Source organism: Bos grunniens, chromosome 6 (assembly GCF_055505025.1).
Source record: "Bos grunniens cultivar Pamir isolate PY7600 chromosome 6, Bosgru_T2T1.0, whole genome shotgun sequence".
NCBI lineage: Eukaryota > Metazoa > Chordata > Mammalia > Artiodactyla > Bovidae > Bos > Bos grunniens.
In genome coordinates, this window is record NC_141170.1 from 28,769,808 (window position 1) to 28,841,896 (window position 72,089).

A 72,089-nucleotide genomic window follows, 5' to 3' on the forward strand; every position below is an offset into this window, starting at 1 on the left:
TTTTCTATCTCCTGCCTCAAGACCATCTTCCCTTCCCTTAGAAAGAATGACTTTGGTTTTGATTAGAGAAAAACACACCCTCATCTCAAAGCCAGAGGCTCTCTGTCATACTGATTAACTGTGGTGAACGGCCTTGGAAGCCCACTGCATGGACCAAGCTGACCTCTTAAGGCTCAGCAGGACCTGACCTCTGCAGGGATGTGCGCTTGAATTCCTAGACCTGAAATGTGCTTTCTCTTACTCTCTCACCACCTGTCCTTTCATCTAGCTAAGTTCTACTCATATTTCTAATGTCAGCTGAAATATTACCTCCCCAGAGGGATCTTCCCTGACAGCTAAGCAACTCATGTTCCCTTTTGTTGTCATGTAGCACCCACTGCTTCTCCTGTTTGTCACAGCTCGTATAAACACACACACATGATACTCACACAAGACATGCATATATATTTAAATGTGTTTAAAATGGTTTCTCTTCCTAGATGAAAAGTTCCATGAGCTGTGAGATAGTATTGTCTATCACTATTCTAACTCCCTGTTAAAAGGAAAAGTGAAGTGTTTTTTGCTCCGTCATGTCAAATTCTTTGAGACCCCCCTGGACTATAGCCCACCAGGCTCCTCTGTCCATGGGATTCTCCAGGCAGGCATACTAGAGTGGGTTGCCTTTCTCTTCTCCAGCTCCCTGGTAGGGACTCAATATAAAGCACTGCATTAGTGAAGATGATGAATGTTGAAAACGATAATGATGAGGCTTTGACATATTCAAGTGCCATTTCTTTGTGCAGTAGGAGCATGCCTCTATACGAACGTGTGGTTGTAATGATTTGTCAGCCTGTCTGCATCTCCCACCAGACAGTTATCTCTTCAAGGACAATTCTCCATAACTTATAGGTCTTTGAATACCCAGCATCTTCACAATGGCTAGTACAGCATGTGGTGTAAGTCATATGTATTTATGGAACTGAAACTTGAGATCCCATTTGGGTTAGCACAGAGAGAATGGATAGAAGAGTGGTTTAGCATACGGATGGGCAACATACTGGATTTGTACAATCTGACCCCCAGGTTTCAATATGTGCAGTGTAAAGAAACTAAGGGAGTAATGGCAGTTAACTCATTCTTTCTCTGCATCTAAATAGAATAATTCAATATGTGCACACAAAAATAAAAGACATATGCACAATGAAGAGGTATTAGCATAGTGTAAAAACTGTGTCATGTCCCAGAAGGTGGCCCTCCTGGATTTCAGTAGGAGATCCTAGAGAAATGAATGAGTTGCTGAGCTATTTTAAATTATTGGTGAAAAACTGATGACTGTGAGTGCTTTATTTATTAAATGTTTATTTATGTGTATTATTTGTTAACTATTATTTAATAAATGTGTTTATTTTGTACACAAAACATTTAAGGCATTAAATCTATAATGATGAGAACATAATAAAAAGAAACCTAATAATGCATAGACTGTGAACTAAATGCTTCATACATGGGTGCTCCCTAAACTCCATGTGCAGGTTGGGGTAGATGAGCTGATGTCTTCTATAATAATCATAGGATGTTTAGTATGCTATTTATGTATCAAGTCTTATTTTCTGTGTCAATACCATTATGTGAAACATAATATAATCTCTTCATTAGAGAAAGAAAAATCAAGCAAAGTGTTAAGATGTTGTGGTTAATAGCACAGTTTCAAATCGCCCCTCTGTCACCTATTTAGTTATTAGATTCTGAGGCAAATTTCCTAATTTCTTTGAACTTCGATTTTCTTCTCTGTAGCACTGCTGCTGCTGCTGCTAAGTCGCTTCAGTCGTGTCCGACTCTGTGCGACCACATAGATGGCAGCCCACCAGGCTGCCCCATTCCTGGGATTCTCCAGGCAAGAACACTGGAGTGGGTCGCCATTTCCTTCGCCAATGCATGAAAGTGAAAAATGAAAGTGAAGTCGCTCAGTTGTGTCCGACTCTTAGAGACCCCATGGACTGCAACCTACCAGGCTCCTCCATCCATGGGATTTTCCAGGCAGGAGTACTGGAGTGGGTTGCCTTTGCCTTCTCCCTGTAGCACTGGGGATGCTAATTATAATAATAATAAATACTAACATTGGCCTATGGATTATTGTGTGACATGGATTATTTTCAGCACTTTGAATTTATTAGCTCTTAATTTTCACATCAACTCCATGAGATAAGCAATATTATTATGCCATTTTAGAAATGAAGAAACAAGGCACGGAGAGTTTATGCAATCTGACCAAAGTTACACAGCTAGTAAGTGATGGACTAAGTTACCCCATTATTCTGTCTTTAGAGGATGTGCTCTTAACCACATCATAGCTATCTTGTAAGAATTATTTAATTCTTTACAATTATTTAATTATAATGCATGCAAAACAATTATTTTATCTGGCATATTAATATTGTTATTAATATTATAATATTAATAGTTGTTAATAAAGTTTTGCTATTACTATAGTACATTAAAAACAGCACAAATCATAAACTAGTGAATTTTGTTGTTCATATTGTTAAATACCAAAGTTTTTAAAAAAGATGTCTTTTCCCCCTAACAATTCTGTTAAAAGTAATAATATAAGACAACAAAGCAATAATAAGTTTGATTTTATGTTAATATTTCTGTAAGAATAGTATATTTTAAGGGATTAGAGTGAAAGAAATTCTGTTGATTATAAAATAATAATTATAGTCTGGTAAAGTTTAAATCCTCTCTTGTCCTTATTTGCAAGGCTGATTCTAATACAGAAAATGTAACCATGTAGATATTAAGTAAACAAAAATGTACAAACATGTTGGGATAAAACATTCAATACCAAGGAGAATCTGCTGTTATTATTGAAAATATTGTATCACTGAAGATATATATGATATCATATGTCATCACATATTGTTTGCTCTACTGGTATTAAATGTGTCTACTTTAAAGTAAATAACCACTGCTCACAAAACTCACATTCTACAATTTTATTATTGTTAGGATTTGAAGGCTAAAGTAAACACTGGAAAAATCTTTCAGCTAATGTTTTGAAACAAGACATCCTAGGACTAACACAATGAAAAATCTATTAAATATCTAAATGTATTAATAAACATTTATTCAGCAAGTGCTCCATGCTGGGCTCTGTGTGGTTTCTAATATCACTGACTGTTACGGAATCATCATGGTCATGTCCAGTCTATCAGTACAGTGGAGCACAATAAGTTAAGACAAATGGTTTTGGAAAGAAACTTTTAAAGAAAGAAATGCAAAACACATTACCACATTTAGCCAAGAGTTAGGAAGTAAAACATATATTGTATTTTGAAACAAGCCTTGGTTACTTTCCTTTTTATTAATTTTTAAAATGTTTATACTATTTTAAAAGGTTACTTTCCATTTAGAGTTATTACAAAATATTGGTTATATTCCTCCTGTTATACAATACATCCTTGAGACTGTCTTACACCCTAGCCATGCTTAATTTTATCTTCTCCCTGTCATCTATTAACCAGCCATCTCAGAGCAAATTGTAACTTTTTGAGACAGAATGGAAAACATATCCAAAGTTTAATACAGTATGACTAGGTATCCTGGATAAATAAGAACTCTAGAAAGCCAAGATTTCAACTTCCGTTCTTCTTGGGAGATAAAAAGGTTTGACAGAAAGTGAAAAAGATTAAGCAGCTAACCCACCATCTTCCAATATTTTCTGGACTATTTTCTTGATTTGGGGGCCTTCCGGATTCAGGCAGATTTTCTTCCCATTCTTCAACTCGGCTCTGCAAGAGAGAGTAGAGTTATCTGTGAGCATCCTGGCCATCATCAGAAGGGATCCAGCAGTGGTGGTAGGGAGGAGGATGGAGGGCTTCCTTAGGGAGGCAATACTAGAGAAGCAGAGACTTACATTACTTCGACTTTGTTGCAGTGGGGTCCTGCCCTGTTGACCTCCAAACTTTGGATGTTACTGGAATGAATGCCAGAGATGGTCTTCACACACAAGCAGCGAAGTTCAATATGTAGAAATCTCTCTTTACTGCTAACTAGGGCAGAAGATACGATTTTTTTTTTTTTAGAAGATATGATTCTATTAGTGGTCATAATTATCTCCTAGATCTTATATATTGATGAGTACCTCCTTCGAAAGGCCATTGTGAATATGATCGACCTGTCAACCTTTACTAAAGCACCGAGCAGAATTCTTGGCACAGGTCAAGTGCCCACAGAGTGCAGCATCTCCATTTGTAATTATTCATATAGTGCCCTTCTCTAGTCCCAGGGGCACTAAGGCAGTCCCTCCCCCAGACACAGCTGCAGCAGAAGCAGCCTCAGGTTAGGAGAAGCAGAGAGTCTACTATTCACCTCTCCCTAAAGTTTCTCTTACGTTTTCCATTGGTGGAGGGAACCAGCATCACCAGGAGCAGTGACATCAGCAGCAACACCTGTAGGACAGGAAGCGGGCTGGGCACGGTATATGAGGAGGTGGCGTCAGGTCTGAGGCTCATGGTGGAAAAGACTTGTGTTAGAGTTGTTCCCAGGAGGGTGAACTTCTGCTCAGGAGTCTACAGCTAAGTGGTTTTCACAGTTGCCTGATGTCTTTTATACACCCTGCCTCAAGGCCAGTAAGGAGAAAAAGGATAGGGATAGGGGAAGTGAGGGTGTGTGGTAACACAAGTGTAAGAGTGGTCAAGTTGTGCCCAACACAGATAAATGCCAGGCAAGTCAAATTCCTGCTAAATTTCATTTGCTGCATCCCTGCACATGCTCACCCCCCTTTCTCAATATCCACCTCCCTTACACATATTTAGGCAAGAACTAGACTGAAATATTACATATATTTTCTCTGAATAATTATGTAATATGCCCTGCCTTTCCTATAATGCAATTTAGAGGCCTTGTAGACATTTTAGGTGTATCTGAAAGGATAAAAATGTGGCCCTTGGAAAAGAGAATTATCTTCCCTTTCCAGTTGCCAAGGAAAGCAGAGGTTACTATCTTGGTTGTTGATAAGTGCTGGGATTCATTAGGAGTATGTGGATAAAACAGGAGCCAATTATTATCAAAACAACTTTATGTATTAGTTTATGGATCCTTTCTGTCTTCCAAATGTATTATCTTTTATAATTTCATCCAGAAACTAGAAGCAAACTCATCCTCCCTTGTATTATAAAATAAACTTCTTACTTTTTTCTATCATCTGAGTCCACTTAATCTAACAGAGAAATGTATGATACAATTCACTGTAAAAGATTTATAAACTGTAGATAAAATATACAAGTTCCTCTTCATCATTGCTCCACATTCTGGGTCTCCAGTGGTAACCATTGGTAAAAATTTGGCATTAGTTTTCTATTCTATCTACATTTATATATATACACATATACATAGATCCACATATATAATACATAAAGATATACATATAGAGAGATAGACATAGATCATTTTTTATACAGTTGGAGTTATACAGCTTTTGTTCTATAAAATTATGTCTTCATCATCCTTTCATGTTACCTCAATGTCATTTTTATCCATTCTTTTCAATGTCTGCATAATGTTCTATAGATAAGCAATTGTCATCCACCCTCTGTCCTACTGGCAACCTTGTAGGTGTTTCTGGTTTTGCACTTATGGATTGCAGTAAGATCTTTATTAAAGTCTCAGACTCTAATTAAGGATCTTGATCTCAAACCCCACGTGATATGGACAAAGCCTGGCAGATGTACAGGAGGGGGCCCACACATCATATACTGGCTGGTGTACGCTGTCATCTGGATCTCTGACTCATCTATAAGATTGCTTCCTCAACAGGACTATACACTTGGTTTTGGGTTTGTTTGTTGTTTTTTTTTTTAAGGTTTTAAAAAATGACATTTCTTAAAATTTCAGTTCAGTTCAGTTGCTCAGTTGTGCCTGACTCTTTTCGACCCCATAGATTGTAGCACGCAAGGCCTCCCTGTCCATCACCAACTCCCAGAGCTTACTCAAACTCATGTCCATTCGGTTGGTGATGCTATCCAACCATCTCATCCTCTGTCGTCCCCTTCTCCTCCCAGCATCAGGGTCTTTTCCACTGAGTCAGTTCTTTGCATCAGGTGGCCAAAGTATTGGACCTTCAGCTTCAGCATCAGTCCTTCCAGTGAATATTCAGGACTGATTTCCTTTAGGATAGACTGATTGGCTCTCCTTGCTGTCCAAGGGACTCTCAAGAGTCTTCTCCAACACCACAGTTCAAAAGCATCAATTTTTGGCTCTGAACTTTCTTTATGGTCCAACTCTCACATCCACACATGAATACTGGAAAAACCATAGGTTTGACTAGATGGACCTTTGTTGGCAAAGTAATGTCTCTGCTTTTTAATATGCTGTTTAGGTTGGTCATAACTTTTCTTCCAAGGAGCAAGCGTCTTTTAATTTCATGGCTGCAGGCCATGCCACTGTCTGCAGTGATTTTGGAGCCCCCCAAAATAAAGTCAGCCACTGTTTCCATTCTTTCCCCATCTATTTGCCATGAAGTGATGGGACCAGATGCCATGATTTTCATTTTTTGAATGTTGAGTTTTAAGCCAGCTTTTTTACTCTCCTCTTTCACTTTCATCAAGAGGCTCTTTAGTTCTTCTCTTGCTGCCATAAGGGTGGTGTCATCTGCATATTTGAGGTTATTGATATTTCTCCCGCCAGTCTTTACTCCAGCTTGGGCTTCATCCAGTCCAGCATTTCTCATGATGTACTCTGCATATAAGTTAAATAAGCAGGGTGACATACAGCCTTGATGTACTCCTTTCCTGTTTTGGAACCAGTCTGTTGTTTCATGTCCAGTTCTAACTGTTGCTTCTTGACCTGCATATAGATTTCTCAGGAGGCAGGTCAGGTGGTCTGGTATTCCCATCTCTAAGAATTTTCTACAGTTTGTTATGATCCACACAATCAAAGTCTTTGGAGTAGTCAATGAAGCAGAGGTAAATGTTTTTCTGGAACTCTCTTGCTGTTTCAATGATCCAACAGATGCTGGCAATTTGATCTCTGGTTCCTTTGCCTTTTCTAAATCCAGCTTGAACATCTGGAAGTTCACAGTTCATGTACTGTTGAAGCCTGGCTTGAAGAACTTTGAGTATTACTTTGCTAGTGTGTGAGATGAGTGCAATTGTGTGGTAGTTTGAGCATTCTCTGGCATTGCCTTTCTTTGGGATTGGGAAGAAAATTGACTTTCTAGTTCTGTGGCCACTGCTGAGTTTTCTAAATTTGCTGGCATATTGAGTGCAGCACTTTCACAGCATCATTTTTTAGGATTTGAAATAACTCAACTGTAATTCCATCACCCACAACTGGCTTTGTTCATAGTGATCTTTCCTAAGGCCCACTTGGCTTTGCATTCCAGGATGTCTGGCTCTAGATGAGTGATCACATCATTGTGGTTATCTGGGTCATGAAGGTCTTTTTTGTATAGTTCTTCTGTGTATTATTGCCACCTCTTCTTAATATCTTCTGCTTCTGTTAGGGCCATACATTTCTTAAACGTTAACATGTACATAATAGGCAACTGAAAAACACAAGAAATAGAAAACAGTCATCCGTAATCACAAGCAGCTTACCGCTTGGTACTAAGCATCCATTTTTATGTAAATAAGATCATGCAGTTATGTATCATGCTTTCTCACACATCATGAATACTTACCATTTCACTATCCCACAGCTATATGAGTATTTTGATAACCAAGAATATACTATACCAACTCAGTGCGGGAAAAAAATGCAATCCTGCTTTAGCAATAAATATTTCATAAGAGACAAAAATAGCAACAGCTCTCTGCTGCTGCTGCTGCTGCTAAGTCGCTTCAGTCGTGTTCGACTCTGTGCGACCCCATAGACGGCAGCCCACCAGGCTCCTCCCGTTCCTGGGATTCTCCAGGCAAGAACACTGGAGTGCGTTGCCATTTCCTTCTCCAATGCATGGAAGTGAAAAGTGAAAGTGAAGTCTCTCAGTCGTGTCCGACTCTTAGCGACCCCATGGACTAGATAAAGATATTGGTAGAGTTATGATTAAAATACTACATTCCCTTAGTGCTCAATTAAAAATGGGACACAGAGCAACAGAGTACACGAAGTATAATGCTTCTAAGAGGATTCATTATCCACGCTAAACTATTAAAGTATTAGCGAGGAAGTATGTTTCCATTGAATTTCTTAACAAAATGTTCCTGTGATACAGCCTAGAGATGTACACGCATCAGCGGTTATCATCTAAATACAAGTATGACACATCCATATACATCCCTCCTTTTATACTTCCTTCTGCTCATCTGCTGCCAACCTAATGAACAAGTCCCTACGTACATTTCTTAGAGATGGTTTAACAATTCCATATCTAAGATGATTTATTTTTATCAATTATAGCAAATATATTTGGACTTCCCTGGTGGCCCAGAGGTTAAGATTCTGCTCTCCAAATGTAGGGGCCAAGAGTTCAATCCATGGTCAAGGAAGATCCTGCATGCCTCATGACATGCCAAATATATATATATATATATACATGGGCTTTCCAGGTGGCTGAGACGGTAAAGCATCTACCTACAGTGCGGGAGACCCAGGTTCGATCCCTGGGTCAGGAAGATCCTCTGGAGAAGGAAATGGCAACCCACTCCAGTACTCTTGCCTGGAAAATCCCATGGACGGAGGAGCATGGTAGGCTGCAGTTCGTGGGGTCGCAAAGAGTCGGACACTACTGAGCGACTTCACTTTCACTTTTCACTTTTCCAGGTGGTACTAGTGGTAAAGAATCTGCCTGCCAATGCAGGAGACACAGACAGGGGTTCAATCCCTGGGTTGGGAAGATCCCCTGGAGAAGGACATGGCAACTCACTCCAGTATTCTTGCCTGGAGATTCACCATGGGCAGAGGAGCCTGGCGGGCTAGAGTCCATGGGGTCCAACAGAGTCCAACGTGACTAAAGCAACTTAGCATGTGTGTGTATATATATATATTTGAAGTGAAAGTTGCTCAGTCATATCCAACTCTTTGTGATCCCATGAACTATACAGTCCATGAAATTCTTCAGGCCAAAATACTGGCGTGGGAAGCCATTCCCTCCTTCAGGGGATCTTCCCAACCCAGGGATCGAACCCAGGTCTCCTGCATTGCAGGCGATTCTTTATCAGCTGAGCTATATATATGTATATATAATATACATTATATATATATAATTATACATTATATGCATCATATAAATAATATATATAAATATATATATATATATATATACACATATATATTTTGTTTAGTCGCTGAGTTGTGTCTGACTGTGACCCCATGGATTGCAGCCCGCCAGGCTCCTCTGTCCATGGTAATTCTCCAGGTAAGAAACAAAGATATTTACAAATTGATTAATTCATTAGCTCTACTTTTTATCATACACTGTCACCTCAGGATATCTAAAAATCTTAGATGTTGCAAAATAATGAACCTTGTCCACAATAAACATAGGTAGGTACTTTACAAAAATGAACATATAAATCTATGGTTACAACCTAAAACTGTCTTCGAGATATGGAAACGTTAGCCAGGAACCCTTCCCTTCACCTTTCCTCTTACCTGTCCTCCAGCATTCTGGGGGACAGCACTATATCTAGCTCCAAGAGGTGATTAACAGAGACACCCCCAGAAAACTTGGGCTTCTCTGGTAACTCAGCTAGTTAAGAATTTGACTGCAATAAAGGAGACCCTGCTTCAATTCCTGGGTTGGGAAGATCCCCTGGAAAAGGGAATGGCTACCCACTTCAGTATTCTGACCTGGAGAATTCCATGGACTGTGTAGTCCATAGGGTTACAGACAGTCGGACATGACTGAATGACTTTCACTTTCACTCCCAGAAAATACAGCCCTTCCTAAAAATTAAGGAAAGGGTATCAGTTAAGGGGTTATTTTACTACCTCTGCTTTTAATATACTTTGGGCATTCAGTCATTTCAGTCGCTCAGTTGTGTCCGACTCTTTGTGACCCCATGAATTGCAGCACACCACCAACTCCTGGCATTCACTCAGACTCACGTCCATCGAGTCAGTGACGCCATCCAGCCATCTCATCCTCTGTCATCCCCTTCTCCTCCTGCCCCCACTCCCACCCAGCATCAGAGTCTTTTCCAATGAGTCAACTCTTTGCATGAGGTGGCCAAAGTACTGGAATTTCAGCCTTAGCATCATTCCTTCCAAAGAAATCCCAGGGCTGATCTCCTTCAGAATGAACTGGTTGGATCTCCTTGCAGTCCAAGGGACTCTCAAGAGTCTTCTCCAACACCACAGTTCAAAAGCATCAATTCTTTGGCGCTCAGCCTTCTTCACAGTCCAACTCTCACATCCATACATGACCACTGGAAAAACCATAGCCTTGACTAGCCAGACTTTTGTTGGCAAAGTTGTCTCTGCTTTTGAATATGCTATCTAGATTGGTCATAACTTTTCTTCCAAGGAGTAAGCATCTTTTAATTTCATGGCTGCAATCACCATCTGCAGTGATTTTGGAGCCCAAAAAAATAAAGTCTGACACTGTTTCCACTGTTTCCCCATCGATTTCCCATGAAGTGATGGGACCAGATGCTATGATCTTCGTTTTCTGAATGTTGAGCTTTAAGCCCACTTTTTCACTCTCCACTTTCACTTTCATCAAGAGGCTTTTGAGTTCCTCTTCACTTTCTGCCATAAGGGCATTAGGGCTTACTTATTTTTTAATTCACAGCAGTATTAACTAAAACGCACAAGTAGAATAATGATTACATAATCTGAATGTGTGTGATTCCTGAGCACTGACTGACCCTTCTCTGTCCATGTGGAATGCAGAGGCATGTGGAAGGTTTCTTTGAATGCCTCATGTATCCTGTAGTGTGTAGGATAACGCACTGTACCGTAGGTCATAGCTAAATAGTGTTCGTGAATAAATCAGCTATTCTCATTAAAGGAAAGTTTCTCTTTCCTTTCTGATCATTCACAGTTCTCAAACTAGACTTCACATGAACCCCAAGTGCAAGTGGTATAAAAAAGTGATTTGGGAGGCTGGGAAGAAAGGATGGACCCCCCAGACACAGGTCATCTTCCTCTTACAGCTTTGTAGAAATCTTACATAATATTTAAGCCTCCTATTTTCCTTTCTGCTTATTTATTTATACCTTCAAAATTCTAGAAGGAAGTCTTAAAATGTTAAGTGTATCAAATTACCTTTTATCATAAAAATGACTATGTAAATAATTTTTCCAACTTTAAAAAAAATTTTAAGCCACTTTTTCCTGTTTATCAGTTCCTGACTATGTCTGTTTAAGTTCTTAGCTCCTGCTTTACTATGTATTCCTTATTTTTCTCCACCCTAATAGTTTTCTTCTTATAACTTGCAGTCTAGCAGTAGAACATATTAAATTAACATGACTTCCCCCCTTTTAGTCTAAAATTCATAGTCTAGCAGGTAAACTAGAGGAAAATTCATAATCTAGCAGGTAAACTCAAGGAAAATCTTAAACTGAAAATTAGTATTCTTGTAAGAAGGACCATGTGAAGTGAATTACAGAGAGAATTTCAACAGGAAACAGGACAAGGGGAATAAATTTCCTTCTAGTTCTTCCTGAGTGATGACTGTATAACCTTTCCCCATTATTGTGATTAAAATGTTGCAATATTCACAAATACTGTGAATTAAAAATAAGACACAAAGCAACGGAGTACACAGAGTATAATGCTTCTAAGAGGATTCATTATCCGATCTAAACTGTTAAAGCAGTAGCAAGAAAGTATGTTTTCAGTGAATTACTTAACAATATATTTCTATAGTACAGTCAAGAGACGTGAACGCATCAATGTGCCTGCATTGACTCACAAATCAGATCTATCTGTATTCAAATGTAAGTTCAAAACCATTTCCAGAGTAAGACATAAAAAGTTTTGGCATTATTCATAATCTCTTTCTTTTTCTGTCCTTCTCATCTCTTCCCTCCACTACACATGCTGTTTACTCTTCTTTTTAGTTTTAGTGCTTCCCTGGTGGCTCAGAGGGTAAAGAGTCTGCCTGCAGTTACAGGATACCTGGATTTGATCCCTGGGTTGGGAAGATCCCCTAGAGAAGGAAATGGCAACCCACTCCAGTATTCTTGCCTGGAGAATCCCATGGACAGAGAAGCCTGCTGGGCTATGGTCCATGGGGTGGCAAAGAGTCAGACACACCTGAGCGACTTCATTTTCTTTTTTTCTTTTCCTCCTCTTACGAACACTAACCACATTTCCTTTCTGGTTCGCTTCGATTAGTCACAAGTTCCTAATCCTTTGGGGGAAACTATATGGAATGTCTTCTGAGCTAACAATGCTACTTGAGTTATTTGATACCAGGAAAGAGGTAGCGTGTAGCAGAGGATCATCAACTCATTGTCTTAATCAACAAGTGTATTTTGTCACAAAAGACACATTGTCAGCAAGGTTTGTGAGGCAGGATGAACGTATTTCTTGAGTCACTAAAATTTCACAAGCCTATTAGTCAGCATTTGAGGTAAAATGCTTTTTGCTAGTTTTCATTTATTCAATAAATATTAAGTATCTGCTATGTGCCAGGCAAAAAAATGAGACCTCAAATATTTGTGCAAAGCAATGGGATGTAAATACTAATTTCCTCCTACTACGATGCACTACTACTGCTACTATTGCTAACTGTCCTTACTGTCGTGTGCATAACTTTTTTGATTTCTGTGAAGAGAAACCTAATACTGACACTAATAAGTGGACTGTACAGAAATGGGTAAAAAAAAATTTTAAATCAGTTATTTAAGCAAAAGAAATTAGCTTATACAAAGTTACAATTTAAAAGAATGCTAGAAAATTAGTGTCAGAGCTTCTTCTGTTTAAAAATAATTTGACAGCTTTTTATGAAACATACTTTGTCACCCTGTTTTTTTTGTGTGTGTGTGTGGTAACTTACTTTATCTCTTTTTCCTTTAAGTCATTGTATTATAAATAGCAGTGTCATTCAGGAAATTAGCAAGCTTTCTAAGACTAAAAGCAGAACTTATCTGTTAGCTATTTTAAAAGAAAATGTCTAAAGATACTGGAGGGACATCAGCCTTTAAAATTAAGACATATGTTATTTCTGCTTTATGCAGACTGTTTTAAACTGACATCTCCCAAGTATGAAGGGAATAAGCTATCACCTGCAAATTAGTAATAAAACAATTGATACAGAAGATCTTAGAAATGATAAAATGGAGAGTCAGTTTGTTAAAGCACTTTAATCAATAAGTTGAAATACTACCCAACAAAATATTTCCTATAAGTGCTGAAATCTAATATGTTTTCTGTATAACTTTAAGTGGACAAAAGTGATCCAGACCTCAAATGTTCTTGTTTTAGTCAACTAAGTTGTGTCTGACTCTTTTGCAACCGCATGGACTATAGCTCAACAGGCTCCTCTGTCCTTGGGATTTTCTAGGCAAGAATACTAAAGTGGGTTGCCATTTCCTTCTCCAGGGGATCTTCCTAGCCCAGGAATCAAGCCCACATCTTCTGCACTGGCAGGACTTTTTTTTTTTTTTTTTTTTACCACTGAACCACCAGGGAAGACTTGACTTCAAATACTCTGGCACTAATTTAATTGTGCCACGACCCAGGGGTGGTGAGACATGGGGTAGGAGTGGAGGGAGAGGGGAAAGAAGAAGTTGGAGGCGGAATATCTTCCGGGTGCTATTACACAAGAACATTGCAAAGTTCTGCAGGCATGTGGATTTTTAATGATGTTGATTGTGGCCATTTGTTGAACATTAGATGCATGATGATCATTTTTCAATCCTCTTTTGCTATATAACAGGCCATTCCAAAACTTAGTGGCTTACAACAAGTCTGTCATTTCTGATAATTCTGCGTGCTAATGAGAGGTCGAAGAGCTGACTCATTGGAAAGGAGCCTGCTGCTGGGAAAAACTGTGGAAGAAAGAGGGAAAGACCAAAGAAGAAGGGGGTGGCAGAGGATAAAATGGTTAGACAGCATCACTAACCCAATGGCTTTCCAGGCGGTGCAGTTGGTAAAGATTCTGCCTGCTCAGTGCAGGAGACAGAGATGCGGGTTCAATCCCTTGGTTGGGAATATCCCCTGGAGGATGAGATGGCAACTCAATCCAGTATTTTTACCTGAAAAATCCAATGGACAGAGGAGTCTGGCAAGCTACAGTCCATAGGATTGCAGAGCCTGACAGGATGGAGCATGCGTGTACCCTGCACCAAGTCAATGGACATGAACTTGAGCAAACTCCAGGAGATTAGTGGAGGACAGCAAAACCTGGAAGGCTTCAGTCCCTGGGATCCAGAGTCTGACATGACTTAGTGACTGAACAGCAACAACGAGAAGTACTTCTGCTTTCATCTTGCCTGAGTACACTTGAGTGGGGGTGGTCAGAGGGCAACTGGAAGGGCTGAAAAGTCCAAAATGGCCTCATTCACCCGGAAGGTGGTTCGTCCTGGCGACTGACTGAGATTTCTGCTTCAGCACCTGGGTCCTCGTGTTCCTCCTCCTATAAGTAGTATCATGATATTTCTCAGGAATAAATGAAGGAAGAAGGAAGGAAGGGAGTGGGAGAGAGAAATGAGGGAAGAGAAGAGTAGGAAAGGGAGAGGAAGGAGAAACAAAGAAATGAAAGACAAGAATGCGACTTCCTTGGTGGTGCAGTGGTTAGGAATCCACCTTCCAACGCAGGGAACTCGAGTTCAATTCCTGATGGGGGAACTAAGATCCCACATGCCAAGGGATAACTAAGCCCACTTGCTGGAATTGCTGAGTCCGTGTGCTTCAACAAGAGAAGCCAGTGCACCTCAGTGAACACCCAGCACAGCCAAAACACAAAGAAAAAGAACAAGAGCCTTCCACTCTCCTCCCCTTCCCATTCCCTCTCCTTTCTTCTCCTCCTCCTCCTTCTCCTTCCTCATGAAGAACGGCCAGCATGCCTTTTCAGGATCCTCTGAATGGCGCACCATGGCTTTTTTCCGTATCTGTGGTGGCCCCAGATAGCACGAAACAAACATCATCTCTGGGTTCAGCTCACCGCTTGAGGATATTGTCTTGCCCAAAGCTATGCCCACTCAACACAGGTAGCCCACATCAAATGGCTGGCCAATGGGGGTATTCAGGGGTCTGTCTGCCTGCCACAATTCAGAATAACTCTACAAGGCCATCCCAGCTCCAGAGCTTCTCATAAGCTCCCCCTGAATCTCCTGTTACAGCGGCAGTTCTCCATCTACCCACTGCTGCTTCCTTACTTGCTAAGAGATGTTACTTTTTAGAGCAGTCCTAAATACATTTCCCGCAGGTAGATCTCCTCTCAGAGTTTGATTCTAGGCAATGCCACTTAAGATGCTATTTTTCTCTTTAAAAATAATCTAGTTTCTTTTCATGCAACTTTCAAGAGAAGCTTTGTCAGAGAAAACTGAGTATCTTTGCTGCCAAAGGACCTTAACTAAGGTTGAGAGCTTCTCATCTTTGTTATCCTGGCATCATAAGATCCCGTACAAGGTCTGGTATGAAACAAGATTATCAATAAATGTCAATACTGATGATTCATTGTTTTATCAATGATAAACATGGGTAAACATTCAATATGGATGAATGTTTATAGAAGGGAAATACATCATACATTTTTTTGATGTTGTCACATCATCGACAGAAAATATGTAGCATTGTTTTCAGAGGATTTCTGAGAAAGACTGGTGGAAAAAAATAAGATTTCTTAAAGCACTAAAAATTAATCATTCACACACATGTAGAAAGGATAGTAATAAATATGAAAAAAAATTTAAAAATTTAGCTTTCAGTTTTCTCATTTAAAGAGGAATTTGAGTTAGGAGACTCGAGAAAGGAACTACATTTATCAAAAAACGACTTTGTTCCTGGTTAGTCCTTATTGCCTGAGAGATAGATATTATTGTACTGATTTTACAGATGAGAAGACTGAGGGATGTAGAGGTTAAATAAATTGCCAAAGTCACATAGCTAAAAATACAAACTAGACTTGAGATACAATTGTTTTGACTTTGCTCTTTATCACAAACTACAAAGGAATATCGCTGGTCTCTCTTACTGGGAATGAATCAAATCAACTATTTTTCTCTTTGTCAAATCTGAGAAGTGGGTCAGAAATAATCATCATACATTTATGTGGTAGTGGAAACACATCCATTAAGAAAATGGATTTTTCAGAGGGTGGGGGATGTTCTTCCAATTTCTCAATATTTAAGAAATTGGAATCTATAGGCTTTGTAGATGTGAAGTTTTGAAATTAACTCTGTTTCTCTGTGTCATTATTTCACTCTACATATTTGAAGTATGAGCAATCCTTTTCAGGAATATATTATTAATTTTTCTGACTAAAAGCCACCAAGGACCATCAGTCAAAATCAGAATCACATGCATGCTCCTTGTCTTCCGTGACTTAGTCAGTGAGGCAAGCTGAAATCCCCAGATGCTTCTGCTGCCTGGTAAATTTCTCAGTGTGTAACATCCAGGAAAGAGTTAGAAGTTATGAACAACATGAGAATTAACCACAACAACTCTTTTCCTTATGCAAGAATTAAAACTATGATAGATAAACTAAACCACTAGTCATATTTTATCATAGATCTTGTCATATCTTCAGGAATTGAAAGATTATGTGAATGTGACACACCCAGAGGCAAACAAGAAAATCTGGTAGAATGAACAGCATTGATTGTACACTGAAAATTGTCTGGATTGGGGGAGTAACATACAGTACATTTTATCTGAGCATTTGTTCAATTCCCAGTGATTTCATATATGACAGTGAATTTCAGAGGGATAACAGAGTGAACATAGTACGTAGAGACTTGGAGGAAATATAAGGTATATCCTTAGAAGACAAATATTAGATTAATTTCCCCTGAATCTGTTCCAGTATTCTTGCCTGGAGAATCCAATGGACAGAGGAACCTGGAGGGCTCCAGTCCACGGGCTCGCAAAGAGTCGGACGTGACTAAGCATCTGAGCATGTGCACGTGTTATTTTTGATCTTGCTAGTGTCTTTGATTGTCTTTGTCTTTGATTTTGCTGGTGGCAGGATCAAAAGTAGCATCAGGGTTGATGAATAGTAGCTGTCACTGAGGTTCTTGTGTAGATTATACTTTGGTAATATACTGTGATCAATTTTATTTGTAGAACGGCCAGTTATGGCAAGCCCATAACAAATACAACTTCAAGAATATTGCAGTGAGGTTAGTCTATGATCTACAAGCAAACTAAACTTTTAAATCTTGCTTCCGAGGAAAAAAGATCTTGAATTATGATAAAGAAGTACTTAGTAATGTTTATTTCTTCACATAGCTTGTGTTTTATCCATTCAAAAGGCATTTAATACACTTTCATTGGCCATTATCAAGCACCTAATGAGTATTTTGGAGCTGATATAATAGATGAGGGATTGTTTAAAAGACTGAAATTTATAATTCAAACTTTTATAGTGACTTGGTTTGAGTTTTTAGTGTTTCCTTAGTATAAAGATATAAATCATGGGTTTAAAGGAAAATTGCTATTTGAGAGAGCAATAAAATACTACAGAAGTTTAATTTTTTTTTTAATTTGAGGTATTTTGTGCTTTTTAATATTGCTGAAAAAATTTGTCAACAAATTCGTCTCTTTGAATCTACTCTAGGTGCTATCATATCTTTGTATCTCTGCTTGCCTTACACACACTCTATTATATAGATATATTAATATGTAATCATAGAACATCTGTTAATCTAGTTGATATTTTATATATATGGAGAGAGATGAAAAGATATAGAATTACTTAGGTGAAATATGGGTATGTTAATAATACATTAGTATACACTATTAAACATACATACATGTTAATATAAGCATCAGTTCAGTTCAGTTCAGTTGCTCAGTTGTGTCTGACTCTTTGCGACCCCATGAATCCCAGCATGCCAGGCCTCCCTGTCCATCACCAACTCCCGGAGTTTACACAGACTCATGTCCATCGAGTCGGTAATGCCATCCAGCCATCTCATCCTCTGTCGTCCCCTTCACCTCCTGTCCCCAATCCCTCCCAGCATCAGAGTCTTTTCCAATTAGTCAACTCTTCACATGAAGTGGCCAAAGTATTGGTGTTTCAGCTTCAGCATCAGTCCTTTCAATGAACATCCAGGACTGATCTCCTTTAGAATGGACTGGTTGGATCTCCTTGCAGTCCAAGGGACTCTCAAGAGTCTTCTCCAACACCACAGTTCAAAAGCAGCAATTCTTCAGCATTCAGCTTTCTTCACAGTCCAACTCTCATATCCATACATGACCACTGGAAAAACCATAGCCTTGACTAGATGGACCTTAGTTGGCAAAATAATGTTTCTGCTTTTGAATATGCTATTTAGGTTGGTCATAACTTTCCTTCCAAGGAGTAAGCGTCTTTTAATTTCATGGCTGCAATCACCATCTGCAGTGATTTTGGACCCCCCCCAAAATAAAGTCTGATACTGTTTCCACTGTTTCCCCATCCATTTCCCATGAAGTGATGGGACCAGAAGCCATGATTTTAGTTTTCTGAATGTGGAGTTTAAGCCAACTTTTTCACTCTCCTCTTTCACTTTCATCAAGAGGCTTTTTAGTTCCTCTTCACTTTCTGCCATAAGGGTGGCGTCATCTGCATATCTGAGGTTATTGATATTTCTTCTGGAAATCTTGATTCCATCTTGTACTTCTTCCAGCCCCAGGTTTCTCATGATGTACTCTGCATATAAGTTAAATAAGCAGGGTGACAATATACAGCCTTGACATACTCCTTTTCCTATTTGGAACCAGTCTGTTGTTCCAAGTCCAGTTCTAACTGTTGCTTCCTGACTTGCATATAAGTTTCTCAAGAGGCAGGTCAGGTGGTCTGGTATTCCCATCTCTTTCAGAATTTTCCACAGTTTATTGTGATCCACACAGTCAAAGCCTTTGGCATATATAACATATTAATATAAGCATATATAACATATTAATCCAATTAGAGTTTGTGTGTATGTACACTAATTGGATTAGTTGCTCTCTTTTTGTTTTCTTGCTTTTCCTCAGAATGAGCTATTTATGTTAAATTGCTCTTTCCATACCAGCGAGACAGTGGGATTTGCTTAGGTCACTAACCTGTTTAAGCCCAATGTGTTACTGTGTGTTAGTCACTGTCTTAAGAACAGAAGCGAATATGATAAATGTAGTCCTCCCCTTACGAAGTTTACAGTGAAGTTGGAATGCTGCTGCTGCTGCATCGCTTCAGTCGTGTCCGACTCTGTGCGACCCCATAGACGGCAGCCCATTAGACTCCTCTGTCCCTGGGATTCTCCAGGCAAGAACACTGGAGTGGGTTGCCATTTCCTTCTCCAATGCATGAAAGTGAAAAGTGAAAGGGAAGTCGCCCAGTCGTGCTTGACTCTTAGCGACCCCATGGACTGCAGCCTACCAGGCTCCTCCGTCCATGGGACTTTCCAGGCAAGCGTACCGGAGTGGGGTGCCATGTGTATAGTCTCCGTAGGCTGTACAGTCATGTTGGTGACAAAATGTTATGAAGGAAAAGAACAGTCATATGACAGGATATAAAAGGGGCTTTAATCTAAGTGGGAGAGAAGGGTCAGAGAGGCCTTAAGTGACAGGTAAACTGCCTTTGGAAAAAGGACGGGAGTTAGTCAGGTGAAAGTGAGTGTTCTGTGTTATAGGTTGAAAGGACTATGCTTACCAAAGCTCTCGTTGGATTATTTGTAGACAAGAAAGGGAAAAGGGTAAAGGAATTACAGTTTATTTAGCACTTACAATGAGCCAGGTGATTGATTTTAGGATACTATCTACAACCTGAGTTTCAAGATAACTTATTTAATTAAGTCAATCTGTATCAGGTATTGAAGATACAGAGATGAATGAAATGTGGGAGATGCTCTGGGAGAACTCTAGTAGAGTAGGGTAAAAGTCCTTTTAAGCAACTAAAAGCAATGTAATATTGGCTATTCCCGTGAATTCAGATACTTAGAAGACACTATGGGAACATCAAAATGGAAACCATAAATTCTGCTGGTAGTGCCAAGGAAAACTTGAAGGAAAAAATGAAGGAAGTATTGTTTGAATAGAGCTTTGAAGGGTGAATAAGCTTCCTTCTATAGAGAGAAAAATATGAAGGCCTTTCCAGGGACAGGTCCTACCAAAGGCATAGACCTGGAAGGAACATGCCCAGTAGGGAAACTAAATTCTTGACTGCAATTATGCTACGGAAAAATGACTTTGAGGTAGTAATCAGGAGTCATAAGACAGAACCTGATTTGTCATGCTTTGCAACTTGTATTTCATGTTTAGGAAACAGGGAGTCAGTAAAGGATTTAGGGTAAGGAAGTCTTACCTATTTGTGTTTTCGAAAGAGCCCAAAGGTTGTTGGTGCTATGAAGGAACTGGAAGGGAAGTGAGCTTGGAGATAGGTTGAACTAACACAAGGACATTGGGAAATGAGGGTCCTGCTGCTAGTCAGAGAGGAGCATGGTTAATTTTTACAATTTGGTAATGTAGAACCAGGGGCTTCCCCAGTGGCTTAGCAGGTAAAGAATCCACCTGCAAGGCAGGAGACACAGGAGATGCAGGTTTGATCCCTGAGTTGGGACAATCCCTGGAGGAGGGCATGGCAACCCACTCCAGTATTCTTGCCTGGAGAATCCCATGGACAGAGGAGCCTGGCAGGCTATAGTCCAAAGGGTCTCAAAAAGTCAAATATGACTGAAGTGACTTAGCAAGCACATGTGCAATGTAGAATTAAGGAGGAATGACATTTTTGTAACAGTACAATAAACTATGAACTTGAGTAAATTTTATAAATCTTTTATTTTTTCCAAAGAACAAAAGAAGCACTATAAACCATTGAGATACATTTAAAAAGTACAATTTTAACATAGTACTTGTGATGCATATGTAATTCTTTGTAACAAAATGGTCAAACACTTAAAAAGATACAGTATATATGTCTGCACATTTTAGCAAGGCTGTGCATTTTTTATAAACTACATGAGTTTATATTCAAAGACCTTGAATATGCTTTCAGAACTTTCAAAGTATAGATCATTGTTAAGATTGCCTTTACTCTTAAAAACCTAAAGGGATGTATTTCTATAAAAACTAGAAATAAGGAATTTACCTAGTTCCTAGATTATTTATTAGTCAAAAATACATGCTTAGTGGCTAGAAATACAATACTCCTAATAAAATAGCTAATAAATACCATATAAAATCAAAGATTTAATGAGTAAGTCATGACATTATGCCATACTAGGAAGACATCAAATGTCTAAATTTACAGAAAAAGAATATATTAGTCCTTATAGAACTCATATATTTAGAAATTCTAAATAAGGAAATATATTCTACACAGATAACTGTATAACACTCATATTTCTAATGCAGTATAACTTAAATATCTTCCAAGGGTCAAGAGTAAGAAAATTCTCTAACATATTCCCCAAAAAACAATACTAAAGTTGTTCCTATTTCATAAGAGAGTGAGGATAACAATTTATCTCCATATACAGCATTCCAATGAAATTCCATTCACTCTCATACAGCTTTTCCCATGGCAGTATAAGAACTACATTCTAGAAATAACAGTAGTCACATTGAAAGGATTAACAATCAGTGATTTCTTAATTCACAATTTAGTCAACTCTTAAAGATTTCAATAGCATAACAGTTAAAATAACAGCAAATAAGGAGCAGGAAATAATATGCTAAACAGGACATAAACTGAGCAGAAAGCTGCAAGGGCAAGCATAGATTCCCTCTTCCTTTCTCTCTTTCATAGTAGGGAATTCGTACAGAAACCTAACTCATTGGAGAAAATGAGCCCTTGCTTCTTGTCTTCAGTGGGTCCAGAGGTCCCCAGAAAATTCTGCTGAAGAACTGGGCAACTTTTCTAACACATGGTCTTTTCTTTCAATTGTTCTTTCCACTGTTGAAAAAAAAATTATATCAGTTTAACCAAATTTCCACACACTTGTCTACCCCAACTCGTTTTCAAAACAGGATTTAGGATCAATAAAAAGCAGAGGGTGGAGTCCTTAACAAACAAAATACATCTCAATAATGAGTTCTGTGTAACCTCCTAGGCAATTCTTGTTGAGATTCATGATAAGAGTTTCCCCAGGACCTTCGAAAACAACTTTCCCTTCTTCTCCGGAACATCCTTTTTATTTTAAACATGGTCTGAAATGTGGTCGCCAAATCTCAGAGAGTAAGGACTTTGAGAAATCCACACTCCAAGAGAGATTAAGAAACCAGAAAGAGCAAAGTGACAGATACCTGTCCAATATTTTCTGAACGATCTTTTTGATCAAAGGAGCTTCTGGGTCCAGACAGACTTCCCTTCCATTCTTCAAGGTGGCTCTGCAGAGGGAAAACGAGGATGCACCCGTGAACGTGGGGGCTGAAGACTAAGGCGGGCGGGGGGGTGGTGCGGTGTGGGGGGAACCTTCCCTCTTGCAAAGATCACGGTGGACAACGCCGCGCACCAGGACTTACATCACTTCCACCTTGGAGCACTGCGGTCCCGCGGCGATCACCTGCAGATCACTGACCGTTTTGGGATGAATTCCCGGTGTGGTAGTTAAACACACACAACGCAGCTCTCTCACAACGGCCGCGACAGGACCGGCTGGGATAGGAGAGACACCGTTATAGGGCAGGTTGCGGGGAGAGCTCTTCCCCAGTCCGCCCGCCCGGGACACTTCCCCACGCCCGGGACGCCGCTCCGCTCCACCCGCCGGGTGCGCTCGGCTGATCTAGCGCTCTCACCGCTGGCAAGGGGCCCGGGCGGCGTCAGCAGCAGCAGCGCGAGCAGCGCGCACAGGGAGCCCGAAGGGCCGGAGACGCGGGCAGCGCGGCTGGATAGCAGTCTCATAGTGGCGAAGAGAGGACTGCAGAGGGCTCCGAAGGAGGGAGAAGGCGCGGGATCCGAAGCCAGAGCGCTTGTGACTGCCTCGGGTCTTCAGCGTAGCTTTTATAACCCTGGCCCCTTCCTCCAGGCAGGAAACTCAACCTTTAGGATGCTTGGGAAATTCCCTGAACTAAGTGGGGGGCGGGGAGAGGGGGCCGGGTGGAGGGGCCTGGAGGAGCGGGGTTTGAAGAGAGTGGTTGGGAGGAGCAGCCCGCAGCGGATCTGTTAGGTCGCCCAGCGGTGGCTGGAGTGGATGCTGCTTTCGCTGGAAGTAAGAAGCAATCCTGCGCAGATTTTGTCCACCCGGGCCAGCCCGGGCGAGCGAAAGCTAGCTTCTCCTGGGTGACAGGTGTCTTTTCAGAGATGCCCCTCATCTTCATCTAAACAGAAAGACTAGGCACAAAGTAAGCCGCTGGAAGGATTCTTTGGGGGGAGGGGGTTGTTTTTGTTTTGTTTTTCTTTCTGTTTTTTATTAATTTGGCTCTGCCCCAGGCGAGGTTTGGGGCGGGGGAGCGCGGGCATGTGGTATCTCTGTTCCCTGACCAGGGATCCAACCGCAACCCTGCATTGGAAGCATGGAATCTTAGCCACTGAACCTGCAGGGAAGTTTAGCTGGGAGGTTAGATTTTAGAAAAATTTCTGAACTCTTTCCCAATTATTATTATAACTGTAATAATTGTTACTATTCAGTTAATGTAAGCTGTAACTCAAACTACACCAAACTGAAAAACCTTTCACTCCTGCTTGCCGGCAAACCGTTCTAGCTTCTTCAGATTAGTTTATAATTCTCTGGACTTCAGCCAGCAGTTAGAAGCCAAGATAAGATGATGAAAGTATCTGTACTCCCACTTGAAGTCAGTGGCAGGAACAGGCTGCAAAAGCAAGTCCACTTTCTGGGAATTCTATACATAGTTTTGCAAACATGCATATCAAGGTAGTTTAACAAAAATCATCAAAAAATCACCCACCAAATTGCCCTGGGAAAAAATGCCTTGCTTTCAGCAGTTCAATACACTATGGAATTGGAAGACTCTATGGTCTTGGTTGGGGGTGGGATGAGTGCAGACTACAGCGATGCCCCAGAGCCCATCCTCTTGGTATCGCTCCAAACCTAACCAGATGTGTAATTGCCCCAGTTTGGAGAAGCCCTGGAGTCTAATGAGTTTAAGGGGCTCATCTGGAAGTTTGGTTCTAGGGATCTGAATCAGTTTGGCAGTGAGATGGCAACCCACTCACTTCACTCAATCAACTTCATGGGATGGGAGGATGACTCACACACACAGGCTTCTGGAACCATCTAGCTTCATAAGCAGTGGTGTGACCAAGCCTGTTTCCACAATCCTGCTCTAGTCCCAGTGAGCCTACAGCTGCTTCCTGAAGCTGTGGGTGAGGTAGCTTATTATCTCCTCTGTAGAAGCAGTTAGCTTTTTTACTTGTTTTCGTTTTTGGCTGCACCATGTGGCATGTGGGATCTTAGTTCCCTGACCAGGGATTGAACTCACATCCCCTGCACTGAAAGTGTGGTCTTAAGCACTAAACTGCCAGGGAAGTCCAAAGAACTCTGAAGTTTTAACAGCTGGGTCTTTCACATGTCCAGTTTCATGGCAGGCATGGCAACGATATTGGAATGGCATGTAGGCTTTCTTTCATGGAAATCTCACTAGATCCTATTCTGGATTGTTCTCAAGACTTGTGTCCTTACAGCTGGCAAGCCAAGGCAATCAGTGAGCATGATGACAATCAGAAATCAGTCATGGAACAAAATTCTTTTCCTTGTCTCCCATGACCCTGGAAAATTTTCTTAACACCTCCACACATCTTCCTTGGTAGGCTATCACTTCCATTGATGAGCAGGGAGGAGGTTTCATAGACCTTTAGAACTTTTAGTCTAGAAGAAAACTTAGCAAATTCCCTAAAGAGGCCTGAGAGGTTTGACCTCATTTTGTGGGAAATTAAATGGGAAGTTCTCTATCCTGCGTAGCTTCCTGATCCCATCAGCATCATACCTGACTCAACTAATGCAATCCTTCATCCTTCTAGGGAGTGGTGACCTGGGAAAATAGCTTCAGACTTATTATATCACCTTTTTAGACATTGTGTGTATGTGTGTGTTAGTCACTGTTTTGTCCGATTCCTTGCGACCCCATGGACTGAAGCCTGCCAGGCTCCTCTGTCCATGGAATTCTCCAGGCAAGAATCTGGAGAGGGTTGCCATTCCCTTCTCCAGGGGATCTTCCCCACTCAGGGATTGAACCTGGTCTCCTGCATCGTAGGCAGTTTCTTTACCATCTGAGCTACTAGGGAAGCCCTTTTAGACATTAGACTGTATCTAAAGACAAAAGCTTCACTGATGTGGATCAGATAAAACTTCAAAAATGTAATTAAAAATCTTGGGAAATTAAATTCAACTTAATCCCGGGGGGGGGGGGGGGGTGGTGGTGATGGTGGGGAAACATACACGGTATAAGATTTTGTGGGAGAAAATTGTTTAATGACTCAAATAGGTTATTGAGTTTTTATAAATGTGTGTGTGTGTGTGTGTTTCAGATCCAAATAAGCTGTTTTAGGTATAAAGGAACACATGAATTAGTTTTGGCATCAAATGGTAAGATCACAGAAAGGTCATGAAATGTAATTTCCATTTCCTCTGAACACTCTTACAGATTGTATGCTTCACCTGGTTTGCACCCTGAATCAACTTACCTTGGGTTGCTTACAGAATATAAGGCAAAAATAAATATTAATATAGCTAGAAAGCAGGTAATAGGAAGTCCTCACTAGAAATTGGCTGTTGGGTTGCCAAGAAGCAGCAGGTAACTTAACCTAAGTTCTCACTGAAGTCATTCAGGTGCATTGCCCATTCTGGCTCCTGTCTAGGCATTCCCGATGTAGACCTTGTGCAAAGGCAGATAGAATGTGGCTGGTCTGAAGACTTCCTACAGTTGACAATGACACTCAGTACCACAGGAGGTGGAGCACTTCAAAAGTAATTGCTTCTTTATTGCAAGTCTAAAGGGAAGCCATTTTGGCCTGCCTGCACCCATGGGCAGGTAGTAGAGAAAGACACTGTGTTACTTTTCTCTCAAGGTATAACAAAACAATCCACAAAATGACATCCTGCTAGCCTGAAAGGTTGACTGTTTGTCAAAAGCAACCTTTAGTCATAACACCACAGAGGAATGTGAGGGGAATTAAAACATCCTTGATGGTTTGCAGCTCTCAAAACACGTTCATGATCTTTCAAGCCTCATATTGCTTCTCAGAGGCAGGTAAGAAATATTTTCTTATCATTTTTCAACTTGGGATAGAAAGGCCAGAGAGTTAAGAAATAGAAAATTTAAGATTGGAAGTCAAGCACTAGAGAATCCACCTCACGAAAATTTTAATAGTTTCCAGATTACGAAGCACTTTCTTCATAGTATTGGCAAACACTCTGTGGCTCTCCACATCTGGTTAACCTCTTTACTTTATTGCCCAATAATCATATTTTAAGCTGTTGAAATCCACAGTGTATCTACTCCTGAGGTCACAATGATGTCAAACATCCAAGAGGCTTTTAGGCTAACCAGTCAAAAACTGCTGCCTGCTTTCTAAGTCCTTTTCTTTCTTCCTGACCAGTTCAAAGTCTTAGCTTCTCAGAGAAGGTTTATATGATAAGGCCATTGGAAATGTATTCCTTCCACTTTTGATCTTTGAACAATTAATGTACTTGTAAACCTATCTCCTGAGACAGAGTTAATTATTAATTATTCCATAATTTTTCTCTTGTCTCTCCCAAGTTAACCATAAACTTTAAAATCAGCCCTGATGTTCTATATTTCTCCCATGACGTCCCATAATTCCAAGTTCAGTAGCAAGCAGTCTATGAATATTTGATGGCAAATATTGGTAACTTTTAAATTTTGTAGTGTTAAGTAGATCTTAAAGTTAATGAGGAAAGAATAGGGTGGTTTACTGTCATTAATCATTTGAACTTATCTATTTGGAATTGGCTTTTCTTGATGTTGGAAATTGTTTCTGCTTAGGGACTATACAGATGGTATTTTCAGTCTTTGGACTCCGAACTATTCAAAAGAATGTTCAGAAACCAGCAGGATATTTGATATTAAAAGAAAAAATATACTCAACAAAAGTATTGACCAAAATACATATTTTATGTAACTTAGTGATTGTCAGAGATAAGTGATCAGGGAAGATTCTGACTAGGTTATACTGTGTTGAATGTTAACAGTATGGGGATATTATTCTAAATTGATTTCTTCCAACAAATCAGAGAGGCCTTTAATGATTTAGTATATGACTTAGGCCATTTAGTTTGTGACAGGCCGTTTCACATATTTTTCTAAGTTTCTATTTTTTTAATGTCTACTATTCTTTGTATTACCTTTAAGAAATGGTATATATTGCAGTAAGAAAAGATGTAGACATATCATTATCAAGTTAAGCACATCAAAGATAGCAGTTTATCAATCAGTAAGAGCTGAAGTGGAAAATAGTTACTTGTTTGCATGCAAGTAACAAAAGAAAAGGAAAAGGGCAGTTACTTTGGGGTTAACTTGGCAACATCAATGCAGTTCGTCTCCTTCCACATTAGGCTTGACAGACCAATGAAAAAGGAGCATCATTTAGGGATTAACTTGGCTTCAAAGTTGCCCCAGAATTACTATATGTCAAGAATGTTTTCCCTACTTTTGTTCATGATATAATTTTCCTGCTACCCATTTACAATTAAATCTGCTTGCTGCTGCTGCTAAGTAGCTTCAGTCGTGTCCAACTCTGTGTGACCCCATGGGCTGCAGCCTACCAGGCTCCTCCATCCCTGGGATTCTCCAGGCAAGAGCACTAGAGTGGGTTGCCATGTCCTTTTCCAATGCATGAGAGTGAAAAATGAAAGTGAAGTTGCTCGGTCATGTCTGACTCTTCGCGACCCCATGGATTGAAGCCTAGCAGGCTCCTCCATCCATGGGAGTGTCCAGGCAAGAATACTGGAGTCGGGTGCCATTGCCTTCTCCTGGGGTAAATTAGTACTGAATTTTGATTGAGTCTAGACTAAGCAAGGCTCCAAGTAACAGTAGGTGGGCTTTTCCTTGCCATCTCCTGGGCATACGGGGTAGCTAGTTATTTTTGTTCAGCCTTGCAATCCTGGCCTGCCAGAAATTTTTTGACAAGAGATGACTACACAGGAAATAAACAAAAGATAAGCATTAAAATGTTAAATGTTGTCAAAAGCTTTGGGCTTCTCAGAAATGGGAAGTTTTCAGAAATTTGGTCTGGGCTCAGCAAGAAAAGAAAATCTTAGAGGGGATCAGCTAGTTTAAATAGCTTCATTTTTTTGATACTACAGAGATCCTTTGTGGAAGTTAGACTTCTAAGATTGCACTTAATGATGGTCATTTACTATACTGTTTTTGAACACCATTATCTTCGTAACATTTTTAAGGAGAATATCCACTTCTGCGTGAACTTACAATATCATTCATTCTTATTTAATATATATTAGAACATAATTGATTGCTGTTTTAATAAGAATAATTGTGATGTGCTTATATGTGTGTAATTTATGTACTTCCTAGAGAATCAGAACTCTGTTGGCCTCCCTTGTCACTACTTGACAAATACTGAAAGACTCAACATTTGACAAGTAATACTTTGGACACCTGATGCAAAGAACTGACTCATTTGAAAAGACCCTGATGCTGGGAAAGATTGAAGGCAGGAGGAGAAGGGGATGACAGAGGTTGGATGGCATCACTGACTCAAAGGACATGAATTTGAGTAAGCTCCAGGAGCTGGTGATGGACAGGGAAGCCTGGCGTGCTGCAGTCCATGGGGTCCTAATCCTGAATATGATGGTATTAGGAGGTCAAGCCTTTGGAAGGTGAGGAGGGCTGATCTATCATGAATGGGATTAGTGTGTACATAAGAGAGGCTCCACACTGCTTCCTTACTCCTTTTCATTGTGTGATAACACAGTGAGAAGGCACCATCTATGAACCAGAAAACAAGATCTCACCAGACACTGAATCTTTCAGGACCTGGATCCTAACCTTCCCAATGTCCATAGCTGTAAGCAATAAATTTCTGTTGTTTATGAGCTACCTAGGAACTTTGTTATAACAGGCCAAAGGGACTAACACAAACAGTAGCAACACCAACAAAACAAAATTAAAAACAGAAAACTAGGAATGGACTATATAGTGACATTTACCACCAAACTTTCCATAAACCTTATCATGAATAAGCACTTTTATGCATTTTTGAAATATTATTTTCATAAAAATTGGGAATTAGGAAATTGAGCCCAGTGACATAAGAGGTGTTGCAATGCCAAACCAAAAGTCACAAAATCCTAGAAATTCTGGCTAATGATGGACTATGAGTAGCTTACTAACCTGTTGGGGTTTTAAAGCATGGCTTCCTCTGGAGGGTAAACTGACCAGACCATTAATAAAATGTTTTGCTTTGAATCATTTTGGTTAAAAATTTTTTTTCAGTTTTAGTAAATCAGATGGAAGTAATTTTCTTTGGAACAGAATGTTCCTTGGAAACAACTTTCATTTTTCCCTAGTTTAAATTTGAGAACTAAACTGGTGAATGCTATGACCAAGGACTATGTCATAGAAAAGAAAAAATAATAGTGGCTAAGATATTAGAAATAGACTAAAGCTGGTTTTGCTCACAATATGATTATGCACAAGTAATTTTTTAATAATAAACGACAGTTTTGAAAGTTTTATATGAAGTATATCCAATTAGCTTTCCATGAAGATTTGAAAATAAAATCATAACTTAGATTGAAAGAGTACAGTTAATGAAGGGAAGAATTGACAACCTGTATTTCATTAAAATGAAAACTTTATTTCTGCAAAAGACATTACCAAGAGAAATAAAAGTCAGACCACGGACTAGGAGAAAATATTTGTGAAAAACATATTTGATGAAAGACAATTGTCAAAAATACCCAAAGAATTCTTGAAACTCAAAAATAAGAACACAAATAGCATGATTAAAAAATAGGAAAAAAGATTTTAGAAAAACTTTACCAAAGAAGATATACAGATAGCAAATAATAGGAGATACTAAATATTATTAAAAGATATTCTATATTATATATCATCAGGGACATGCAAATTAAGACAACAAGAGTGAAATACCACTACACATCTATTAAAATGATCAAGATCCAGACACTGACACCACCAAATGCTGGTGAGGATGTTAAGTAATAGGAACACCCGCTCACTGGGCTTGGGAATGCAAAATGGCATAACCAGCTTGGAAGATAGTTTGGCAGGTTCTTACAAAACAAAACATATTTTCTGTTTACAATCTCTCAATCATTCTCCATTACCTAAAGAAGTCAAAAACTATGTCTACACAAAAACTTGCACACAGGTATATACAGCAACTTTATTTGTGATTGCCAAAACTTGGAACCAACCAAGATGTCCTTCAATAGGCAAACGGATAGATAAAGTATGATATATAGAGACAGTGGGATATTATTCAGTGCTTAAAGGAAATGATCTATCAACCTACAAAAATAAGGAAACTTAAATGCCTATTATGGAAAGAAGCTAACCTGAAAAACCATACATACTGTATATTCCAACTATAAGACATTCTCACTGGAGAAGAAGAAGGCAAACCATCACTTCATGGCAAATTGTTGTTGTTGTTCAGTTGCTCAGTCGTGTCTGACTCTGCAACCCCATGGACTGAAGCACATCAGGCTTCCCTGTTCTTCACAATCTCCCAGAATTTGCTCAAACTCATGTCCATTAAGTTGGTGATGACATCCAACCATCTTTCACCCCCTCCTCCTCCTTTCCTCAATCTTTCTCAGCATAAGGGTCTTTTCCAATGACTTGGCTCTTTGCATCAGGTGGCCGAAGTAGTGGAGCTTAGCTTCAGCATCATCCCTTCCAAGGAAATCAAGGGGTTGATTTCCTTGAGGATGGACTGGTTTGATCTCCTGGCTGTCCAAGGAACTCTCAAGAGTCTTCTTCAGCACCACAGTTCAAAGGCATCAATTCTTCAGCACTCAGTCTTTTTTATCGTCCAGATCTCACATCTATATATGACTACTGGAAAAACCATAGCTTTGACTATATGGACCTTTGTTGGAAATGCTTTTTATTTATTTATTTTTTATTTTTTAAGGTTTTTCATTTCATGTTTATCATCAGTGCTTTGATACAGAACATTCTGTAATAATTAGTGACATGTCGATACCAATGGATATTTTTCAAACATCAAGTACCAATATTTTTTGGTAAATACTGATTTTTACCAAACAAAAGAACTAAACATAAGTTTTAGGAGATGATTAATACCATCAGCGTAATTCACCCAAATTATAAAAATGACAACATTTAAAATCATGCACATTATTTCATCATTTCATAAAACTTTTAAAACTTCTACAAACTTTCCCAATATAAAAAGATTCCTCGAAAATGTCATAATAACATTAAGCTACAAAAGTCATTCTGGAAATTTAGGGAGTTATTTTTCCAATTTTAGCTCTAAGAATTTTTTAAAATCTGTTAAAAAATATATAGTGAGGAGTGTGTTGAGAGAGGTGGAGAAATAGGAACTTCCAGTTGATGGATTCAACAAATCTGAAAATACTTCAGTAATACAGAGGAAAAACTTCAAGAGCAAGAATATATTATAAATAAAAAAAGTCTTTTAGCCAGATGAACAGATGAGCAGCTCTTTCATCAATTGCACCCATGGTCGAGAGGTCTTCTTGAAGAATGGTTGTTTATAGAATCTTCTGTAAGACAGAGTTGGCTACATCCAGTGATTCATCTTTTACTAGAACAATATCATAAGAGTCCATGTACTTTTCTAAAAGCTCATCCACTCTATCATTTAGATACCCAATTTTCAGGATGTGTTCCACATTGGCTACTCCATCTGCCATTTTTAAGTCCCCTTGGGAGTCTCCCAGGAGAATTATGTTGCTATTGTTTTTTAGTTGATTGAAATATTCTGTATTCTTCAAGGAACCATCATGTTTGTTAAACACATGAGTTAGTTCTCCTTTAAATCCTTTGAGCAGCCCATTGTCATCAAAATCCATGAAGTTGGACACCACTTTGACATTTGGGTAATATACACCAGCTTGACGGATAACTTCCTCCAGCACATCACCGATACCAGCCGAAAATATGAACACAGGAATACCGTATTTTTGCAGCTTATCAAAGAAATTCTCATATCCTTCCTTGAGCATAATGTCAGATTCTTCCACAATTTCTTTAAGTTTGGCTTTCGGTAAAGCCTGTTCAACAAGCAAACTATGTGATTTAGTATACCATTCTACTATATAAGGGTACTTCTCTTCTATAGTAAGAACAGGATCAACTTCAATAGCATAATATTTTTCCTTTAGTTGCAGTAACTTTTCTCGACATTCATCTGTGATTAGCTTACAGTTGTCAATGACATTATGACATGATGGGCATCTTTTTCCTTTGTAGGAAAATTGACTCAGTGTCATATCAAAGTCTGTTATTATCTGAAGTTTAGCAGCTCCTCCTTTGATAAGACCACAGATAATTTCTTCTACTCTTGTAGGGTTCTTGATGTGAACTGAATTTTTCTGGATTTCCGGCATCATTTCGATGATCTTGGTCTTCCGGCCTGTCTTTCTCTTCAAGGTGAATATGTACTGGGCCAGCACCACCCCCGCCACCAGGGCGCACACGCTGGCGCTCGCTACCGCGCCCACCCTCGCTACCGCCGCTCGATCCATGGACCTGGCCTCTTTTGCCTCGCGGTTCGAGAAGAGCTGGAAATGCTTTTTAATAATGTCTCTGCTTTTTAGTATGTTGTCTAGGTTTGTCATAGCTGTTCTTCCAAGGAGCAAGCATCTTTTAATTTCATGGCTGCAGTCACCATTTGCAGTGATTTTGAAGCCGAAGAAAATAAAGTCTGTCACTATTTCCATTGTTTCCCCATTTATTTGCCATGAAGTGTTGGGACCAGATGCCAGATCTTCATATTTTGGATGCTGAGTTTTAAGCCAGCTTTTTCACTCTCCTCTTTCACCTTCATCAAGAGGCTCTTTAATTCCTCTTTGCCTTGTCATAAGGATGGTGTCATCTGCATATCTGAGGTTATTGATATTTCTCCCAGCAATCTTGATTTCAGCTTGTGATTCATCCAGCCCAGCACTTCACCATGATCTACTCTGCATATAAGTTAAACCAGCAGGGTGACCACACAGTCTTGATGTATTCCTTTCCCAATTTGGAACCAGTCTGTTGTTCCATGTCCTGTTCTCACTGTTGCTCCTTGACTTGCATACAGGTTTGCAGGAGGCAGGTAAGATGGTCTGGTATTCCCATCTCTAAGAATTTTCCACAGAATTTTCATGGTAAATTGATGGGGGAAGTGGAAATAGTGACAGATTTTATTTTCTTGGGCTCTGTAGCTTTTAAATCACTGTGAATGGTGACTCCAGCCATGAAATTAAAAGATGTTTGCTCCTTGAAAGGAAAGGTACGACAAACCTAGACAGCATATTAAAAATCAGAGACATCACTTTGCCAACAAAGGTCCATAATAGTCAAAGTCATTGTTTTTCCAGTAGTCATGTATGGCTGTGAGAGCTGGACCATAAAGAAGGCTGAGTGCTGAAGAACTGATGCTTTCAATTTGTGGTGCTGGAGAAGACTCTTGAGAGTCCCTTGGACTGCAAGGAGATCCAGCCAGTCAAACCTAAAGAAAATTAAACCTGAATGTTCATTGGAAAGACTGATGCTGAATCTGAAACTCCATTACTTTGGCCACCTGATGCAAAGAGCCAACTCATTGGAAAAGACCCTGATGCTTGGAAAGATTGAGGGAAGGGAGAGTAGGGGCGACAGAAGATGAGATGGTCGGATGGCATCACCAACTCAGTGGATGTGGGTCTGAACAAACTCTGAGAGATGGTAATAGACAGGGAAGCTTGGCATGCTGCAGTCCATGGGGTTGCAAAGAGTCAGACATGACTTAGCAACTGAACAACAGCAATATTACATTCTGGAAAAGACAAAACTATGGAGACATTAAAAAGATCAGTGGTTGGCAGAGGTTGAGGGGCTGGGTAGGGAGAGCATAGAGGATTTTCAGGGCAGAGAAAATGCTCTGTATGATATTGTAGTGATGGATACTTGTCATTATGCATTAGTCCATACCATAAAATATGTAATACCAAGAGTGAATCCTATTGTAGACCAAGGATTCTGAGTGATAATGATGTGCCAATGTAAGTTCATCAGTTGTAAAAAATGCATCACTCTGATGGGAGAATTTGTTAATGGGGAAAGCTATGCTTGTGTAGAGGCAGGAAATTTCTATACTTTCCTCTCAATTTTCTGTGAACCTGAAACTATTAAAAAATAAGCTTTTTTTTTAATTAGAAAAAATTTTTGAAAAAAGTGTTTTTTAACCATGATTGTTGCCCTATCTAGATTCTACTTACATATCAATGCCACTAACTTTCTGTGACATCTTAACTTATTACTTCTTTAAGTGAAAATACCAAGACCATCTTCTTCTTCATATGACTGTTGAGAAGAAGAAAGAGGATAGCTATGAACCTTTTATTTTTTATATTTCAAATTGAGGTAAAATTTACATGTGAAATGCATACATCTTAAGTGTACAGTTCAATGAGTTTTGAAATATGTAGACAAGTAATCAAGATATAGAACATTTCATCACCTCAGAAAATCTGTGTTCTTTTCCATGCAGTCTCTCTTCTCCAGAGGAACCCATTACTGTTATTAGTTTGGCTGTACTTGAATTTCACATGAATAAAATCATTCAATATGTATTCTTTTGTGCCTTGTTTCTTTTGCTTGACTTACTATTTGTGATATACATCTGTGTTATTGTCAATATTAGTAGCTACCAGGGTCCAGCTCCGGTTGGATCCAGGGATTCCCTCGGGAGGACAGCGTCGGCGATTAAAAGAATAGAGAAAGAGATAAGGAAAGAATTTTGCAGTTAAGAAAATAGAGGAGAGAAAAGAGGCTGATATTCCTTGGTTTATGCAGAAAGCCAATAAAGCCCCAGCATGGGACTTGCTCTGTTCACGTAGGCCGCAGTTGCCCTCTCAAATCGCTGAAGGTGCCCCATCTTAGGCACCTTCTCGAGTGGTTCTTAGAAGCCCAGGCAGAAAAGTGAACACAAAGAGCCCCTGCACTCCAGGGGATCAGCCTGAAAAGGAAAAGGAAAGAGAAAGAATGACACGGGGAGACCAAGCCTGATGAGCAAGGCCCGTAGCTTTATTTTCAAAGGAAGCTTATATACCTTAAGTTGAGCATAGAGGGTGTGAAATCATGCAAAGTCAGCAGTCTGATCCTTATCGAGACCAGGCTTTCTTTTCTGCAAACTTATCCTATACAAATGGTTTAGGTGATTTACATCATCGTCTGGCCAGAAGGCCTGTTAACATTTTATGATTCTGATAAAGGTTTGTCAGCCATAAGACTTATTTTCTCTAAGAGTAATTATTTTAAAGTTTGGCGCCATCCTCCGAAGGTGTTAGATAAAGTTGCATTCCTATAGGGCAGAGGTGCAGTGGGTTTACAACAAGGAAAGAATTTATTACCTTAAGGGTCTAAAGTTGTTAGCACCAAGGCCACTACTTATTTTTTCTATGTACCAACTGTATTAATTAATACACTTTCAAGGATACAATACAGGGGATGTGGAAACTTGGCAGCAAGCATTGGCTCAACAATGAAATCTTCTACTAGTTCTAACAATTTCTAACTCTCCGAGAGGCTCTATGCTATTTGAATATCTTAAGCTTCCCGTGCCTCTCGCAGTTGGGAGACTGTAAACAATCGTATGAGTAGCTGTAGGAGTCCGGGTAAACCTGTCAGGCAAGTTAGCCATCTGAGGGGTTTGGATTGAAACACTCCTATTATGCCCAAGAGGCTAATTAGCTAGAGCTCTAAGTTGATTTCCTTCAGAGAAAGATGATCGGGGATAGCCCCCCGTTAATGTCAGAGGAGTTGGTGAAAGTCGTAAAATAGTAAAACAGACAGATTCTGGTTTTGGGGTAGATGCTCAGGCAGGTCCAGGGGGGCTCCTCGAGTCCTGACTCGCCTTCGCATATCAGGCCTCTCTGCATGACCTTTGTCATGGGTGGGAACTCCCGTGCTGGCTCCCTGCAAGTAGCTATTCCTTTTCATTCAGTTGAATGTTCCTTAAATAATTCATATGAGATTCAGGTGTACAAATACACCAAAATTTGTTCACCCATTCATCTGTGAATGGACAACTGGGTCATTTTCAGTTTGGAGTTAACAATTTGGCTTTATGAGTAAAGTGTCCATGAGTAAAGTATACATTAAACATTGTATAAATATTTTTGTGTGTTCTCAGAATAAAGATGGCCATAAATTACTGTTGTTTCTCTCATTTTAATATGACACCTATTTTTCATACCCTTGAATCTGAACTGTTGCTGTGAATGCTTCAGATCAATATAATTTGGCGGAAGTGCTGCTGTGTAACTTGTGAGTGTTTATCTGCTGTGTCCACCATTGTCTTCTGGAAAGTTCCTTCTAGGAACTCAACCATTCTGCTGTGTAAGGCTCAAACTATGTGCAGAGACCACAGGGAAGAGAATCCAGGCACTCCAGCGGATGTTCCCGGTTAGGTTCCCAGCTAAAACAAGCACCAGTTGACATCCATGTAAATGATTATCTTATGCATTTCAGCACAATCAAGTTTCAAAAGACTGCAACTTCACCTATATGGAGCAAAGAACCACCTGAATGAGTTCAATCAGCTCAGATAATTCTGAGACAAAAAGCAGCTATTGTTTGAAGTCATTCGATTTTGAGGTTTTTTTTTTTTTAAAAAAAAAAAAACAACACAGGAACAGATGAATAAAATAAATATTTTTATTTTTTGGATTAGTACCTAGGAGTGGAATTGCTAAGTCATAGGAGAGGCACTCCAGTACTCTTGCCTGAAAAATCCCATGGGCAGAGGAGCCTGGTAGGCTGCAGTTCATGGGGTCACAAAGAGTTGGACACAACTGAGTGACTTCACTTTCACTTTTCACTTTCATGCATTAGAGAAGGAAATGGCAACCTACTCCAGTGTTCTTGCCTGGAGACTCCCAGGGATGGAGGAGCCTGGTAGGCCACTGTCTATGGGGTCGCACAAAGCCGGACACGACTGAAGCGACTTAGCAGCAATAGCAGCAGCAGGATATGTATATAGTCAGCTTCATAAAAGACCTAAATTGTTGTTATATTCCCACCAGTAAAGTAAAAGTGTTCTGGTTATTCCACATCCATATATATTTTTTTAAATTTTAGCTTCTGGTGGAGACATTAATTAATTAATTTTCATTTTTTAGTAAAAAAATATTTTGATGGTGCCACAAGGCTTGTAAGATCCTAATTTCCCCATCAGGGATTAAACCTGTGCCCTTGAAATTGAAAGCATGAAATCCCAACCACTGGACTGCCAGGGAATTTCCTGGGAGAGACATTTAATGGAAAACCATTGTACTGTTAATTACTATCTCATGATTATTAGTGATGCCAAACACTTTTCCAGGTGCCTTGCTACTTGTAAGTTTTCATTTGTGCAATATATTTTCAAATATTTTGGCTATTTTGTTTTAAAATAGCGTGTCTTTTTATTATTCATTTGTAGAAGTTAATTATATATTCTAGTACGAGTCCTTTGATTGATCAATATAATGTGACAATTTCACCCAGTCTACAGTTTAAGTTTTTATTTTCTTAAGAATGTCTTTGAGGGGCAGAAATTTTAAATTCTGATGAAATTCAATTTAACCACATTTTTCTTTGTGTTTGCCTGCTCAGTCATGTCTGACTCTTTGTGACCCCATGGACTGTAGTCCACCAGGGTCCTCTGTCCATGGATTTTCCAGGCCAAAGTACTGGAGTGGGTTGCCATGCCCTTCTCCAGGGGATTTTCCCCACCCAGGAATTGAACCCGTGTCTCCTGCATCTCAATTGCAGGTGAATTCTTTACCACTGTGCCACCATTTTTCTTCAACGATTAATAATTGTTTGTATGACCTCTCTAAGAAATCATTATCACTCCAAGGTTGAAACATATTCTCCTGTGTTTTCTTCTAGAAGCTTTATCCTTTTAGCATTTTTTGAGTATAACTGATTTATAAAGTTGTGTTACCTTCTGCTGTACAAAGTGAATCAATTATATATATGCATATATCCACTCTTAAGATTCTTTTCCAGTATAGGTAATTACAGAGTATTGAGTAGAGTTCCCTATACTATACAGTAGGTCCTTATTAGTTATCTATTTTATACGTATTCATGTGTCTATGTCAATCCCAATCTCCCAGTTTCCCCTCCCTCCTTTCCATCTTGGTAACCATAAGATTGTTTCCTATATCTGTTACTCTATTTATGTTTTGTAAATCAGTTCATTGTACTATTTTTTAAAGATTCCATCTATCAGTTCAGTTCAATCGCTCAGCTGTGTCCGACCCTTTGTGACACCATGAACCACAGCACACCAGGCCTCCCTGTCCATCACCAACTGCCGGAGTCTACCCAAACTCTTGTCCATTGAGTCGGTGATGCCATCCAGCCATCTCATCCTCTGTCATCCACTTTTCGTCCTGCCCTCAATCTTTCCCAGCATCAGGGTCTTTTCAAATGAGTCAGCTCTTTGCAACAGGTGCCCAAATTATTGGAGTTTCAGCTTCAACATCAGTGCTTCCAATGAACACCCAGGACTGATCTCCTTTAGGATGGACTGGTTGGATCTCCTTGCAGTCCAAGGGACTCTCAAGAGTCTTTTCCAACACCACAGTTCAAAAGCATCAGTTCTTCTGTGCTCAGCTTTCTTTATAGTCCAACTGACATCCGCATATGACTACTGGAAAAACCACAGCCTAGACTAGACAGACCTTTGTTGGCAAAGTAATGTCTCTGCTTTTTAATATGCTGTCTAGGTTGGTCATAACTTTCCTTCCAAGGAGTAAATGTCTTTTAATTCCACCTATAAATAATATCATATTTGTCCTTTTCTGTCTGATTTACTTTACTCAGTATGACCATCTCATGGCCCATCCATGTTGCTGAAAATGGCATTTTCTCATTTTTTGTGTGTGAGCTTTTATGTTTATGTATATGGACCAAGTCAAATTAAATTTTTATGAATTGTTCCAAGTACTGCTTGAAATTTATTGCTTCAGTTTTGCTTCCATGTAGATATCCAGTTATTCCAGCAAAAGTTTTTGAAATGTTTTCCAATTGAATTTCCTAGGAACCTTTATCAAAATTCAATTAATGGTATGTATGTGTGTCTATGTTTGTATTTATTTGATTTCATGGACCTACTCCTCTTTCCTTATACCAATCAAAGTGTCCTTATTAATGTACCTTTGTAAGTCTTGAAATCAAATAGTGTGATTCTTTCAACTCTGGTCTTTTTCATAATTGTATGGATAGTGATAATTCCTTTACTTACATAAGTATTATAAATGATATGTCATTTTTTTCAATAGAGAGCTTGTCAGAATTCTTGTTTGATATTACACTGAATATATGTGTCAATTTTGGGATAATTTTTATGTCTACAACATTTAGTCTCCAAATCTGTGAACATGATATTGACATCTTTTCACTTTTTTAGATCTTTTCTTCTATGTTTTATAATTTACAGTACAGAATTCATATATATATATATAGCTAAATTTATTAAATATTTTATTGTAAATGATATTTAAAATTTATAATTATTTGCTACTGGAATACAGAAAAATGGATTTAAACACATCAACTTTGTATCCTAAAATCTTACTGAATTCATTCATTAGTTCTGGTAAATTTTGTACTTTTCTAATTCTATTTCTCTTTTTTCTTTTCTTTTTTTCTGTATATTAGATCTTGCATATTTGTCTTGTAACTGGAAATTTGTACCCTTTACCAACATCTCCCCACTTACCCCCCCAAACCATGATAACCACCATTCTACTCTCAGTTTCTCTGAGTTTGGCTTTTTGTAGATTCTATAGGGTAAGTGATATTATACAGTATTTGTCTTACTTTGGCTGACTTATTTCACTTAGCATAATGTTCTTGAGTCCTTCCATGTCACAAATGGCAGAATTTCCTTTCTTTCTTATGGCTGAATAATACTGCGGTGTCTGTGTGTGTGTACATATATATCACATTATGTATAACATTTTTTATCCATTCTTCTGTCAGTGAACACAAACTTAGGCTGTTTCTATATCTTGGCTATTATGAACAATGCTGCAGTGAACAGGGGTTACACAGATATTTCTTTGAGATAGTGATTTCATCTCCTTTGGCAGAACTAGGATTGCTGGATCATATGGTAGTTGTATTTTTGACTTTTTGAGGAGGCTCCAAACTGTTTTACATAGTGGCTGCATCAATTTACATTCCTATTAATAGTACAAAAGAGTTCTGTTTTCCCAGATCCTCACTAATACTTGTTATCTTTTGTCTTCTTGTAGTAACCATTATAGCAGGTGTGAAGTGATAGCTCCTTGTGGTTCTGATTTGCATTTCCTTGACAAGTGTTGTTGACCATCTTTTCATGTATTTTTTTGCCATTTGTATCTCTTATTTGGAAAAAAAAAATGTTTATTCAAATTCCCTGCCCATTTTAACATCAAATTATTTATTTTTTTAGTTGTTTGAGTTCCATGTATATTTTAAATAAAATAAATTGTGTTTAGTTTTTAACTGTTTTTGGCAGAACAGTCGCTCCATCACGGCTAGGAAAGGAAAACCTGAAAAGCTTTGTATAAAGAGCTAAGTAGTCTAAACTATTCTCTCTAAGATTACTTTATGTTAGTAAAGTTACATAAGATGATATTTAAGGAAAGTCCTCCAGGGTAACTTCATGGGTTGAGAAAGTTAATATGTTCATTCATCTGGGCGTGTACCTAAACATTATTTTTTTCTCTCTGTCCCTTTCAGCCTTTTTATCTCTCAAGTCTTTATCCCAGATTCTAGGAGGACTGTCACATTGCCTTAACTTAAAACTTGTTAACTTTACTTCTGTCAGTGGCAAGAGATTTTCATTATATGTATAATTATGCTCATTTCATTTTTTTCTTCTTACACATTGTATATTGACAATATGCCACACCATGTCATGACTAAGGGTGATGTTTTCCCATAGTGAGTTCTTCTATGCCTTGAATTCTATAACTGTCCAGGGTACAAATATTGAGTTTTACGGAGGAAAGAAAAATTGCTGTGTCATTTTGTAACAGTGTTGGATTCTGTTGGAACCATCTTTAGGTCCTAAGAAACAAAACCACAGTGGATGGCCTTGTAAATGTGGGGATGTGAAAAGCAGACAGTTAAAAGAAAAGGAAAAAACACATTTCTGAAAGGAAGTTGGAAAAAGATAATCTCTAAGTTTAAAGGCAATCTCTAAGTGAAAAGGCATTAATAAAAATTTGAGAGTTCAGAGATTTAAAAGTTTGTTTCTTCAGTAAAATTTTTCAAAGACATCTCCATCAAACCTAAACATCCACTTGGAGAGTGATTTTTTGGTCTATGGTGATAGTAGAATAAAAAATGTCTAGATTTCTTAAGCTGTCCTTAACACTGTCTGTGATCCAAGACTAGTTATAGGGCAAGTTTATATATAAAAAGGAAAGTCTTCTTTGTGGAAGAGATTATCCTAGGGAAAAAAATTCAGGGCCAAGTTGTAACTTTTTCTTCCGTATTGCATCTCTGAGTATGTTATATCATTCGTTGTTATGCTAGCCTGATAAATAATCGGGGAAGCTGTTTGGGATATAAAACGTTGATACAGAATATTTGAATCTAATCAAATGTACTATAGAATTCTCTATTGACTCAAATCTTAGAATATTAATCTGCTTTTAATAAAACATTGTAAACAAAGTTTTTTTTTAAACCTTTCAAGTAATTTTCTGTTTATTTTTTTTAAGGCAAGAAATGGATTCATTTAGAGAGACACCCATTTTATATGCAGAGTGTGGTCCATTTCAAAAGGTGAGAATGGCCCTGGAAGAAACACACTCCACAGACAGATACGGGTCATCTCAGAAGGTGAGAGGCTTAATTTCCTGTGTTTCATATTAAGTCTTTGATTATTTAAACAGGCTAGGTCTTACAATTATGTAACTGTCCATATTTGCCTACAAAGTCTTCATTGTCATTTTGGTTAAATGAATGACAAAGTATTATTTGTACAGTGACTTATGATCTTATATGATCAGATGTCTTGATATTTTTGACAAAATTCCTAAAATCAATTTTTCCTTATAAAAAAGGAGATATTAAACCAACTAGACTGATTCAAGAAATCACCTGAGAAGTATTGTCAAATAAGAAGTCATACTAAGCATTCTGATGTCTTGTATGGATTTATAAGTGCTCCAGAAATTATGTAAAATTCCTGGAGAATCTGATGTGTCTTACTATAATGTTTAATTTGACAAGTACAGTTTCCCTGATAACTTTAAGATCATAAAACAGAACTGGGTAAGGCTTCTGTGAACTGATAGAAAAGTTGGATTCAAGCAGAACAATAATACAGGACTGAATAAAATAAGGACCTAAAGATAAGTGCTAAAACTGTATAATTCTTGAAGAAAACTGAGATTCCCAAGGTGTTAGTCTTTATGTTCTTGGATTAGGCAATGGCTCCTTAGATAAGACACCAAAAGGACTAACAACCAAAAAAAGTAGACAAACTGGACTTCATTAAAATGAAAGCCTCTGTGTTTCAAGGGATATATTAATAAATAAAATGAAAAGACAATCCACATAATGGGAGAAAATATTTGCAAATTGTATATATGATAAGCATCTAGTATACAGAATATTCAAATAGCTCTTACAACTTAATGATAAAGAGACAAATAATCCAATTAAAAATGGACAAAGTATTCAAAAACACATTCTTTAAAGAAAGAAGATATACAAATGGCCTATAAACACATGAAAAAACGTTCAACATTGTTATTGTTTTAAGAATATGAAAACTAAAAACTACAATCAGTCAGTTTAGTTGCTCAGTCGTGTCTGACTTTTTGCAACCCCATGGACTGTGGCATTCCAGGCTTCCCTGTTCATCACCAACTCCTGGAGCTTGCTCAAACTCAAGTCCATTGAGTCGATGATGCCATCCAACCATCTCATCCTCTCCCCCCCTTCTCCTGCCTTCAATATTTCCCAGCATCAGGGTCTTTTCCAATGAGTCAGTTCTTTACATCAGGTGGCCAAAGTAAAGAACCTTCAACTTCAGCATCAGCCTTTCCAATGAATATTCAGGACTGATTTCCTTTAGGACTAACTGGTTTGATCTCCTTGCAGTCCAAGGGACTCTCAAAAGTCTTCTCCAACACCCAGTTCAAAAGCATCAATTCTTTGGCACTCAGCTTTCTTTATGGTCCAACTCTCATATCCATACATGAATACTGGAAAAACCATAGCCTTGACTAGACAGACCTTTGTTGGCAAAGTAAAGTCCCTGCTTTTTAATATGCTGTCTAGACTGATCATAACTTTTCTTCCAAGGAGCAAGTGTCTTTTAATTTCATGGCTGCAGTCACCATCTGGAGTGATTTTGGAGCCCCCCAAAATAAAGTCTGTCACTGTTTCCATTCTTTCCCCATCTATTTGCCATGAAGTGATGGGACCAGATGCCATGGTCTTTGTTTTTGAATGTTGAGTTTTAAGCCAGCTTTTTCACTCTCCTCTCTCACTTTCATCAAGAGGCTCTTCAGTTCCTCTTCACTTTCTGCCATAAGGGTGGTGTCATCTGCATATCTGAGGTTATTGATATTTCTCCCGGCAATCTTGATTTCAGCTTGTGTTTCATCCAGTCCAGCATTTCTCATGATGTACTCTGCATATAAGTTAAATAAGCAGGGTGGCAATATATAGCCTTGACATACTCCTTCCCAAATTTGGAACAAGTCTGTTTGTTCCATGTCCAGTTCTAACTGTTTATTCTTAACCTGCATATAGATTTCTCAGCAGGCAGGTCAGGTGGTCTGGTATTTCCATCTTTTTAAGAATTTCTCACAGTTTGTTGTGATCCACACAGTCAAAGCCTTTGGTATAGTCAATGAGGCAGAAGTAGATGCTTTTCTGGAATTCTTTTGCTTTTTCTATAATACAACAGATGTTGGCAATTTGATCTCTGGTTCCTCTGCCTTTTCTAAATCCAGAATAGGTGAATCCAAACGACAGAAATATTGGTGGTTTCCAGGGACTAGGCAAAGGGAGAAAGGAAGAGTGACTGCAAATGGGGATGGAGTTTCTTTTGGGGGCGATGAAAATATTTTGGAATTAGTGGTGAAGGTTGCACAACTTTGTGAACAAATTAAAAACCACCAAAAGTGTGCACTTTAAATGGATGAATTTTACAGCACAAGAATTTTATGAAGTATATCCCAATAAAACAATAAGTAAAAAAAATTCTTGGGCCCTGCCCTAGAACTATTAAATCAAAATGGGGCACGTGATGGGGGAAGGAGTTGCTATGAATCTGTATTTAACAAACTCTCCAGAAGATTTCTGTGCATACTGTTTGAAAAGTACTCTTTAAAATTACTAGATAACAAAAAAGAGACTCTAGCTGACTCATGTTTGGAATGGAATTTCTGGCTTCTTTCACCAAGGATACAGAGAATAGAGCTCTTTATAGAGTTTCATAGTAATAAAGTATCAGTCAAGAACAATAATAAAAGTAATGGCTACTATACGTGTTGATGGTTTTCTTCATGGCTCAGTGAGTAAAGAATCATCTGAAGTGCAGAAGACGTAGGAGACAAAGGTTCAGTTCTCAAGAAGATCCCCCAGAGGAGGAAACGACAACCCACTCCAGGTTTATTGCCTGGAGAATTCCATGGACAGAGGAGTCTGGTGAGCTATGTGCAAAGGGTCACAAAGAGTTGGACATGACTGAGTGACTAAGCACACACACACACCATATGTGCTGTGCAGATATAAAAAAAATCATATAACCATTCAGATGACAGCATCCCACATTCTCCAAGTTCTTTCTGTCGACTAAATGGCAGGTAAAACCTTTTATTTGTTTATTTATTTTTGGTCAGTTCTTTCTACTGTTCCCTTCAACAATAGTTTGAAATTTCCTTGGTTTGGTCTCTCTGAGTGTTCTTTCTCTCTTTCTCTCCCTGGTAGAAATTTTCTCAATTCAGATCTCCCTGTTTTCAGATATTTACATTTGTACCAGACTTTGTTTACTTCCAATTTGTTCATCTATATACTCAATTTGTATTTGCTGAAAACTTTCACTGTACTAGGAGTTTAACATATAGTGATGAATAGGGCTGGTCAGTTTCTAATCTAGTAGGAGAGGTTAAAATAAACCAGGCAAAGAAACAAGATAGAGTTTGTGATAGATGCTGTGAAGAAAGTAGAGTAAATTTCATAACTTGATAAAAAGAATGTAGACTGGGAATACTTATATTAGAATCAGTTCAGTCTTCCAGTCATGTCGGACTCTTTGTGACCCCATGAATTGCAGCACACCACCAACTCCTGGAATTCACTCAAACTCACGTCCATCGAGTCAGTGATGCCATCCAGCCATCTCATCCTCTGTCATCCCCTTCTCCTCCTGCTCCCAATCCCTCCCAGCATCAGAGTCTTTTCCAGTGAGGCAACTCTTCGCATGAGCTGGCCAAAGTACTGGAGTTTCAGCTTTAGCATCATTCCCTCCAAAGAAATCCCAGGGCTGATCTCCTTCAGAATGGACTGGTTGGATCTCCTTGCAGTCCAAGGGACTCTAAGAGTCTTCTCCAACACCACAGTTCAAAAGCATCAATTCTTCGGTGCTCAGCCTTCTTCACAGTCCAACTCTCACATCCATACATGACCACAGGAAAAACCATAGCCTTGACTAGATGGACCTTTGTTGGCAAAGTAATGTCTCTGCTTTTGAATATGCTATCTAGGTTGGTCATAACTTTCCTTCCAAGGAGTAAGAATCTTTTAATTTCATGGCTGCAATCACCATCTGCAGTGATTTTTGAGCCCCCCAAAATAAAGTCTGACACTGTTTCCACTGTTTCCCCATCGATTTTCCATGAAGTGATGGGACCAGATGCCGTGATCTTCGTATTTTGAATGTTGAGCTTTAAGCCAACTTTTTCACTCTCCACTTTCACTTTCATCAAGAGGCTTTGTAGTTCCTCTTCACTTTCTGCCACAAGGGTGGTGTCATCTGCATATCTGAGGTTATTAATTAGAATCAGATCAGATCAGTCACTCAGTCATGTCCGACTCTTTGCGACCCCACGAATTGCAGCACGCCAGGCCTCCCTGTCCATCACCAACTCCCGGAGTTCACTGAGGCTCACGTCCATCGAGTCAGTGATGCCATCCAGCCATCTCATCCTCTGTCGTCCCCTTCTCCTCCTGCCCCCAATCCCTTCCAGCATCAAAGTCTTTTCCAACAAGTCAACTCTTCACATGAGGTGGCCAAAGTACTGGAGTTTCTGGGCATCAAAGTGTTAACATTTAAGCTGACACCAAAAGCATAAAAGTGACACAGTCCTGCAACCAATCAAGAGAAGAGGACTCCAAGCAGAAAGAGCAATAAGATCAGAGGTAGGAAAGACCGTGTTGTGGTTTTTTTTTTTTTTAAAGGGGACACATGTATGCCTACGGCCAACTCATGTTGATGTATGGCAAAAACCATCACAATACTACAAAGTAATTATCCTCCAATTAAAATAAATAAATACAAATTTTAAAAAAGTTGGTGATGGCTGGAGTTTAGTTATAAAGGGGAAGATCACTGTGAGTGAGGTCAGATAGGTAAACAAGTGTCAGGTCATGCAGGAACTTCTAGGCCAGGGTAAAGAGTTTATATTTTATTTTACTTGCACTGAAAGATCTTTCAAGGATTTTATGTGGCAAGAAGATATGATCTGCTCTATGTTTTTACAAACTTTTGGTTCCTACATGGAATCAGAGTAGCATAAAATTTGGACACAGAACACAATTTGAAGGCAATTATAACAATTTATAATGTCAATGAATCAGCGAACTAAAATGGACTGGAATGGTTGAATTTAACTCAGATGACCATTATATCTATATCGGCAGCCGAGAGTGCTGAGCTGCGACAGTGCAGGAGCAGCCAAGAGGAGCTACCCCCACCAGAGGCCAGGGGCGGCAGCCAGGAGGACCTACCCCACACCCGAGGCCAGGGGCGGCAGCCGGGAAGAGCAACCCCACATCCAAGGAGTGGTGGCTGCATGGGCTGGAGAGCCAGAGGACCTGTTCCACATTCAAGGTCAGGAGGGGTGGCAGTGAGGAGTTACCCCTCGTCCAAGGTAAGGAGCAGCAGCTGCGCTTTGCTGGAGCAGCCGTGAAGAGATACCCCACATCCAAGGTAAGGGAAACCCAAGTAAGATGGTAAGTGTTGCAAGAGAGCATCAGAGGGCAGACACACTGAAACCATAATCACAGAAAACAACTATCTAATCACACCAGGACCACAGCCTTGTCTAACTCAATGAAACTAAGCCATGCCCTGTGGGGTCACCCAAGACGGGCGGGCATGGTGGAGAAGTCTGACACAATGTGGTCCACTGGAGAAGGGAATGGCAAACTACTTCAGTATTCTTGCCTTGAGAACCCCATGAACAGTATGAAAAGGCAAAATGATAGGATACTGAAAGAGGAACTCCCCAGGTCAGTAGGTGCCCAATATGCTACTGGAGATCAGTGGAGAAATAACTCCAGAAAGAATGAAGGATGGAGCCAAAGCAAAAACAATACCCAGCTGTGGATGTGACTGGTGATAGAAGCAAGGCCCGATGCTGTAAAGAGCAATATTGCATAGGAACCTGGAATGTCAGGTCCATGAATCAAGACAAATTGGAAGTGGTCAAACAAGAGATGGCAAGAGTGAATGTCAACATTCTAGGACTCAGGGAACTAAAATGGACTGGAATGGGTGAATTTAACTCAGATGACCATTATATCTACTACTGCGGGCAGGAATCCCTTAGAAGAAATGGAGTAGCCATCATGGTCAACAAGAGTCTGAAATGCAGTACTTGGATGCAATCTCAAAAACGACAGAATGATCTCTGTTCGTTTCCAAGGCAAACCATTCAAAATCACAGTAATCCAATCACAACAATCCAGTAACGCTGAAGAAGCTGAGGTTGAATGGTTCTATGAAGACCTACAAGACCTTTTAGAACTAACACCCAAAAAAGATGTCCGTTTCATTATAGGGGACTGGAATGCAAAAGTAGGAAGTCAAGAAACACCTGGAGTAACAGGCAAATTTGGCCTTGGAATACGGAATGAAGCAGGGCAAAGACTAATAGAGTTTTGCCAAGAAAATGCACTGGTCGTAACAAACACCCTCTTCCAACAACACAAGAGAAGACTCTACACATGCATATCACCAGATGGTCAACACCAAAATGAGATTGATTATATTCTTTGTAGCCAAAGATGGAGAAGCTGTATACAGTCAACAAAAACAAGACCAGGAGCTGACTGTGGCTCAGTCAATATTAACTCCTTATTACCAAATTCAGACTTAAATTGAAGAAACTGGGGAAAACCACTAGACCATTCAGTTATGACCTAAATCAAATCCCTTATGATTATACAGTGGAAGTAAGAAATAGATTTAAGGGCCTAGATCTGATAGACAGAGTGCCTGATGAACTATGGAATGAGGTTCGTGCGACAGAGATCAAGACCATCCCCATGGAAAAGAAATGCAAAAAAGCAAAATGGCTGTCTGGGGAGGCCTTACAAATAGCTGTGAAAAGAAGAGAAGCAGAGAGCAAAGGAGAAAAGGAAAGATATAAAAATGTGAATGCAGAGTTCCAAAGAATAGCATGAAGAGATAAGAAAGCCTTCCTCAGCGATCAATGCAAAGAAATAGAGGAAAACAACAGAATGGGAAAGACTAGAGATCTCTTCAAGAAAATTAGAGATACCAAGGCAACATTTCATGCAAAGATGGGCTTGATAAAGGACAGAAATGGTATGGACCTAACAGAAGCAGAAGATATTAAGAAGAGGTGGCAAGAATACACGGAAGAACTGTACAAAAAAGATCTTCATGACCAAGATAATCACGATGGTGTGATCACTCACCTAGATCAGACATCCTGGAATGAGAAGTCAAGTGGGCCTTAGAAAGCATCACTATGAACAAAGCTAGTGGAGGTGATGGAATTCCAGTTGAGCTATTTCGAATCCTGAAAGATGATGCTGTGAAAGTGCTGCACTCAATATGCCAGCAAATTTGGAAAACTCAGCAGTGGCCGCAGGACTGGAAAAGGTCAGTTTTCATTCCAATCCCAAAGAAAGGCAATGCCAAAGAATGCTCAAACTACCACTCAATTGCACTCATCTCACATGCTAGTAAAGTAATGCTCAAAATTCTCCAAGCCAGGCTTCAGCAATACGTGAACTGTGAACTTCCTGATGTTCAAGCTGGTTTTAGAAAAGACAGAGGAACCAGAGATCAAATTGCCAACATTCACTGGATCATGGAAAAAGCAAGAGAGTTCCAGAAAAACATCTATTTCTGCTTTATTGACTATGCCAAAGCCTTTGACTGTGTGGATCACAATAAACTGTGGAAAATTCTGAAAGAGATGGGAATACCAGACCACCTGACCTGCCTCTTGAGAAGCCTATATGCAGATCAGGAAGCAACAGTTAGAACTGGACATGGAACAACAGAATGGTTCCAAATAGGAAAAGGAGTATGTCAAGGCTGTATATTGTCACCCTGCTTATTTAATTTCTATGCAGAGTACATCATGAGAAATGCTGGACTGGAAGAAGCACAAGCTGGAATCAAGATTGCTGGGAGAAATATCAATAACCTCAGATATGCAGATGATACCACCCTTATGGCAGAAAGTGAAGAGGAACTGAAGAGCCTCTTGATGAAAGTGAGAGAGGAGAGTGAAAAAGCTGGCTTAAAGCTCAACATTCAGAAAACGAAGATCATGGCATCCGGTCCCATCACTTCATGGGAAATAGGGAAAGAGTGGAAACAGTGTCAGACTTTATTTTTTTGGGCTCCAAAATCACTGCAGATGGTGATTGCAGCCATGAAATTAAAAGACGCTTACTCCTTGGGAGGAAAGTTATTGAAAAGCAGAGACATTACTTTGTCAACAAAGGTCTGTCTAGTCAAGGCTATGGTTTTTCCTGTGGTCATGTATGGATGTCAGAGTTGGACTGTGAAGAAAGCTGAGTGCAGAAGAATTGATGCTTTTGAACTGTGGTGTTGGAGAAGACTCTTAGAGCCCCTTGGACTGCAAGGAGATCCAACCAGTCCATTCTGAAGGAGATCAGCCCTGGGATCTTTGGAGGGAATGATGCTGAAGCTGAAACTCCAGTACTTTGGCCACATCATGTGAAGAGTTGACTCACTGGAAAAGATTCTGATGCTGGGAGGGATTGGGGAGCAGGAGGAGAAGGGGACGACAGAGGATGAGATGGCTGGATGGCATCACTGACTCAACGACATGGGTCTGTGTGAACTCCGGGAGTTGATGATGGACAGGGAGGCCTGGTGTGCTGCAATTCATGGGGTCGCAAAGAGTCGGACACGACTGCTCGACTGAACTGAACTGATAACAGTTTATGTAAAAAATAGGCAAATTATCATCTATGGGCCTGCCTCCTGTTTTTTTTTAATAAAGTTTTATTTAAACACTGTCAACAGTGACTTTTTGCATATTATCTACATCTTTTTTCCAACTACCGTGGCAATATTTGAATAATTGTGATGGGGACTGTATGACCTGCAAAGCAGAAATATGTACTATTTTGTCCTTTATAGAAAAAGTTTATCAATGCCTGGTCTAGGTGAGAAATCTTGATGGGTAGACTAGGACATTATCAGTGGAGATGTAGAAACGTCAGAAGATAATGAATATATGCTTCATGTATATACTTCATGAGTTGGATACAGCCAACTAAAGTGAAGAAGAACTAAAGGAACCTCTTGATTAAGATGAAAGAGGAGAGTGAAAAAACTGTCTTAAAACTCAATATTCAAAAAATGAAGATCATAGCATCTGGTGCTATCACTTCATAGCAAATAGATCTGGAAAATGTGAAAACAGTATTAGATTTCATTTTCTTGGGCTTTAAAATCAACCCAGACTGTGACTGCAGCCGTGAAATTAAAAGATGCTTGCTCCTTGGAAGAACAGCTATGACAAACCTAGACAGTGTATTAAAAAACAGACATCACTTTGCCTACAAAGGTCCATCTAGTCAAAGCTATGGTTTTTCCACTACTCATGTATGAATGTGAGAGTTGGGTCATAAAGAAGGCTGAGAGCCGAAGAATTGATGCTTCTGAATTGTGGCATTGGAGGACTCTTGAGGGTCCCTTGGACTGCAAGGAGATCTAATCAGTCCATCCCAAAGGAAATCAGTCCTGAATATTCATTGGGAGGACTGATGCTGAAGCTGAAGCTCCAATACTTTGGCCACCTAACATGAAGAGATGACTCATTGGAAAAGCCCCTGATGCTGGGAAAGGAGAAGGGGACAAGAGAAGATGAGATGGGTGGTGTCACTGAGTCAATGAACGTTGAGTTTGAGCAAACTCAGGGAGATAGTGAAGGACAGGGAAGCCTGGCATTCTGCAGTCCATAGGGTCACAAAGAGTTAAACATGACTTAGCGAATGAACAAACAAAAATTCAAGAATTATTCCTAGTTGTTTAATGAAAATAACTGAGTGTATTGAGATGCCATTTATTGATATGTAAAAGACTGGGGAAGGAACATGTTTAGATGGTAGTAAAATTAAGAATTCTCTCTGAAGCAGAAAAAATTGAAATACCTGCGAAATATCCAAGTGGAATTGTCAAGGAGGTAGCTGTATATCAGTGTGGAACTCAGGGGAGTTGTCTGTGCTGTAACTGTTGTGTGGGAGACATCAGCACAGAGAACTATGTATGGAATCTACCTGGTGAGAGATCTGGAAAGAAGTCATGGTCTAGAACAGTGCCTTGAGGACCTCAATGTACAGTGGTCTCTGGTGTCAAAGTACTGGATTTATCCTAGTGTTTTTTGTTTTGTTTTTTAACTTTAAACACTTATTTATTTATTTTTGGCTGCATCACTTGGTTTGTGGGATTTTTAGTCCCCTGACCAGGGATCGAACCTGGGCCCTTGGCAGTGAAAGCATGGTGCATGGTGTTCTAAATGCTGGATCACCAGGGAATTCCCTTATCCTCATGTTTAAGTCATTTACTTCTTTCTGCATTACCCAACCTTTCTCATCTTCTCTAGGATCTGGCACATTAGTTCATATCAATTTTTAAGTAATTTTTATAATATCCTGCAAAACAAATGCTACTATTCTCTGTACACATAGAAGGCAAAAAAAAAAAAACCCAGAGTGATCCTAACATCTTGCTGAAGATAATAATGTCATTAGTTACAAAGAATAAATCACAATATAAGCAAAAAATAAATGTATTAAAAAGATAATGGAAGGTAACAAAATTTCTAGCAGGATCAGAAGATGTTCATCAAGAAGAATATCCGAAACACACAGCAGCATGGGGCTGATGAAGACAACCCAAGCTTCCTCTCTGCATAGACACCATGGCTTTCATCGCTGCCACCCACTTGCCATGCTGAACAGTGAATGCTTTTATGAAAACTGCTGCAGCTGAAGCAAGATATGTCTGCTTTCACTGCCCCTATGTGTTGCTTGGGTTACAGTGCCTCCTCTAGCTGGATTTCACCACAAAGCACCTAGTTCATGAGGTGCTGAAACCTACTGAGGACTTCTGATAACATTTCCTGTAGCATCTATTTAAATGCGAAAGAAATTCCATTGAGAAGACAAAGTGGGTTTCCCCTGTTTCTTATCACCTGTTGGTACACGCATGATAATAGTATCTCAAGTATGAACACTAATTTTGTAGCAAGTCAAAAAATCAGTCTTGCTTGTCATGGGGGACAGCTTTTTACTCAGCCTTAGATAGACAATTAAGAGAGTCAGACTCAAAACTTCCCTAGTGGCCCAATGGCTAAGACTCCACTCTCCCAATGTAGGGGGCCCACGTTTGAAATCTAGTCAGGGAACTAGGTCCCACATGCCACAACTAACAGTTCCCACAGAACTAAAAAAAAAAAAAAAAAAAGATCCTACATGCTATGAGCTTCCTAGACGGTGCTAGTGGCAAAGAACCTGCCTGCCAATGCAAGAGACATAGATACAGGAGTTCAATCCCTAGGTGGGAAGATCCCCTGGAAGAGGGCATGGAAACCCACTCCAGTATTCTTATCTGGAGAATCCCATGGACAGAGGAGCCTGGTGGGTTACAACCCATAGGGTCACAAAGAGTCAGGCACGACCGAAGCAACTGAGCATGCACGCACCCACATACCCACAACAAAGATTGAAGATCACTTGTGCCACAACTAAAACCTGGGGCAGTTAAATAAATAAACTTTTTTTTTTATTGTTTTTTTTTAAATTTTATTTTATTTTTAAACTTTACATAATTGTATTAGTTTTGCCAAATATCAAAATGAATCCATCACAGGTATACATGTGCTCCCCATCCTGAAGAGTATCATACTCAACAGACATTCATGTGCCTTTTTCCAGACTTCTTTTTCAGTTTAGTGAGGCATTGGGATCATGGGATCTTATAACTCTTCTAGCTGTTTGGTTACAGTCCATAGGGTTGCAGAGTCAGACAGGACTTAGAAACTAAATAGCCACAGCAGCCAGGCAACTGTTAGCCAGCAACTTTTTAACAGATGTTTTAAATCATGAATCTCTAACTAAGCAGTTATCCAAGATTTCTATTAACACTTCCATGAGTCATTTAACATTTTGATGTCTTATTTGCCTTTCGAATAGACAACATTTATTTTATGTATTGAAAGTACAGTAACCTTTGTCATGAATTTCCTTTCAATACACCCTACTATGGAGAAGGCAACGGCACCCCACTCCAGTACTCTTGCCTGGAAAATCCCATGGGCAGAGGAGCCTGGTGGGCTGCAGTCCATGGGGTCACACAGAGTCGGACATGACTGAGCAACTTCATTTTCACTTTTCACTTTCATGCACTGGAGAAGGAAATGGCAACCCGCTCCAGTGTTCTTGCCTGGAGAATCCCAGGGACGGGGGAGCCTGGTGGGCTGCCGTCTCTGGGGTCGCACAGAGTTGGACACGACTAACTCGACTTAGCAGCAGCAGCAGCAGTATACCCTACTATCCACAGGTAATGCTACTGCTGCTGCTGCTAAGTCACTTCAGTCGTGTCCGACTCTATGCGACCCCATAGACGGCAGCCCACCAGGCTCCCCTGTCCCTGGGATTCTCCAGGCAAGAACACTGGAGTGGGTTGCCATTTCCTCCTCCAGTGCATGAAAGTGAAATGTGAAAGTGAAGCCGCTCAGTCATGTCTGACTTTTCTCGACCCCATGGACTGCAGCCCACCAGGCTCCTCCATCCATGGGATCCACAGGTAAAGAAGCTTCCTTAATTAAAAACTGTTTAGACTCAATTTGAGGGGCCTTCTATAAAGATACTCAAGATAGAATTATTAATACTTTTCCCTTCTCACCTCTAACTTCTAGCAGCCAATGTGATTAATTTTTCCTCAGACTACTCTGGTGATATGGTATCAGGACCTTAGAGAAGATAAAAATAGTCTTGTCAATGTCATTACAGTTCACGTTGAACGCCCTTGCAATGAGGTACCCATGGCCATCTCTTCCATTAATGTTACAATATTACAATTTCTTCAAAGAATTACAGTTTCTCTATAATGTACCCTCAGTTGAAAAACACCAGAACTCAAACCACAAAGGTCTATTGTTGCTAATTTATTAATGCATTTATTATACAAACATTTTTGATCACTATCTTTGTATGAGAAGCAAGACTGTTCTCTCATAATTTTAATGATAGGAGGAGCAAAATCAGGAAAGGTCCTTCTGTTTGCTTTTTAACTGATAGCGGCATATTAGTTAGAGAAAAGACTTTAGTAGTTCAGAGTCTAGTTTGTCATTAGGAGACTAAAGCTTTTCTATCCCTATGGCACCTTTCTAACTGTTTCTGAGAGGCCATGTTCTTAGTTGTAAACAGTGGTTCCTTAGATAACTAAGTTCCTTTGTGGAGTTAGCAGAGACACAAGTATGCCACTGGATTTTGGTCTTTCAAGGACTGAATATATATAGACTTCACTTAGGGAAGGAATCCTGGCTACCCACAACCCTCAAAGCTTTTAATGTGGAAGGCATGCCCTCAACATGCTGTCATGACCTGAGAACCTATAACCAAGATACGAGCTGAGATCCCAGGACTGATTTTGTGGTCTTCTTTAGTTCCTACTTTAAGGGTATAATACTACTTCCCTCTCTTGCTTCTCCCAATTTCTAATTATTCCCACCAAAGAACAGAGTGATGGGATGGTCACTCACATTCTCAATTCATGTATGTCTCCACAGAAGCACTTAGCTGCTTCTAGCATCTGATCTCATATTTTCTTAGTGAACTTTATCTACCAGAATCTGCTTTGTTGCTCCTCTCTCCATTATCCTCAGAAACAGCTCTTTCAGTATCCACTCCTAAGAGGTTTCTATTTCTCCCTGACATTTGGTGGGTATTTTAAGAATTAAATATCCATATCCTTTCTTTTGTTCACTTTCGTTCTCTTCCATTTTCTTTCCTTCCCTTCTCCAAATTCTAAATATCCATTCAATAATCTTTAATACACAGGCCAGAGTCTCAGAGGTATTGATAATCTTTGGTCACTGAAAAACATCTATCAGTTCAGTTCAGTCACTCAGTCATGTCCGACTGCAACCTCATGGACAGCAGTATGCCAGAAAATCTTCGGTCACTGAACAGCTTCTATAGGAAGACATTTTCAACAGATTTGCATCAGTGTCCTTCTCATTTTATTATTCTGCCTGTATTTCTCTAAGATGATTGAACCAGTGAAGTTGCTCAGTCGTGTCCGACTCTTTGTGACCCCATGGTCTGTAGCCTACCAGTCTCCTCCATCCATAGAATTTTCCAGGCAAGAGTATTGGAGTGGGTTGCCATTTTCTTCTCCAGGGGATCCTCCCGACCCAGGGATTGAACCCAGGTCTCTCACATTACAGTCAGACACTTTACTGTCTAGGCTACCAGGGAAGATTGAGCCCCTATCTGAAAGATATAATTCTGTAACTAAAAGTACAGGTTTTGATACTTCAGCAATTCTGCCATGAACATTAAGACCTATCCAATTACTGAGCCTGAACTATAGCCCAAACTTCATAGAAGCCTACCTAAAAGCTAAGAAAAAGCTGAGGCTTCTAGGTAGAGAAAAATTTCCTCTTTTGGGTTTGTTTTTAAAATTTGGTGACCACTGGTCCTGACTTACAGGTTAGCCTAGGGATCTTCCTCCCCTGACATGTTGGACATTTCCCACAAAACCTAGTCTCCTTATCTTTCAAATATATATTCCTCTAAAGGCTCTGATGCAGGAAGAAAGGTGGTTTAAGAGCTGCCCCATCATCTGTAGTTGGTACTGTGAAGACCAGCAGATATACGAAGGGTCAATATGACCTTTTGCTTCTCTCAGTTCATAGAACCTCTTATGTCACAGTGTGGCAGCCATGGGAAGGATGCTCCCACTAATGCTACCAACAGACAGTATATCTGAGATGGGGAGATGCAACTCCTCTCTTATGCCTGAGACATCATGTGAGCCCCTGTAATACGCAATGTTGAAAATCTTAAACATAAGCATCAAGGCTATAATAAGTTAGGTAGACATCTGGCATGTTAGATCCTATTAAGTTATAAAATCTGCTATTCCCTAGAAATGACTGATAAATTTACATCATCCTTCACCCCTAAACCATTTTCAGGTGTGTTTGTCTCCAGGCAGTTAAGTTGCCCTTGTTATATTTGATTTATCAGGATTCAGAACAGCACGGTATAAAGATAATGTGCTGTGGCAGTGTGTTTCATGCTAGCCTTTTGTCTTGTTCTTCCTCAATGTCTAGGCCAACAGTTTACCTTGTATAAGGAGTCAAAAAGCACCAGAATTTGTCATTAAGACAGCCTTATTCACTTCTTTCTTTGTCCCTTCTTATCTCAGCAAGACCTACCTGAGGTGCTGGTCCACTTAGCTCTAAGGCTGGTACCAGACTTCATCCTGGCCCAGTGCCTGTTGGTTGATGGCTCTTTCATGTAAACTACAGCGGCCCATGTCAAGACGGGGTGGTAAAAGCCCTCTTCCTCTATGGTGGACATGCTTAGAGGGCGACTTTCCATGAACTTCATTCCAGCCATCTTCAGAGGGGAGACATTTCCCTGCAGTCCCGTAGCTGATGTGATTTAAATGTTGAATTTTACAATGAAAAAAATGTTTCATGTCCATGTCCAACAATGAGTATTTTTGGCTTCAATGTCTGACTTAAGGATTCATTTGTTACTCATCAACATATCCAGTATTTGGGTTTGTAGAAAACTCCTGACACTTAGTGAGAGAGGTAAGAATGACCTATCTGTTGACTTTGTAGTATGAGATGTTGCAGTGCCAAATCATAGAGCCCCAATTAAAAACAACATTAATGCCTAATTGCACATTTCTGTGTCTGTGATCAGTCATTTCTGAGAGAGTTTTCACCAATCTGATTGCTTTGATCATACTGATACCTGTGATATATATTTTAGCATTTAATGTTTTGATACATATTAAAATTATGAATTGGCTCCAAATCTATTTAAGCATTCTTTTGAATCACGGAAACCTTAAATGATACCACTGGATATGAGCTAATAGGAGATTTGCATGTTCAGTCTCTTAGTCATGTCCGATTCTTTGTAACCCCATGGAGTGTAACCTGTCAGGTTCTCCCATTCATATAATTTTCAAGGAAAGAACACTGGAGTGGGTTGCCATTTCCTACTCCAAATTAGGAGTTTTACAAATCTATTAAAGGTGCATAGTATATTGGGGAAATGAGAAAAGATAGACAGAGCAGAGTTAGTATATAAAAACATCTTACAGAATTTTTTATCTATTATTGTGATTGAATTTAGAAATAAAGTTCTATATCTACATGATGCTATAATTCATCTATCATTTCTCTGAATGCTGGTTATAAAGAGATTCCTTGCTTGTATTTTTCTAGATCATTTGATGGCCATATCGACTAAAGCAGAAGGTGCTTGTTCCTGGCAATGGTTGCTGATGTCGAGTAAAATTAGTCTTAACTATCCTTGTGCTGCTGGGATACATGATACTGGTTAACAGCCTACAAAAATAACAGGATGTGGTGTAACATGACGCACTAAATCCTCTGCCAAATCAGTTTTTTTGTTTTTCTCAACTACCTTCCTCTTTTCATCTGACATTTGACCTGATTGTGCCTTCCTTACCTCTATTCATGAAATCTAAAGTTCTCACTAGGTCAACACTAGTGAGATTGTCACAACTGGTGTTCTGTTCAAAACCTCTTACTCTAAATAAGCATTTTAACAGGTGAGAAAGACTTTTGTTATCTAAATATCTGCTGCAGAGTAAGCCCAGCGTCTTGGATCTTCTGATCCTCCTCTTTGCTCTTTCTTCATTATCCCACCACTCACTAGCCCCATTCTACTCTTACTATATGAACAATAGTTAGCATTTGATAATAACTTCTTGGTGCCAATACAATGTATGAATTATCTTCATTTAATCCTCTCCTCAAGAATTCATGTAGTTCCTTTAGGGGTGAGTGTCAGACTTTATTTTTTGGGGGCTCCAAAATCACTGCAGATGGTGATTGCAGCCGTGAAATTAAAACACACTTACTCCTTGAAGGAAAAGTTATGACCAACCTAGATAGCATATTCAAAAGCAGAGACATTACTTTGCCAACAAATTTCCATCTAGTCAAGGCTATGGTTTTTCCAGTGGTCATGTATGGATGTGAAAGTTGGACTGTGAAGAAAGCTGAGCTGAAGAATTGATGCTTTTGAACTGTGGTGTTGAAGACTCTTGAGAGTCCCTTGGACTGCAAGGAGGTCCAACCAGTCTGTCCTAAAGGAGATTAGTCCTGGGTGTTCATTGGAAGGATTGATGCTAAAGCTGAAACTCCAATCCTTTGGCTACCTCATGCAAAGAGTTGACTCATTGGAAAAGACTCTGATGCTGGGAGGGATTGGGGGCAGGAGGAGAAAGAAGGGGATGACAAAGGATGAGATGGTTGGATGACATCACCGACTCAATGGACATGAGTTTGAGTAATCTCCAGGAGTTGGTAATGGACAGGGAGGCCTGGCGTGCTGCAATTCATGGGGTCGCACAGAGTTGGACATGACTGAGTGACTAAACTGACTGACTGACTGTATACAGATTTGAAGAGGTTGGGTGAATTGACTAAAGTCACACAGGAATGCGGTAGAACTGGAGTTCAGGATCAGACTGTCTGACAGCAGAGTCAATACAGGTTAACATTGCCTGATAGTCTTCCTTGTCTCTCCTAAGGTTCAGTTTGCATATACACAACCTTGCCTGCCAAGGAGGATGGGACCTGACCATTTCCAATGGCAGGCAGGTGTGCCAGAGAGGCCACTGTGAACATTTCATGCTCTCGAAACCTATCCCCATCCACTCCTCCATGTCTGTCTCACTGTCTCTTCTTTTTCTATGCCATTCATTCATGATTCTACCAAGAAATTCTCCTATTACTGAAGATACAGCAATAGGCCAAAGTTTCCCTCTCAAGGAACAGTCACTATTGAGAGTGACAGTTGACAAATTATATATATGTATAAGGCGATGGCACCCCACTCCAGTACTCTTGCCTGGAAAATCCCATAGACGGAGGAGCCTGGTGGGCTGCAGTCCATGGGGTCGCGAAGAGTCGGACACGACTGAGCGACTTCGCTTTTACTTTTCTCTTTCCTGCATTGGAGAAGGAAATGGCAACCCACTCCAGTGTTCTTGCCTGGAGGATCCCCGGGACGGGGGAGCCTGGTGGGCTGCCGTCTATGGGGTCGCACAGAGTCGGACACGACTGAAGCGACTTAGCAGCAGCATACATACATATATATTAATATATTAATGTAAAAATATATATACACAATCGACAAGTTTATATATATATATATACACAATATACACAATGTATATATATACAAATTATATAGAGTGATTTAAGAAGGACTCTATCATAACTATATTTCAGCAAAACACTGAAAGAAGTGACAGACAAATTTTGCTAGTTTTAGGAGAAATAGTACTCCAGGCAGAGAGACTATCAGGAGCAAAGATCCTAAGACAGGAGTTCTATGACATATTTAAGGATCAATATGGCTGTAATTACTAGTAAAAGCAGTTTGAGATGGTGAGGTTGAAAGGTTTGTGCCTTGTAGGGTATGAGAACTTTAAATTTGCTCCAGCTGAATTATGAAGGCATTTGAAAGATTTTTTAACAGAAGAGTTAAATTACTTGTCTTTTTCAGGGTTTGCCATGCACAGTGTGAACTAGAACAAACAAAGATGAAAGGAGCCCAGTGCATAGGATCTTACAACAGTTCAGGCATAAGATAATGATGCTTCCATTTGTAGTGGAAGCCTTGAAGCTGGTGAAAAGTCATTAGGTAAAGGTGTCTTTGAAAGGTAGAGCTGACAGGACTTGCTAGTGAATTGACTGTGTGGCAAGAAGTACATGATGTACTAAGGATGGCTCTGAGATTAGCTTGATCAAGTGGAAGCATGGAGTTACCATCACAGAGACAGGGAAACTCAGGGAGAAGACTAGATGGGAAGTGGCTTGGGATTTAAAGTTTCATGTTGATCTTTCTAAGGTTAGAAATTCCAATTTGATCACCCAAGTAAAGATGTAAAGTATTGAACAGCTGCATATAGTCATATCTAGTTCAACAGAGAAGTTTGGCTTCAGTTCAGTTCAGTTCAGTAGCTCAGTCATGTCTGACTCTTTGCGATGCCATGAATCACAGCATGCCAGTCCTCCCTGTCCAACACCAACACCCAGAGTTCACTCAAACTCACATCCATTGAGTTGGTGATGCCATCCAGCCATCTCAACCTCTGTCATCCCCTTCTCCTCCTGTCCCCAGTCCCTCCCAGCATCACAGTCTTTTCCAATGAGTCAACTCTTCGCATGAGGTGGCCAAAGTACTGGAGTTTCAACTTTAGCATCATTCCTTCCAAAGAAATCCCAGGGCTGATCTCCTTCAGAATGGACTGGTTGGATCTCCTTGCAGTCCAAAGGACTCTCAAGAGTCTTCTTCAGCACCACAGTTAAAAAGAATCAATTCTCCTGCGCTCAGCCTTCTTCACAGTCCAACTCTCACATCCATACATGACCACAGGAAAAACCATAGCCTTGACCAGATGGACCTTTGTTGGCAAAGTAATGTCTCTGCTTTTGAATATGCTATCTAGGTTGGTCATAACTTTCCTTCCAAGGAGTAAGCGTCTTTTAATTTCATGGCTGCAATCACCATCTCCAGTGATTTTGGAGCCCCCCAAAATAAAGCCTGACACTGTTTCCACTGTTTCCCCATCTATTTCCCATGAAGTGATGGGACCAGATGCCATGATTTACATAAATTTGGGAGTATTTATCACAGGATAGCATTTACATTTAAAGAACTGGATTGGGTCACTCATGGAAATGAGTATAGAATAAAGAAGAGAGGCACTCCCTTAATAGTTCTATTAATTTACCTTCACTGCACATCAAAATTTCCATGGGACTTTAAAATATATACGCATACCAGAGTCCTAACAAAAACTCATCAAATCAAGATTTTTGCGAGTATAACCCAGGAACCTACATTATCAATAAACTTCCCTAGGTGTTTGGGAATTAGAACTATAAGCATCTGTTTATGTTACATTAGGAATTACTTTTTAATGCTAAAAAGATACTTCTTTCCATATAAACTGCCGTCTACTCAAATGTAAGCTATGGTTTCCCCTCACCATAAGTGTTCTACTCATTTTTTGCACAGTTAGCTCATACAATATTTTCAAAGAATAAGTCTTCAGTGCCATCATATTGTTCTCGAAGGCAACAGTCCATAGCATGGCTTGAAAGATCCTTTCTGGTGTTGGCCATCTGTCTTTCCACATCATAAGGCATCAGTTCCCTACCTCCTACCCCCTTCACAAGGCACTGCAACCAAACACTGGCTTTCCTCAGTCCCAAGTACACATCCACTTCCTCTTGCCCCTTGGTTTTGCACTTGCTGAATCCTCTGATGACTCTTTTTTTCCCTTCTTTAACCTAACAAACTCTTACTCATCTGTTGACCTCAGCTCAATCATCATTTCCTTAGGGAAGGCTTCTCTAACTTTTCTGACTAAGCCAAATCTCCCCATGGTAGTAGGTTATGAAGTAAACATAGGAAATTACAATCAGCATTTTTTAAAAAAAAGGAAATAGAATGGGAACAAAAATGTCAGAGTGGGTTGCACATGGTAAGGGTAAGTATTGTCTTATAAACTTTTGTTTCTTGTACATGCAGAAGAAGATGCATTTTCCTTACAATACTTTAACGGTTGCAATATGTTGTGTGTGTTATTACTAGCTTCAGTTCAGTTCAGTTGCTGAGTGGTGTCCGACTCTTTGTGACCCAATGAACTGCAGCACACCAGGCCTCCCTGTCGATCGACAACTCCCAGAGTTCACCCAAACTCATGTCCATTGAGTCAGTGATGCCAGCCAATCATCTCATCCTCTGTCGTCCCCTTCTCCTCCTGCACTCGATCTTTCCCAGCATCAGGGTCTTTTCAAATGAGTCAGCCCTTCGCATGAAGTGGCCAAAGTATTGGAGTTTCAGCTTCAACATCAGTCCTTCCAATGAACAGCCAGGACTGATCTCCTTTGGGATGGACTCCTTTGGGAGTCCTTGCAGTTCAAGGGACTCTCAAGAGTCTTCTCCAACACCACAATTCAAAAGCATCAATTCTTCAGCTCTCAGCTTTCTTTATAGGCCAAATCTCACATCCATACATGAATACAGGAAAAACTATAGCCTTGACTAGATTGACTTTTGTTGACAAAATAATGTCTCTGCTTTTAAATATGCTGTCTAGGTTGGTCATGACTTTCCTTTCAAGGAGTAAGCGTCTTTTAATTTCATGGCTGCAGTCTTTTTGGGGTGGAGGGGGCTTTATTACTAGCTTGGAGAAGGCAATGGCAACCCACTCCAGTACTCTCGCCTGGAAAATCCCATGGACGGAGGAGCCTGGCAGGCTGCAGTCCAATGGGTCGATAAGAGTTGGATACGACTGAGTGGCTTCACTTTCACTTTTCACTTTCATGCATTGGAGGAGGAAATGGCAACTGACTCCAGTGTTCTTGCCTGGAGAATCCCAAGGATGGCAGGGCCTGGTGGGCTGCCGTCTATGGGGATGAACAGAGTAGGACACTACTAAAGGGACTCAGCAGCATTACTAGCTTGCTGACTGACAAACTGTAAGTCTCATGACTGTGTCCCAAGTCCCAAAGTGTCTTGAAAGACTGTGTCTGCTTGGCTTTCATTTTATCCATTGTCCTTGATCAAATGGCTAGCCCTAATGTGAGCAATCAAAGTACATTTGTGGGAAGGAGGAAGAAAAGAAGACAGATGTGGGAATTGATATTAGAAGTGGGGTAAGCCAGAACCATCACACTTTGTAGTATGACCGTAACTAACTGCCAAGGCAAATTCTGTGGGCTTCTTGATCTCATACGTGAAAACCATAATATGTCTCATAATGTTTATTTATTTTTTAATGTTTAAATAAACAATGAAACACCTTCATTTACAAGTATAAAGTGAAATGGGAAGCTCAGCAAATCTGATATTGTTGTAGATTACATTGTTTCTTAAGAGGAGATTTAGAAACCCAAGTCTTCCTGAGAACTGCTGTTAAGATCTTTTTTTTTTTTTTTTACTTTGGAAATTTATGGAAAATTTAAAGATAATATCAGGCATAATGAACGGGTGCCTTGTTTCTGCCTGGGAATAATTTCTTCTTCCCCTTGAGATCTCTTTTACTCACCCCTATAATCACTGTTTCCAGCTTTCCTACTCAGTTATAATTTATCTGTAATCAACCAAACTAACTTCCTGAGCAAAGGGAATTTATTTGCTATTTAACTAAATATTTCAGTTAAGAGTTAGTGTCAGGTCTAGCTGAACCCAGGACCCAACCACTATCAGTCACCAAGCCTGGTTTCTTGGCCCCACCTTCCTGGTGCTGGCTCCATTCTTGGGTTCCATGTACTTACAAGTTGATGGCCAGGTGATTTCAGTTCCTCTATCTTCTTAATTTCATCCAGTGTATTTCCCAGCAAAATTTCCCTTTTTGTTCCATTAAGGTTCAAATATGTCCCTGAGTCAATCATTTTGTGCAGAAGAATGTGAATTCTGATTGACCAGGCCTGAGTCACATGCCTAGAGTGGCTTCAACTTTCATAAAGTACATGGACTGAGAATGGGGGTTGGAGGGGGGTTGAAGTGGTTTCTTGGAGGGAAATCAAGGTCTGGGTATCAGAAGGAAAGTGAATAAAGGCAATAGCAACCATTAAGCACCCTATCTACCATGACTCCTCCCTCTCATTTTCAGCAAATGATCTTCATTTTTACCTCAAGAGACCATACAATTAACTGCAATTTTCTCATCTCTCATCTAGCTATACCAGCCTCTACCCTTACTTTATTTCCTGTCATAGCAGGGCTTTGGTATCTGAAACACCATCCACGTGGGTAATTATTAACTTAAATCCTGTTCTTTAAGTTCTCTGGGACTTCATCAGTTATCTTATTTCTCCAATTTATTTACTCCTTGCTTTTCTCACATAAATCTATTCAAAGTTCCATCTTTACCAAAACTCCTTTTGACCTTACAACTCCCTTTGGTCATCAGCCAGTCTTGCTCCTTCCCTCATAACCAGATTTATAAATGTTTTTTTCTCTATTAATTTCTCTTTCATTTGCTCCTAATTTTATGACAATATGACTTGTCTTTATTAAAACTGCTATGGTTAGCATTACCAATAGTCTTAAAAGGGAACCAAGACATTTCCTTTTAATCTCTCTCACTTAGTTTTTATTGACCTCTCAGAAGAAACAAACACCAACGTATGCTTTTTAAATCTTCTCTGCTGCATATTTCCACTTCCACTGCCATTCAGGATTCTATCATCCCTCCCCCAATATTTCTACAGTTTTCTACACATGATTTTCTTGCAATCAACTCTCCTTCCTTGAGTACAGCTGACTACCATCACCAGTTAAAATTAAAGAACTAAATGTGATCATCTTACTTACTTTTTAAAACCTTGTATCAAAACCCACAAGATTAAACAGCTTTCTACCCTACAAATTAGATCAAGGTGTCAACTGTGATCAGTGGTGAGATGAGGCAGAGTAATTTGTTACCGATAAAATATCTAATACTGATAAAATATCTAGTTTTCTCTCTTTTTGCCCTTTTACTTTTGAATTAAAAATATATCAAAAAATAGATGTCAAGATGATAATTTTATTAAAAAACTAACTCCCTTATTTGCATTCTAATACTACCATAAAGAAGTCTGAGTGCAGAAAAACTAATGCTTTTGAAGTGGTACTGGAAAAGACTCTTGAGAGTCCTTTGGAAACAAGGATATCAAACTAGTCAATCCTAAAGGAAATTAATCTTGAATATTCATTGGAAGGTTGATGCTGAAGCTGCAACTACAATACTTGGGCCACCTGATGCAAAATGCCGAGTCATTGAAGAAGACCCTGATGCTGGGAAAGATAGAAGGTAAAAGGAGAAGAGGCCAGCAGAAGATGAGATGGTTAGATAGCATCACCAACTCAATGGACATGAATTTGAGCAAACTCCAGGAGATAGTGAATGAGAAGGGAGCCTGGTGTGCATGGGTCGTAAAGAGTCAAATACAACTTAGTGACTGAACAACAATAAAATACTACCTTAACTGGAAGAGAACTAGGAGAATATATAGTCAAAGTACTAGAGCTCATAGATAACTTTTCTTATATTCATGAGTGTATCTTATATATTTAAGCATCATCTATTAGTTAAGGCAGAAAAAAAAAAAAAGTTTGAAAACCCACAGCTTAGCATACAAAGTCCTTCAAAATCTGAACCTTCTTCTCTTAGTTTTCTCCACTGTCTCTGCTAATACCCTAGCCACACCAAAAAAATTTTTTAACAGTTCCTAAGATGTTGTACGTTCTCCCATGACACTGTTGATCCCTTCTATCATCAATGCACTCACATCACAAACTCCTACTTACCCCTTGAGATTCCCTTTAAATGTCACTTCCTCCATGATGTTTTCTTAGCCTCTCATGAGGTGTCTCCCTTCTGCTAGGAAGGCAGGAATCTGTGAGCCACAGGACAACAGAAACTGAAGAATTAGTAGTACATTCTCAGTTTCCATGTATTTGGCCTCACCAAGTTGAAAGCACAACTTAGTGGTAGACCAGCTAATATGGGAAAGACTAGAAACTGAACCATCTTAGAAAGTGAAGGTGCAAGTCATTCAGTCGTGTCCAATTCTTTGTGACCTCATGGACTATAGAGTCCGTGGAATTCTCCCGGCCAAAATACTAGAGCGGGTAGCCGTTCCCTTCTCCAGGGAATCTTCCCAACCCAGGGATCAAACCCAGGTCTCCCTCATTGCAGGCAGATTCTTTACGGGCTGAGCCACCAGGAAAGCCTGAACCATCTTAGAAGGTTGACTCAAACTGTAAACCTAGCCCACTTCATTGACCTGTTACTGGGGATCACTAAAGGCTTTCAACCCATAATACATAATTTAAGAAGATGGCTCAGGTACACTTTGGGGGCTACCTGACAAGCTAATTTATGCTAATGACTTATGCCCCTTCAATTGGTCATCTGCATCACAGACTCTTCCAAAATTAAAGTACAGTGAATCAATGCAAGGTGAATGGGAGAAAAAATTCAAAGTCAGAGAGAGGGGTGGAAGCCTCAGTCATTTATAAATTGCACAAACAGGAAAACTCTCTATTGCATCTGTAGATAACAAGCCCTTTGTGTGCTTTATTCAATGGCTTAGAAGCTTTGGAGGCCGGTTCTTTCTAGTGGAAAAGTGAGTTTTGTAACTTCTATTGGTGTATGCTACAGTGTATTCTGTCCTTTCTATTCTTCCTGAAACCATTTTCTTTTGAGGTTGAGAATTTCCTCAAGGATATCTAAGTATTCAGCAGCAGAGACGTGACCCTATGTGTTATTGTTGGTCATTATGGCAACTATCAGCATAAACAAAACCACCCCCACAACCTCTATTCTCAATCCATTCTCAAAAACGCAAAAGATACATGAGGGGCATAGCCATACCTAATGTGAGATTAGATGTACTGGGGGCTGGGAGTACTAATAAAGATCTTTACTGTCTCTTTCAGATATGGCAAATGCAATTGACTCTTCTGAATAATCATATGGATAGTCTTACCACCAGAATGCACAGAGGAATGGCCCCAAAATTGTACAGATGTACATGTTTGTACATGTACATTGTACATGTACAAATAATTCTGTATTTTTTTTAAAAAAATAGAAAACTGTAAAGTGGAAAATAAATAAAGGAATACACAAAAATGGCAGTTCCTATAGCAAGTCTGGCATCCTGGTACACAATGATCTTTTCCTACTGTCTGGCTCACATCTCATGATTTTCCTCAGTTTTTCATAATCATTTTGCCATCTTGATCATGCAACAAAACTGTCTTAACATCAAAGAACATATACTATTTGGTGTTCTCTTTAAAAACACAGATGAAAAAGCAGTATATAAAAATGTTTAGATATTTCCACAGAAGATTTCCACTTCCTTCTAGGGTCCTATAAAAGTAAGATTCTCTACCTTAATAGCAATGGAATGTATGGAAAAGAGAGACAGCCAAAAGCACCAGAAATGAACTTTTAGGAATATCAATTATTTGCCCCTGTTGCAGGATCATAGAGAAAACTAAGTGACTTCTACAAGAGCAATATTTCCCAGAACTCTATACTGGGAATTACCCTAAAGGAAGACATCATTACTTACGGAACCTATTTCCTGTAAGTTTAGTCAGTATAAAATATAATGTAAAGCCACACCTGTGTATTCTATCTGCTTACCTCTTGTTTTACACAGGATAAGTAATGGGTAAAGTGTGTTTGCCTTTTGAAATTCTGATGACTTTGTCTGATACTATATAGGTCTATAGATAACTAGCCATATGTTCTTACATGAAAACATGAAGCATTACAATGAAACCAAGGTAGTAGGTGGCCACAGAACTTAATAGTCAAGGATGTTTAAGAGCTGTGAGGACGGGACTTTGCCTTCCTCTTCAAACCGTCTTCTCCAAATCTCTCCATTTTCCTTCTAGCACGTTCCTTTTATGAAAATACTTTTCCTCCAAAGAAAAAAGAGGCCTGATCTCAGTCACACACATCTTTCTGTAAAAGTTTATGTCTGGTTGGGTGACAGAAATACTGTTTTTGGCATTTTAATCCAATTGTCTAATGGGGTAGGGGCAGTTATCCTGACTAAAGAATTTCAGGCATAAGGGAGTAGCTGGGGAATTTGAGGGAGGAAAAAGGTACTTTCCAGTCACAGTCTAAAATTGCAACAATCCTGCTCAAAGAAAATTCGCAGTGCCTATGCTGAGAGGAAACCTGGCCCAGCTGGGGTTGAACTCTTTGAAACTTCAACTATACTGCTTTGTGTCTTAGTAAGTTTTCTGTTAGGTGTTCCAGTATCATTATACTTAATTAAATTCAACTGCATAATTATTTTATGATTAATGTGTGTTTTTACTTTCCAAATGACATTTATTTGTCATTCATATAGAAAAGCAGGAAACCATTCAAATGATAAAGTCCCAATTTTCCTCTGATCACAACACACTTCTTTCTCTTTCAGCTCTGAAGTACGATCCTTTAAGCTTTATTTTTTTCCTATTTCTACCACCTTCAAAATAATTGTTTTTTATTCCTCTGTCTTAGCATCTCTTCCTATTGATACTAGATTATCAAACTCCCTTTAGCCCTCTTGTTTTCCTGTAAACTCTAGTATAATTTTTTGACTACATTATTTTGTAATAGTAGTATATTCTCCCTTAAAGAGCTATTTCTATTTTTTCTTATTCCTCTTTTGTCCTCTTTATCATAAGCCCGTTATGAAAAAGAGCTCTGTTTCATCTCTGTATTCTAAAAAACTTGCACCATGAACTCTTAAATTGTAGTTGCCCACTATATCTAGATTTGAATTAATTAAAGATCAATTACAAGGCTTTTTAGGGCTTCCCTTGTGCCTTAGCTGGTAAAAAAATCCACCTATAATGCGGGAGACCTGGGTTCAGTCCCTGGGTTGGGAAGATCCCCTGGAGAAGGGAAAAGCTACCCACTCCAGTATTCTAACCTGGAGAATTCCATGGTGTGTATAGTCCTTGGGGTGGCAAAGAGTTGGACACAACTGAGTGAGTTTCATGAGGCTTTTATGACTTATATCCCACATATACTAAGAACTCTTAAAACTCACCAATAAGAAAACAAGTAACCCAATTCAAAAAATGGGCAAAAAAAAAAAAAAAAAAATCTGAACAGACATTCTAATATAGAAGATATACAGATGACAAATAACCATACAAACAGATGCTCCACATGATATATCCTTGTCATTGTCATTACTGTTGTTGTTCAGTCGCTAAGTCATGTCTAACTTTTTGTGACATCATGGACAGCAGCACACCAGGCTTCCCTGTCCTTCGCCATCTCCCAGAGTTTGCTCAAACTCATGTCTATTGAGTCAGTGATGCCATCCATTGCAAATTAAAACAACCATGAATACCACTATACACCTCTTAGAATGGCTAAAACTCAAAACACTGGCAAAGATATGGGACAGGAGGAACTCTCATTCATTGCTGGTGGGAATGCAAAATGATACAGCACTTTGGATTACAGTTTGCTAGTGGCTTACAAGGCTAGACATAGTCTTACCATATTAACCAGCCATCACACTCTGAGGTTTTCACCCAACTGATTGAAAACCTGTGTCTAAAAAAAAAAACTTGAGCAAGAATGTTTATAGCAGTTTTATCTATACTTGCCAGAAATGGAAACAAACAAGAAAGCTTTAATAGGCAAGCGCATAAATAAGCTGATGAATCCATTTGATAGAATACTATTCAGTGATAACACAAGGACATGGATGCATTTTACATCCATGTTGCCAAGTGAAAGAAGCCAATCTGAAATAATACTGTATTATTTCTATTTTCGTGGCATTCTGGAAGAGGAAAAATAAACAAAGTAAAAAGATGGGTGTTTGCCAGGGGCTTTCTGTGGGGAAGGTGCGTGGTTTCAATAGGTGAAATACAGGGGATGTTTTAGAGTGGTGAAACATGCTACTTGGTGCTGTAGAATGCTGACACATGTCACAACACGGGTGAAACTTGAAGACACTCTGCTAAGTGAAATAAGGCAGTCACAAAAGGACAAAAATGATATGATTCCACTTATACAAGGTATCTAGATTAATCGGGTTCATAGAGACAGAAAGGAAATGGCATCTCCAGAGACTGGATGAAATGGTGAGTTGCTGTTTAATTGGTACCAAGCTTCAGTTTGGGACGATAAAAACATTCTAGAGATGGATAGAGGTGATAGCTTCACAATAGTGTGACTGTACTAATGCAACTGAACTTTACCCTTAAAAATGGTTACATTAGTAAATTTTATGTTATGTACACTGTGCACACACACAAAATTTTTCTAACTTTTTGTTCTAAAAAAATGAGTGAAAACTCTTTGCAGGTAAAATAAGACCTTCTTATTATAAGTATTTAAGAACTAATACTTCAAATATCATGTAGTTCTTGCCTTAAGTAGAATAGCAGGTAAAGCACCCAGCATACTGCCTGGAATAAGGTGGAGTTTAATAAATGATTAAGCTGCATGATTATGGCTATCTATCATATGGAGTTTTGAAGTATGTTGTTGCTGTAAGTGTGATCATATGGAGTTTAGTGGCTGTATGGGGTGGGTCTATATAAAGCTCTAATCTCTTTTGGTGCCCGTTGGGTCCACCCATTTCTCAAACAGAGAACTGTAAATGAGTGGAAAATAATTTTGTGGACTACTGACTGGGAGTCTGTCTCTTCAGTTTGACAATGCAAGGTCAAAGTGCCCCAGGAAGAATCCTAGAGGTCACAGGTGATACCCAGCCTTCACCTAGAGACAGACATAGCATAGGAAGTAAGAAGTTCAAGCAAGGGTGTCTATGGAGTTAAATAAAACTTTGTGAACTAATGTGTTTCTGGAACATTATTTCCTATGTGTATTTTTTCTTTGTTCTATTTGATAACTTTTAAAAATGTGTCAGTAGATCTCAATTATATTAAGGAAAACACAAAGAAAGGGGTTTTCCACGTAGAGATCTAACATAAAAGGAAGTTCCATGAACTGAGAAAGCCAGCTTGACAGCACTGGTGGGAGTCAGCATGAGAAGGGCCCAGTAAGGGAAACTCAGGAAGACAGGGTCAGGCACTTAGAATCAGATAAACATCTCTTTACACTTTAATTCCTAACATCTGGCCAAAGAGGTTCTGTGCTTTGTTTTAAGAGAGGCAATAGGGCTTCCTAAGTGGCTCAGTGGTAAAAGAATCTGCCTACCAATGCAGGAGATGTGGGTTTCATCCCTGGGTTGGGAAGATCCCATACAGTAGAAAATGACACCTCAGTCCAGTATTCTTGCCTAAAAAATTCAATGGGCAGAGGAGCCTGGCCAGCTACAGTCCATGGAGTTGCAAAGAGTCAAGCACAGCTGTGCATGCTCACAGTGTTTCCTTGTTATTGTTCAGTCACTCAGTCATGTCCAGCTCTTTGCAACCCCATGGACTGCAGCACACCAGGATTCCTTGTCCTTCACCATCTCCCAGAGCTTGCTCGAACTCGTGTCCCTTGAGTTGGTGATGCCATCCAACCATCTCATCCTCTGACATCCCTTTCTCCTCCTGCCTTCAATCTTCCCCTGCATCAAAGTCTTTTCCAATGAGTCAGATCTTCCCATCAAGTGGCCAAAGTATTGGACCTTCAG

The 72,089-nt window shown here is 39.5% G+C and overlaps 2 protein-coding genes and 1 pseudogene across 3 annotated transcripts; all 3 read right to left on the reverse strand.

The window, feature by feature from the left end:
- Nucleotides 1-3,325: 3,325 nt before the first annotated feature.
- PPBP (pro-platelet basic protein) lies at nt 3,326-4,624 on the reverse strand. Its single transcript, XM_086407355.1, has 3 exons — nt 4,373-4,624; nt 3,896-4,031; nt 3,326-3,770 (listed from the first exon to the last, which is right to left on the reverse strand). Exons 1-3 carry the CDS (start codon nt 4,491-4,493, stop codon nt 3,668-3,670), a joined length of 360 nt encoding a protein of 119 aa, XP_086263481.1. The 5' UTR covers nt 4,494-4,624; the 3' UTR covers nt 3,326-3,667.
- A 16,192-nt stretch (nt 4,625-20,816) lies between these two features.
- On the reverse strand, nt 20,817-23,028 carry CXCL6 (C-X-C motif chemokine ligand 6). The gene is made up of 4 exons (XM_086407581.1): nt 22,795-23,028; nt 22,522-22,654; nt 22,303-22,386; nt 20,817-21,952 (listed from the first exon to the last, which is right to left on the reverse strand). The coding sequence occupies exons 1-4, from the start codon at nt 22,898-22,900 to the stop codon at nt 21,937-21,939; spliced, it is 339 nt and encodes a 112-aa protein (XP_086263707.1). The 5' UTR covers nt 22,901-23,028; the 3' UTR covers nt 20,817-21,936.
- Nucleotides 23,029-31,069: 8,041 nt separating this feature from the next.
- On the reverse strand, nt 31,070-32,912 carry LOC147370481 (cytosolic 5'-nucleotidase 3A pseudogene; annotated as a pseudogene). The gene has a single exon (XR_015166139.1). The product of XR_015166139.1 is annotated as a cytosolic 5'-nucleotidase 3A pseudogene (transcript).
- Nucleotides 32,913-72,089: the final 39,177 nt, after the last annotated feature.

What these genes read in the sequence shown, in the direction of transcription:
- PPBP (XM_086407355.1), bottom strand. Translation starts at nt 4,493, where the DNA reads ATGAGCCTCAGACCTGACGCCACCTCCTCATATACCGTGCCCAGCCCG. An exon ending in TCCCTCCACCAATGGAAAAC is followed by an intron (nt 4,032 to 4,372) that starts GTAAGAGAAACT and finishes CTTCTGCCCTAG; the next exon opens with TTAGCAGTAAAGAGAGATTT. An exon ending in TGCAACAAAGTCGAAGTAAT is followed by an intron (nt 3,771 to 3,895) that starts GTAAGTCTCTGC and finishes TCTCTCTTGCAG; the next exon opens with AGCCGAGTTGAAGAATGGGA.
- CXCL6 (XM_086407581.1), bottom strand. Translation starts at nt 22,900, where the DNA reads ATGAGACTGCTATCCAGCCGCGCTGCCCGCGTCTCCGGCCCTTCGGGC. An exon ending in GCCCGGGCCCCTTGCCAGCG is followed by an intron (nt 22,655 to 22,794) that starts GTGAGAGCGCTA and finishes CTCCTATCCCAG; the next exon opens with CCGGTCCTGTCGCGGCCGTT. An exon ending in TGCTCCAAGGTGGAAGTGAT is followed by an intron (nt 22,387 to 22,521) that starts GTAAGTCCTGGT and finishes TTCCCTCTGCAG; the next exon opens with AGCCACCTTGAAGAATGGAA.